Genomic DNA, 72,089 nt, shown 5'->3' on the forward strand with positions numbered 1-72,089 from the left:
AAATTCTAATGGTCTTAAATGTATACTAAAATCTTAATACTTAATACCATTTCAAAATCATTTGAATACTTTAATTACTACATGATCTATGATCCAAATAGAATGTGAAAGGAAGAAAAATACCTTTTTGAATAAAGTTGAAACTTTGTTGTATGTGTCACCCAAAATGAATTTTTTTTCTTATCCCTAAAAACAAACATTGGTTTAGAATATATTATTACATCGTATAAAATGAAAACAAGGAAAAGGGTTTGGTCACTTCATATTTCCAATTTTATCCTTCCCGACTACAGAGAAAAAAGAGGGAGTGTGTGCGCAAAGAGCAGGGAGAAAATTGAATCTCAATCTATGAATGAATCGATGCGGTATTCTTGACGACGACAAAGATGATGCTTGTTAATGGCTAATTCAACCTCAAATGCCACATTATTATTCATGGATTTGCCTGACGATCTGGAAACCGTGATTCAAGAAATGCTAATCGGAAAAAAAGCGATCCAGTGATGCGGTCGTGATTTGATTTGAGTTTGGAGAGTTTTCGTTGTTTTTTTGTCGTTTTGTTGATTAATTTATCAAGAAAAAGAAGAGGAGATGAACGGTGGTGATGGAGGAGATGTCGCGGCAGCTCCGGCGGGTCCACCACCGCCGCTTGACTGGAAATTCTCACAGGTGTTTGGTGAACGCACCGCCGGTGAAGAAGTTCAAGAAGGTAAGTAGCTTCAATTAAGGTTGTTATTAATTTTTCTTATTATTACGTGGATCCGCAGATTTATATTAGGGTTTGGATAAAGTATCTCTTTGATCCGCTTCATGGATCGACACATTAGTGATTGATCGCTGATTATGAAAACAACTAAACTAGGTTAAATACTGGTACTTGACCGAGTTATTGATCCGAACTCCGAAGGATTATAATAAAATAAACAGAAAAACTTGCCAATTTACTCTGATCAAGTTACCGTTAATCAAGCTTTCTTCTTTTTTCCTTCATCACATTTAAAAAAAATGCATGTTCAGGAGCTGTAAGCATCTGAAAGGATTCAACATCTTTCATTTATTTCAACATGCGTCCAGGAACTGTAGCTTGTTAAACTCATTGATATCAAGAAGCCACTTTTAGTTATTTCTGTTGTACATACATTAACACGGGTATCTAATTCATACAACACGCATACATCATACATAACCACCTGGCTTTAATCCATTATCACGAAAAGGTGAGTGAAATTACTCGAAGATATAGTGCAATTTAGGTAGATGGTGATAAATTATAATTATTATATCCAATATTAGAAGGTTATTGTCTAGCCTTCTATTCTCAGTTTACATATTTGGAGGAAGAACTCATGTGTTTGTGTTATATAGTTGCTACATTGTTGGCAATGACGTGTGGGGGGTTAACATAAATTTTTTATTTTATATTTTTGCTATTTATTAGATCCTAAAACTAGTAATTGGTGTTGAAATTGAACTGCACGTGCTTTGACACGCAAGATTGACCGAAAAAAAGTCATAGATTCACGAGAATCACCAGTTGATATTTCTTTCGATTTCTTTCACTCTATCACACTTTGGCTAGATATTTTCTTTTTATATACTTTCTTTTTAGAATGAAGACACAAGCTATGTGATTTATTTGCAAATTCTTTTGCAGTTGATATCATCTCAGCAATTGAGTTTGATAGAAGTGGTGATCACCTTGCGACTGGTGATCGTGGGGGAAGGGTGGTGTTATTTGAGAGAACAGATACAAAGGAGGTCAGTTATGCTGTATTAAATTTTGTTTTTGTTTTATATATTTGCATTTTGTACTTTTAGTTTATCTTTTTTTACTAATTTTGCTGCATTGTGTAGCATGTTGCAAGTAGAAAGGAATTAGAGAAGACTGATTACTCAATAAGTAAACACCCTGAGTTTCGCTACAAAACTGAGTTCCAGAGCCATGAACCTGAGGTTTCTTTTGTTTTTTTTTTGAACCCTTTTATTTATTTATATACCAGTTGATGGATGATGTTTTATTCAATTCATACAACATCTTGAATTTTTTCATTCAGTTTGATTATTTAAAGAGTTTGGAGATTGAAGAGAAAATCAACAAAATTAGATGGTGTCAAACTGCCAATGGTGCCCTCTTTCTTCTGTCTACTAATGATAAAACCATCAAATTCTGGAAGGTAATTACTAATTACTCTAATCTCCTTTCGTTTACTTTCATTTGTGGTAACAGCTTCATACGTGTTATACAGGTTCAAGAGAAGAAAGTCAAGAAAATTGCAAACATGAACATGAACATGAACATAGACCTTTCCAAAGCTGTTGGAAAGACCAATGCTGCTACTTCAAGTACATATATTGTAAACGGGGGATCCAAAGATAAATCTTCCATTGACTTCAAATTTCCTCCAGGTGGCATCCCATCACTGCGTCTACCTGTGGTACATTTTCTCTTTACCACCCTCCTATTTTCCACTTTTTTCATTTTATCACCCTTATCTTTCACTACTATGACATATTCCAACCTTATTTTGTAGGTAACTAGTAATGAAACCAGCCTTGCTGCAAGATGTAGAAGAGTGTATGCTCACGCCCATGACTACCATATCAACTCAATCTCAAATAACAGGTTTTGTGATTTGTTAAATTAAAGTTTCAACACCCAATTATTATTATAATATTAATTATAATATACTGATAATTAAAATTTAAAATCGTCATGTGTCATGTCTCATCAGTGATGGGGAAACATTCATCTCAGCTGATGATCTTCGAATTAACCTTTGGAATTTGGAAATTAGCAATCAAAGTTTTAACATAGTTGATGTCAAGCCTACAAACATGGAAGATCTTACTGGTATATAATTTTTTTTTAACATCTTTTCTTGCTTTAATTTTTTTTAAATACAATACTATACTAATTTTATTTTTTTTGTTATGGCAGAGGTGATTACATGTGCTGAATTTCATCCTACTCATTGTAGCACACTTGCATATAGTAGCTCAAAAGGATCCATTCGCCTTGTTGATTTGCGTCAGTCTGCATTATGTGATAAACATTCTAAACTGTAAGTGTTTTTTTTTTGTTGTTGAATTTTATATTTGAATTAAAATAAGCGCTTAAAAAATATTGTTTTTATAGATTCGAGGAACATGAAGCACCGGGTTCTAGATCATTCTTCACTGAAATAATAGCTTCTATTTCTGATATAAAGTTTGGAAGGGGTGGGAGATATATACTCAGTCGTGATTACATGACTCTTAAGGTTTGTAGTTTTTTTTATACAAGAGAAAATAGCAATATGCTTATATATTTTTTTTACCCGTAATAGCAATCTACTTATAAGTTTCATTTTGTATATTGCTATTATGGGTAAAAATGTAATTATGTTGGTGTTATGGGTAATTATATATAAAATAGGTTTATGATTTATGATACTTTTTACAGCTATGGGACATCAACATGGACTCTGGTCCAGTTTCAACTTTCCAAGTGCACGAACATTTAAGACCAAAGGTATCAACTTAACTTTGACCATTTTTATTACAAACTTTTTTTATTTTCTTTTTTTGATATTGATGTTTTTTAATTGTGTATGTTGGTTCAGCTTTGCGATTTATATGAAAACGATTCAATTTTCGATAAATTTGAGTGTTGTTTGAGTGGCGACAGCCAGCGAGTGGCAACTGGTTCTTACAGGTAATTAATTTTTTTTTTTTTTTTTTTTAAATTGTTATTTTTGTTTGTTTGGGTTTCTGGTGTTCCAATGAGTTTTTGATATGAATGAATGATTTCAGCAATTTATTCCGTGTGTTTGGGTGTGGGCCCGGAAGTACTGAAGCAACTACCCTCGAAGCCAGCAAAAACCCAATGAGGTAATAATCTAATTTCTAATTCTCCCCCAAATTGCACATTCAAGTAATTTCCAGTTTATGATTTGTGATTTGATGATGTGGCATAATTAGCAACTTGGTTCAAATAAAACAGAAAAGAAAACACCCAACTAGTATGACATTTTTCTTGTTGGTTAACTTTTTTTTCTAATTTTGACAAATATTTTTACTTTATTTTATAATGGGTTAATGTCATAAAAACCATCAAGTTTTTAGAATTTTGTCGGTTTTGCCCAAAGTTGAATTTTATGTCCGTTTTTACCCTAACATTTTCGAAAAAATGTTCGGTTTTACCCTTTTACTGGTAATAACAGGTTTTCCAGGTTACCATTATATTAAATTCGCAAAAAAACCCTTAAGTTTACCCTTTTTTGCGTTTTTACCCTTAAGTTTATAATTTTTTTACACTTTTACCCTAAGTATTTTTTTCATAATATACGTATTCATGTAGAAAAATCATATTTATATACGAAAAAATGTTTAATTAAATATTGTATTTATATATTTTTTTAATGTTATATATATATATATATATATATATATATATATGTGTGTGTGTGTGTGTGTGTGTGTGTTTGTTTGCGTGTGTGTGTTTGCAAGGTTATACCATTTAAAAATATAAATAATATTTTTAGAATTATGAATACGTGTTTTATAGATATAGTTTTTAGAAGTATAAATACATCTTTTTACATTATTATATATAAATATGTATCTATACTTCTAAAAATATATTTATACTTAAAAAAAAAAAACATATATCAAAATACATATTTATACTTCTAAGAATATATGTATATACTTATATAAACATGTTTATGATTTAACAAGTTTTTTTTATTGATATGTATATTTTTAAATGCATAAAAATATGTACTTGTAGTTTTAAAAACATATAATATGAAAAAAAAAAAAACGAAGGGTAAAAGTGTAAAAAAAATATAAACTTAAGGGTGAAAATGTAAAAAACTAGAAACTTCAGGGTTTTTTTGCGAAGCTAGTATAATGGTAACCTGTTATCACCGGTAAAAGGGTAAAACCGAACATTTTTTGGAAAAAATTAAGGTAAAAATGGACAAAAAATTCAACTTTGGGCAAAACCAACAAAACCCTACAAACTTAAGGGTTTTTATGACATTAGCCCTTTTATAATCTAATCCTACATGGAATAAAAACCGATTTTATAGATAATAAAACAGTAAGTAGACAATTAAGGGGAAATTGGTTGGTGCCATTATTAAAAATACGAAGCCAAAAATTTCCTTAAATCATATTTTCTCCAAGATTTATATATTTCTTCAAATTTGACGAATAACTACAAACACATGAAAACACAACACAACACGGATACCATTTGTAGGAGACAAGTACAGACGCCTTCAAGGCCTGCCAGATCTTCTCTAAGCAGCATAACACGTGCAGTGAGACGAGGTTAGATTTAATTTTATTATTATCACCAAGAACACATTCATCATTTAAATCTTATTTATAAAATAAAATAAAAATAAAACAGGAGCAGAGAATCCAGGGGTGGACGCAAATGGGAACTCATTGGACTTCACAACAAAGCTGCTCCACCTGGCATGGCACCCAACAGAAAACTCAATCGCGTGTGCTGCTGCAAACAGCTTGTACATGTACTACGCATGACCATGACCATCAAAATCATAAAACTACAACTTAACAAATATATCATCTCCACCTCCTTTTTTTTTTTTTTTCAGATCCCATGCTTCGTATTCAAATGTATTCCTTTTATTTATTTTCTTCCAAAATATATATATATATAAACTTCTCCTTTTTGTTTCTCTTTTTGATTTTCTGGTTGGTAATGGTGGGTTGAAGTGAGGAAGAAAGATTGAAAACTGTATGTAGCTCTCCTACAACCTTATTGCATTTTATTTTTACTTTTAGCCTCTAAAGTTCGTATCATATCATATCTGTCAATCTTCATGTTTATATTTATTAATTATTTCTCTATTTATTTATCGCTTTTTCCCTTCTTACTATATGAGTTGCGTTTCAAACCAATTTTTATTTTTTAGAATGTGATTTCAAAAATTGATATTTGAGGGTTGCTTTCTTCTTCAATCATTTTCTTCTTCGTATTGTTCATGGGTTGCTTTCTTCTTAAGAGAGTTCATCGATGGAAGAATTTTTTTGCTTTCTTCTTTTTAGGTGTTGATCTCATATATATATATATATATATATATATATATATATATATATATATATATATATATATATATATATATATATATATTCTTTTTTAACACTTGTACTAGCAATATTAATTGTCTTCTGTTGAACTTCATCTTGTAGCTTAGCCAAAATAACGTTTCGTGGTGCTTCTGCAACAACTCTTAAATCACATAAACAATTAGTAATACAGATTGATTGTTTTATAAAAATTAATTAATAAATTATAAAACAAATTCTCATACAATATTATGTTTATACAATCTAAAACTCATTCTTTCTAACAGAATATTTCAATTAACTCTAAAAAAAATTCAGTCTAACATAACTCATTCTTATATAATATACATTCTATAAGAATGATGGAATCTAACATAATCTGTTACACAAATTCGAAAAGAATTTCAATCTAACATAGCGACATACAATCCAAATAATACTTTATTACTGGAATGTTCTAACATAGTTACATTATACACAAACATTATATGTTATTTCGCACATAAATTTTCTACAAGTAACGAAACCCATAAAAATTCATAAAAAGAAAAAATAACACTAAAAGCATAAAAATCCCCGAAGCAATGAATTCATACCCGTGACATTCCTTTCATAATATTCGAACAGAATCAAACAAAAAACTAATAGTAAAACCCATTACAACTACATGCATTCTATTAGAATTAAGGGTTAGTTCAGTTTCAAAAAACTATAACAAAGACGTGAAATTGATCACCGATTCGAGTAGAATCGTTCACTTTCAACGATATCTAGCATACATCTGTTGGCAAAATCAATACATTTGTCCTTCACATTATACTATCGTAATTTTTGAAATAATCATACAAAACACACTTGCAAACCCACAATAGTGACATGCATTCTCATAGAATTGTTGGTTCCTTCGTTTTTAGAAACCCTAACAAAACCCTAAAATTGCTCACAAATTCAAGTAGATTAGTTTGATTTCATCTGTTTTTCAACAATACATTTCTTATAAAAAAATATAAAATTTGTACTCCCCAATATTCTATTGTAATTTTTCGACAAAATCGGAATGAAAAAAAACAAAACAAAACAACGGTACCAAAACTGTATGTAACGCCCGTAGATCCGGGCTAGTCAATTTAGAGATAATAGATGACGAAAACAACTTTTTTACAAAAGATTATTCAGAATAAATAATCTTAACCAAGTTGTAGAATATGTCTCAAGGGTTCCGTACATATAAAGAATGCCGAAATCCGAGTTGTAACGAAGAAGTTATGGCCCGTCGAAGTTTTGCAACGGAACCGACACGACACCGGGAAACGTAAATAGTGAATTTACGATATAATGATATCTAGCCTTAGAGATCTAAGAGAAAGTCGTAGAATACATAAACCAAGTGCGTTCATAAAAAGAACGCCCAAATCTGATTTCGTATGAGGAAGTTATAATTTTTCGAAGTTTCGGCTTAGCAGTGTACAACCCGGAGTTCGAATATTAGATCAAGCGGTATTTAGCCAACACAACCTAAACAAGAATTAAAGATCTCGTTAATAGTAGCGTAACGGTAAAAAGACAGATGTAAATGAACGTCGGATGAAGAAGTTATGGATTTTTAACGGACCAATCCTGTCATGGCCTGTTAAAAACATAAAATTTAAAATAAAGTAAAAATTAGCTAACAGAGTCTAAACAAAAGTTGTAGAGTACGTTCCCGCCTACGCGTGGATTTAAAGAACGTCAAAAACGGAGCTCGTATGTGAAAGTTACGATTTTTTAAAGTTGAGACTCGTATTTGCGAAGTTGCTGACGTGGCCGAATCTCAGCCATTCCTTGTTGCCCACGCCTCGCTTCGGATGAGTGACACGTCGCACCTCAGACGCCTAGTTTAGCCGAGGAACACCCAGCGTCCGAGTACGCCTCGCGTCCGAGCCCAGTACGCCCAACGTTCTGACCATTTGCGCAGTTCCGAGACAAGCCCCGCTCCACCACCGAAACCTCACCACGTGTTGTACGATGCGAACTATGCCCCGCGTTCGAGGACCTGTACGCCCAACATACATCCGAGTACCAGGCTATAAAATGAGGCCGAGGACTGCCTCTATTTTCACACCAAAATCACTTCTCTCTAGTTTCTTTCTCTCTCTAGCTTCCCTAACCCCTTCCTAAGCCTAGGTAAACCCCTTAGCATCCTAATGAAGCCCCGAGGCTCTCGGAGTCTTGAGAAAAATGGTTTTTCGGTTCGGAAACACTGCTGCAAGCGAAGTCTGGTTTTCTATAAAACCCGTTGTAAGTAAGCTACACATACACTATTTTTAATATAACTTTTATTTCATTATAGTAACGTTATTAGGAACTTATAATAAGTATTTGGGATATTATTATGGGTTATATAAGTATTGTTTAATGCTTATATAATAGTAATAATAGCTAGACTATTAAATTAGTCTCAATGAATATTAGACTAAACTCTAGTGGTAATGATACTAGGTTTTGTCAAAGGAAAATTATGTTATGAGTAATGAAGTGATGTCCGAATACCGAGTCACCACCTTCTTAGGTGAGTGCATGGCCCCTTTCATCTTACACACAGATATGAAGTATTTTATATAAATTACGTGTTATGTTTGCATATTATTTGAATACTTGTTGTCTATGTTGGATGGATGATTTTATACAAGTTTTGTATGATTTAAACCGTATATGTATTTATATCTATGTAATATGTTGGGTAAAACATGGGTAGATGAAATATGAGTTGGATGATGAGTTGAGAGGTGATATAGACCATGAGGTAAGGGTGAGAGGTGGATGATGTGAGAAGCCTTGTTCCCAAATGTTGGCCCCGTCATTTAGCAGAGTATGGATGACAACCACAGATTATTTTAGACAGTCTAGTGGAACACTAGCAAACTCGCAACATGTAGGTGTTGTGAACGATGTGTTCACCGGTGTACTCTAAAAACTCATTGACATATATGCGAGTGGACTCTCGAAAACGATACTGTCAATAAACGAGATAACCCTAGCAGTCGTGCTCGAAGGACAATACTGGCAGCTGCACCTCCTATAGAATGTCACAATTCTGGAAGTTGCGCCTAAGTGATAGACAACGATGGCCTTCGTACCTATTCCTTAGGATAATCCTTAGGAATGAATGAATGAGAAATAGCTCGAAGGACAATACCGGCAGCTATGTCATTGACAACGATGGCCTTCGTACCTATTCCTTAAGATAATCCTTAGGAATGAATGAATGAGAAATAGCTGATTCTTAGGGTAGATCCTTAAGAGTAAATAAGATAATGGGGACGGGTAATTTGGTTAACTGTTTGATGATTAAATATAATAATTATATTATTGTGGGTTAAAAATCATATGTACTCACCAGGTTTTGCCAACCTAACCCACTCAATTTATTTATATCACATGTGTTGATATGAAGTCATATTACACTGAGAGATTAATGAGATATAATCACTAGTGATAATGAATGTAAGTTGTGTTTATGTTTATGTCTCTGTATTGACGATGACATCTCAAATGTTTTAAAATGAATAAAAATACTTTTCTTCGGAAATGCCCTAATAACGTATTTATCATGTTTTACTGGGAACAAATCTCACACATTTTTATTAAAAGCGGTACTCTGATTTTTATAAAGCATAAACAAAATTGGTCTTTTCTAGCTGTGAAAATGGGGATGTCACACTGTACCTTGTGATGGAGAATCGAAATCATCATCGTCTTCATCAATATTCAACATTGTTGTGGCGGTGTTCTTGAATTTTGACTTGAAAGAACTTGCTCTTGTATTCCTCGTTATCCCACGGTCGATGTTCTCTAAAATCAACGAACAATACTTCTTCAACAATGATTTTAAAAATAAGTAGAACAACATACTCATCCGATTTTGAGGTTGACTCTACAAAATATCCGTTCTTTTCTCTTCCGATAGAAATGTTTAGTGATACGGTTTATGCGAGATTTTGGGGATGATCGAATCTGTTATGAACATATACCATTGTTTCCTAATTAAATGGGCATGCTAAATGTACACAAATGCCCTTATAGTACGGTTGACAAGCATTTTGTTGATATTAATATTTTCTTTTTTCGATTTTCTAGTATATTTATTCATTTAATGAATTATGAATGATTGGTCCACAATCAATCCTACATCCACATAATAATTAGTTAAAATACAATAACCTAAACACACACACACACACACACACACACACACACATATATATATATATATATATATATAGAGAGAGAGAGAGAGAGAGAGAGAGAAAGGAGTGGTGATAGTACCTTCGGAAGGATTAGATTGTCGAGTTTGAACATTGAATTTCTAGAACAAGTATCGAGAATTGGTGAAAGAGCGTAAGGTGGGGTTGCTGGTGGAGGAGCATAGCGGGAGGAGGCGGTGCTAGGCGAAGGGCATGATAAGAGTATGGGGTGTCAATGGTTATGTGTGTGAAGAAGTAAAGCACATGGAAACGTTAAATTACGCATAAGCCCTCTCTTCATTAAAACTTAAATGACGTGTTTTTTTATTTAAGAAATGTGTGATTCAAATTTGTTCTCAATTTAAAAAATGTCCTCATATATATATATATATATATATATATATATATATATATATATATATATATATATATATATTGTAACGACCCAATTTTACGTCCGAAATTTTCATTTTTAAAATATTACTTTAGAAAACATTAATAAATAAAAACATTGTTTGATCACACCATAACACATCGTAACCATGTTCTAAAAAGTCAAACTATACATCCCATCAAAATATCAGAGTACAATCCCAGTAAATCTCGTAAATGCGGAAACCGAAGAGTGTGTGTATGACGTGCCACTACCGCGCCGGCTCCTTCCCCTTCGATGCAGAGGTACCTGAAAACAAAACTGTAAACGTAAGCACAAAGCTTAGTGAGTTCCCCCAACGTACCACATACCACACAAACACATAACATACGTACTGCCAGGCTATTCTGGGGTGCCTGACTACCCGGTACGGCCATTCTGGGGTGCCGACCTACCCATACGGCCATTCTGGGGTGCCGTCTTACCCGTGTCAAGCCATTCTGGGGTGCTGACTACCCATGTCAAGCCATTCTGGGGTGCTGACTACCCATCGGTCCTAACAACCGATCCTCGGGGACTGGTCCCCTCCCGCTACCTCTATCGCATAACATACAGACCAACATACAAGCATACCATCACATACAGTCAGATAATTCTGGGGTGTCTGACTACCCAGCGGTCCTAACAACCGAACTCTACTACTATTGCATATAACGTATCATGATAGTATATAACATAACAGGTAAATAGCAAACCTAGATGATTTCACAAAGACAATCATCTATCATACGTCTCCTACTGGTGGGCCGGCGTTGTGGCCTTAGACCCACCGCTACTGGAAGGTAACTCACCTCAAAGTAGCTGCTGAACTGATCGGGAACTAACTGACTGCTGCTGCTCCGGGAGTCCTCCGGCTGCAATTCCCACAACATACTCAATCAAACACTGCTAACTGTCCTTTAGGTAAAATGACCATTTTACCCCCGGTCTAGCTCTAAGCCAATGCTAGAGTCAACTTTCAGTTGACCCGACTCGCCGAGTGGATCTCCACTCGCCGAGTCCCTAGCAACTATTGTCCTGGGTCCCTGGTTCTACTCGTCGAGTTGGGCTATGACTCGACGAGTTCATCTTCTAACAGTCATTCGACTCCTTCATCCTACTCGCCGAGTTGTATGAACAACTCGTCGAGTTCATCTTCATCCGACGAACACTTTATGCTAAGACTCGCTGAGTTGTATGAACAACTCGCCGAGTCTGTTCTTGATCTATGAAGATTGCCTTGGACTCGCCGAGTCAGGGCATTGACTCGCCGAGTCCTAACATGGGTGAGTTCAGCTCCCAACTCACCGAGTCATCCCCTGTGACTCACGGCTCAACTCGATACATCATGAAGGGACCAAATCGGTGACTCGCGACCAGACTCGCCGAGTCGCCAATACGACTCGCCGAGTCGCCAATACGACTCGCCGAGTCGCCGCCATGCATCCACCAAATACACCGATTTACTCGATTCCAGTCCATGCCATTCATAGATCTGGACTTCTAGGACACAAATCACACGTAAAGTTTCCAACTTTACGTGTGGATATTCACTAATGTGGATTTTAGGGTGCAAAATGCCTCAAAAGGGTAGATCTAGGATGAACAAGCCACATGGGGCCATAAAGCTAACAGATCTGAGCTCCTGGAGCTCAATCTTGCCTAGATCTAAAGGTTAATCCACTTATTACGAAACATTAAGCACAAACAAGCTTGAAGAATTGCTCAAGAGTGTCTCAAATGGAATCTTAAGCATAGAAACAGGGGGAAAACGAGATATACCTCAAGGGAAATGTTGAAATGACACAAAGATGGCTGATCTCCTTCTCCTCTTCTTGATCTACTCCTCTTTCTCCTCAAAACCTTCAAGAACACACCAAGAACACTTCAATCTCTCTAGGAAATAAGGGAAAACGATGTTAGGGGAGTTCTGGGGGTGAATGGGGACGAGTTGGGGCAGAATGAGGGTTTAAATAGGGTGCAAACCCTTGAAACTTAGGGTTTCATCCAGCAGCGGTGACTCGCCGAGTCGCCCACTTAAAACGTGTCCTGAGTCTCGTCCCTACTCGGCGAGTCGGACCTTATGACTCGCCAAGTCCAAGGCTAAAATAGGGCAATGCTCAAATAAAATTCACATACCGGAAACCAGGTGCTACATATATATATATATATATATATATATATATATATATATATATTTATATAGGGAGAATTTCATATATGCCCTTCTTAAACATCAAAATATCATATTTACCCAACTTAATTTCTAAAGATCATATTTACCCTTCATAAAATTTCTAAATATCATATTTACCATTCATAAAATTTTAAAATATCATATATGTCCTTTTTAAACATCATAATATCATATATGCCCTTCTTAAATATCAAAATATCGTATATGCACTTTTTAAACATCAAAATATCAATGATAATATCTAAAATATTCTTCATCTACAACATAATCAACAAAAAAAACTAAACAATCAAAATATACATTCTATAGAGAGTTGAAGATGAATATTTTTGTTTGTCAAGAGGACGACATTCCAACAATTTAGAAGTTCACATTCCATTATTATAGACATAAGGATAATATCGTTAAATTTTTTAATTATTATAGAATTTTAAGTTATAAAAATGATTATAAAATATTAAAAACATTATAAAAAAAGATTTGGGCAAATATGATATTGTAAAGGTTTAAGAAGGACAAATATGATATTAAGAAAATAAGCTGGGCAAATATAATATTTTGAGATTTAAGAAGGGCATATATGAAATTCTCCCATATATATATATATATATAAATATATATATATATATATATATATATATATATATATATATATATATATATATATATATATATATATATATGGAAAACGACTTACAAGTCCAACGAAATTTTCAAACCGTTCAAAAAACTCAATTATGTTTTGTCTGTTCAAGAAAATTCAACCAACTTAATCTTTTGTCTAAAAAAACTCAACTAACTTACACTTTCGTTCACTTCTCATTTTGGGTCAACCGGCTATTGAAAGTTAACTAATGACATGACTTATGACTTGTAATTAAATATCAGAAAATGACTTGTAAGACCAACGAAGTTTCAAAACCGTTAAAAAAAACCCCAATCATGTTTTGTTTGTTGAAAAAAACCCAACAAACTTATGCTTTTGTTCAATTCTCATTAGAGGCAACCAGATTCATTACATATACAACTAGTTGGCAAATGATATGATATTATATTTAATGACATGGAATTAACAAATTAGAATTTCCCTTTATATATTAATTAAGGGCTTGGAGAAGAGAAAACAAACGGCGTCTGTGTTCGATCTATTGTAATAGCTACTTTTTATTCTTCCTCTCAATCGTTGATGTCCAACTCAAGATCTACAAATAAGATATTTGATGATGAAAACCCTTGTGGATGTGGACGCCCTTCTTGGATTTGGACATCCAGAATGGAGGATCATCCATATAAAAAAGTTGAGGGCTTGTTCGAACAAATGGATAAGTGTATTTGAAAGCTTTATCATGTCCATATTCTGTCTATTTGTTTGGTTTCTTTCAAAAACAAAAACTTATTAAAATGGACGTAATAAAGCTTTTAATTACACTTACTCATCTGTTCGAACAAGCCCTAAACATTATCTATGGATGATCCTCCATTCTAGATGTCCAAATTCGAGAAGGGCGTCTACATCCACAAGAGTTTGCATCATCAAATATCTTCTTTATAGATCTTGAGTTGGACATCAACGATTGAGATGAAAAAGAAGAAGTAGCTATTACAAAAGATCGAACACAGATGTCGTTCGTTTTTCTCTTCTCCAAGCCCTAAATCGATATATAAAGGGCAACTTTAATCTATTTATTCCATGCCATTAAAGATAATGTCATGTCGTTTGCCAACTTGTTGTATACCTAATGAATTTGGCTGTCTCTAATGAGAATTGAACAAAAACGTACGTTCGTTGAGTTTTTTTTCAACAAACAAAACATGATTGGGGTTTTGTGAACGGTTTTGAAGATACGTTGGTCTTGCAGTCATTTTTCGATATTTACTTACACGTCATAAGCCATGTCATTCATTGATTATCATTAGTAGATTGACCCTAAATGAGAAGTGTAAGTTAGTTGGGTTATTTAGACAAAATGTTAAGTTCATTTGGTTTTTTGAACAGACAAAACATAATTGGAGTTTTTTTTGAACGGTTTGGAAACTTCGTTGGTCTAATAATTCATTTTCCTGCAAGTCATTTTTCGATATTTACTTACACGCCATAAGCCATGTGATTCGTTGATTTTCATTAGTCGATTGACCATAAATGAGAAGTGTAAGTTAGTTGGGTTATTTAGACAAAATGTTAAGTTCATTTGGTTTTTTAAACAGACAAAAACATAATTGGGGTTTTTTTGAACGGTTTGGAAACTTCGTTGGTTTAATAATCCATTTTCCTATATATATATATATATATATATATATATATATATATATATATATATATATATATATATATATATATATATATATATAAAGGGTTAGGTTCATGTGAGACGACCTAATTTTGTGAGACCGTGAGATGCAATCCTAGCCATTCATTTGGTAGATAAAACAAAAAACATTTTTAAAATGCAAAATAATTGAAATTTTTCGGAAAAAAAATTTTCAAATATTATTTTCGGAATTTATGTTTTCCAAAAAAATAAAAAATAAAATATATATATATATATATATATATATATATATATATATATTTTACATATTCTAATAGAATAAATATAAGATTCTACATATCTGAGAAATCTAGTATAATATTCTAACATTCTAAAAATCGTATTAAAATATTTACAGTCTAATATTTTATTAGAATATTTCACTTGTTTAAAAAAAATGATAAATTTTATTTATTTTTTTAAAATTTTTTTAGGTAATTAAAGTTCCGAAAATAATAATTAACTTTTATTCAGATTTTTACTTTTATTTTGCATTTTAAAATTATTTTTTGATTTGGTCTCACGGTTTCACAAAATTAGCATGGTCTCAAACGTGAGTTGTTATGTACCTAAGCTTATGTATAGAACCCTTTAAACGACATAATTTTAAACAAAACAAATCCAATTTTATTTTCTCTTTGTTTTCTTTTAATAGAATATCATTGAATTAAGTTCAATTATGGAATGAAAAATATAAATTATATATATTTTTTTTATTGCAAATAATTATTAAAGTTTATAAAGAATTTAAAAAACTAATATTTTTTTAACGCATATAACTTAAACGTTTTGTCTTTCAATTGAAAAACTATATCCAATAATTTTGAGAAAAGCTTAATTCAGTTATGACATATTCTTTTTTTATCTTTTATTATATTAGTTTCGTTTAGAATTTAGTAGGGTTGATTAAATGGTTACGACTTTTAATATTTTAAGTTTTTAGACACAATGAAGAAAAAAAAACATAAATTTGATCGATTTATTAAGTCAAATGATTAACGAAGAATAGTAAAAAAGTTATCGTGATTAGTTTGGATATAAATGGATCAAAATTATATTGTTTGGAGGGTTCTATATATAAGTTTAGGAACATGACAATCACATATTTCTTAAGCCCATATATATATATATATATATGAGGGCTCAATTGAGAAAAAAAAAATGTTAAGAATTGGGGAATCATTCTCAGTCACTCATTTATTTTTGCCGTAAAAGCCTCTGTCGTACCAGCAGAAATGGGAAAGGAATAGAAATGTGTTTTCCAACAAAACATGTTTTCTTAAACTATGCTAATCATTACCTTAATATATACAAAAAAAAAACATAGTTTTTTCGTTTTTTTTTTTTTTTTTTAATTTTTAAGAAGTTATTTTTATCGAAAAAAGATTTTAAATATACCAAAATTCATGATTTTTTATTCTTTACAAATAGACATCCATATTGATATAGTTTTTAGATAAATTTTTTTTTTTTTTTTTTTTATATTTTCAGCAATTGTTATTCATAAGTGAATAAAAATGAATCAGGTTTTTACTACAGTACATTCGTTATTCAGTTATGAATAAAAACTATGATTATTATTATTATTATTATTATTATTATTATTATTATTATTATTTTTACAATTTAAATATCATTCATATATGAATATAGCATATAATAAACATAGTGTATTCATATTTAAATATTAGATGATGGATTCACTTCTGAATATTACATAGTAATTCACTTGTGAATACTAGATGGTATATTCACTTATGAATATTAGATACTATTTCCATATCTGAATATTACATAGTATTACATGGTATATCATATGTGAATATTACATATTATATTCATTTCTGAATATTAGATGATATATTCACTTATGAATATTACACAGTATATTCACATATAAATATTACACAATATATTTTACATATGAATATTACAAGATATTTTCAAAAATATATATAATTTTTATATGTTATTCACATATGAATAACATACAGACTTGCATATATATATATATATATTTTTTGTTTTAATAATCATATACTGAGAAAACATATTCATATATGAATATAACGTGGTAATTTAGTTTATGCATTTCATCAAACAGTTGGAGTGCATACAGTTTAACTTTTTTTTTAAATGTTAAAAACATGATATTTTGACTATTTAAATCTTACAAAAAGAGTAGATTGATAGAAAATTGTATGAAATTTTTCAAAACAAAAAAAAAAAAAAGATTTGATCTTTTTCTAACCTCAATTTTGAAGTTTTATTTGATAATCGATGTTGAATGAATGATATGAAGTGGATTTTGTTGATTATCGATGATGTTGATCTAATAACGCTGTGAGTATAATTAATCATAGATGTTGAAGATCTGATCGTATTCAAACACAATTGAAGGTTGAATTAAAAGAACCAAAAACGAATTTTTATTGTTAACTGTTGAATCGTGTTGATTATTAACGAAGATCGATAATTGATTAGCACTGGATGATGTTGATGATGGTTTAATTGAAGAAATCTGAATGATTGTTGAAAGTTGGAGAAAAAATTTGGATGATGAACTATGAATGAGTTTGAATTGTAATCTAATTCTCTACATATACGTATTTGAGATTGAAGGTTGTTATCATATTTATAAGTTTGTCACTGTATCTTTTTATGCTTAGATAAAATGAGTGGCTGAGAATGATTAACCTTTTTTTATTTTCTCAATTGAATCCACCTATATATATATATATATATATATATATATATATATATATATATATATATATTGAAGAGAAGTGAGTGGTGTCGTGTGGTAGTCGTCGTTTTCACGCGGACTCCGCTCCTTCTTCCATTGATACTTGTCCAGTTTTTGTTTCAGTTCTGTTTTCTTCTTCTGAACTTCAACTACACGCCGCTTCCTATCTTGAAACTACACGCCGCTTCCTATCTTGAAACTCCATCGGATACGATTTAGGAAGCAAAAATCAATGCATCAAGGCTCTTCAACGTTTTCATCGCAGAGGGATATGAATCCTCCATTTCCAGAGAACGAGCATCTCAATTGCCCTCGATGCAATTCCAGCAACACCAAATTCTGTTATTACAACAACTACAATCTCTCACAGCCTCGACACTTCTGTAAAAACTGCCGGCGGTACTGGACCAAAGGCGGCACTCTCCGTAACATCCCGATCGGTGGCGGCACTCGCAAAGTCACCAAACGCTCTTCAAATCCAAACAAACGCACATCGCCGACGACGCAACAATCACTGCCTCCACCACCTGCAGCACCTCCACTTCCGCAGAAACAGCAACCGTGTGTTGTTTATGGATATGGTGGTAATCAGCATATTGAATCCAATGGTGGAAATTTGAGCTCGGTGATGGGATCAAATCGTATGGGACCTTTTGGGAATTTGTTAATGGATGGTTTGAGTTCCAATCTGACGAGTAAATCCGATGATGATGTTTTGATCCGAAACCCAATTGCAGATGATTTTGGAAGCAGCTTTTTGGTCAGATTGAATGGTAGCAATAATCCGACCTCAGTGAGAGAAGAATCGAGCTGTTGGAGTCGGGGAGAGAATGGTTGGCCTGATCTTTCCATTTTCACACCAGGTTCAAGCTTCCATTAAATTAAGTTTTAATAGTATTAATTTACTCTTTTCAGTTTTCAGTTAAATGACATTATTTCATATGGATAAAAAAAACCCGGTTCACAACAGACAAAGAATCGGCTTTTTCCTATTATATCGATTGCTATAGCGGTTTCTTTTGGTTTGGTATAATGTATAATTGTATATTGATCGGTTCTATGATTTCGTAACACGTTTTTTAGGCTCCTAATTTACACAAAAATAATGATAAAAACTTGGCGAACTGAAAAAATATAAATAGCACGTACCAAATCGATAGAAAAAAATAGCACCTTCGAAACTTGGACCCACGTTGTCAAGTTATATCCGGAAAATTGTTCTCTAATTTTCTGTGTAATAATATTTTCGATGTATTTTTATGAAAAATCGAACTAAGGTTTCAAAATGTACATTATTATAAATTTAAGGTTTCAAAATGTACATTATTATAAATTTAAGGCTTCAAAATGTACATTATTATAAATTTATAATTTTATACATTAAAAAAATCGACAATAAAAGATACTTTTTGTTTTAAATACTTATATTTTTATTTGGACAATTGTAAATTTATGATACTGATTTTAGAATTTTATCTTTATTAGTTATAATTTTTTTTTTTTTTTTGACAACAGCAAATAAATATATATATATATATATATATATATATATATATATATATATATATATATATATATATATATATATATATATATATATATATATATATATATATAACCATATCAACATGATGCCGCAGAAGAATACAAAAGACATCTGAAAAACATAAGAGTTGCAAACAATAAAATATTTACATTCTCCAATCTATCTTTTTAAATGAAGTAGTATGGTTGCAATAAAACCTTTATCCTTTCCACAATCATTGTTGATTTCATGTAAACGTTCTCAAATATCCGTTTATTTCGGCAAATATATAAAATATATTTGCCGATCCATTTATATATTTTGTTTCGATAACGTTTTAATGTCATTTTCTATCCATAATTATTATTTTATTTTTGTTAAAGTTTCAATGTATCGTAATTGATAGTTTTTTATTCACCATTGAATTTATTTTATTCTTATCAATGAATCTATTTTTTGTGGTTTCTTATTAAAGAACTAGTTGTGAAACCTATATATTATAGGTGTTATTTAAAAAAAAAGTTAGATATAAAACTTTAAATATTTAAGAGCTTTAAATTTATAAGAAAATAAGAAAAATAATGATTTATTAAAATTGAAATGTTTTTTTATATTTTAAATTTAAATAAATAAACAAAAGAAATTAATAAATTTTAATTTGAGAATTTTGAAATTAAAAGGTACATCTATTAATGAAAATGATATCTATTTATTACTATATTTATTGTAATTATAAATTAAATTATTATATAAAATTTAATAAAATAAAAAACTCATAAAATGACAAGTGAAAAAAGATTAATTCAAAATAACCAAAAAATAACATTTAACAAATTGAATGAGAATGTGACATGTGACCAAAAAAAAAAAAAAAAAAGAACATTCATTTATTAGAGTAAATTAAAAAATATATTTTCAACTTTCATAATTATAGCATAATAATTTGTTGTTGCGTTTGTTTGATTATGTTTGAAGAGTTATTACTGAAAGGGATAATGACTTAACAAGGAAACGAAGTTTCAAAAGTGTACAAAAAAGATCATTGTTGTTTTTTTTTGTACACAAAATACCATTTTACCGGCTATTATAAGTTATCTGGTTTCCAAATGTTCAAAAAATACCATTGTTGTTTTTTTAGTACAAAAAATACCATTAATGTTACTATTTGTACACAGAATATCAACAAAATACACATGTGTTCAACTAAAACATTGTGGTAACCAGGTACTTCAGATAAATGGGATGAGATGAGCGTAATCAGCAAGTGCTTGTTTAATTTTTGTTGAAATTGTTGGAAAAGATCTTACTTCCACCGTATGATCAGTCGAACAAGATTACAGGTGATGCTTCGGCTGATAAAATTTTCTTCAAATCGGTGATGAGAAGAGCGTAATCAGCAAGTGCTTGTTCGGCTGTTAGATAGGCTAAAGTAGAAGCATTCTTGTATGACTCTTTCTGGCTTCCATATGGCATCGATTCACCATAATATCGATGCTAGATCAAATCACGCAACTTTTGATAAAATTGTATTATTAAAGGTCTGCAAGTGAACAAATTAATGTAGAGTAGAGTGATTAGGGCTTTTACTTCGGGGAAGATGACCATGGCACCAAAACGAGGGGCGAGTTCCCAAACGAAGTCGATCTTGGCAACGAACCATACGATGTCGCCTTCGTTGCCGCAATAAAGGAAGATTAGGCCCAAACGACTAGGGCATGGGCCCACCCACTGATCGGAGTTGATGAGATAATGTTGTTGGAACTTGGGAAGATCAATGAAACTGAAATGATCAAGAGTCTGATCAAAGTATCGTGTCTCGTAAGTGTACTTCGGCTGAACAAGAATTTTTGGGTTTTAAGAAGCCGTGGGGATTTGCCTAAAAACGGAGGTGGCCGGTGAGATTCCGGCGTTGATGAAAGTAGGCAGATGATTAGGAGAAAGAATAAGAAAAAGGGTTTTACCATGGTGGTGGAGGGTGGTGATGAACAACAGTAGTGGCCGAAGTGAAGTGGAGGGTTCTTTATAAAAAATAGCTAAATTTCCATTACATTCAAAGAAGGAAAAATGACTTAAAAAGGTAACGAATTTTTAAAAATGTACAAAAAAGACTATTGTTTTTTTTTTTTTTTTTGTACACAAAATATCATTTTACCGGTTATTGTAGGTTACCCACAAGGTATTATTTGAACACATGTGTACTTCATTGGTATTTTGTGTATAAAAAATATACTTTAATGGTATTTTGAATACTAAAAATAAAATAATGATATTTTTTGTATATTTTTGAAACTTCATTACCTTTTTAATTATTATCCCTTACTGAAAATCACGAGTTTATTACATGGAATGATGGAATCCGACCTTTTTAGGAGTTTAGATGGAAACAAAAAAAATAGTATTTTGGGAAGATGTAAAAAAAAAAAAAATTAAAAAGCAGTAAAGTTGCTTTTGTCGTCAACCGACGTTTTACTTCCAAGGATCACTCATTTGATTTAAATTACAAAGACATAAATAAACTTCAACTAATAAAGAAGCGTATTGAAGTCGTTGAAAATCATCTATATTAAAGTAATTATTGTTTCGATATCATTTTCTTGCTATAAAAAAAATGATTCTTGAATTATTCTATTTTAAAGTTGTGATCTCATTTTCTTACTATACTTATTATTGTATTGATCATCCACGAATTGAAAGAGACAGACTCGCCACGTTGCCAGTTCAACGCCCTATTTCTCAAACTTCGAAGAAAAAAAAAACACTCGGCTCTTATTTTTAACCTAAGAAATGTTGAACTCAACTGAATTTGAAAAACTACACAAGTACAGAAGCACATACGGTATATCCAACTTTCATTATTAGAGGTTGTTTCTTGCTCACTTAATGGACTTAACAAGTTATGTACTTAAGCTGGAAAACTATATATGGTAGTTTTTTATTTATATCTCAGAAAAACGAATTAATAGGTTAAGCCAAAAAAATTGCTTAATGTATTAGAGGATATTTTAAGCTGTCGATTTAGTCGGATATTATTGATTTAAAGCCTCTAAGAGGGCATATCACAGAACAGGTCCACAGCCCATGCATGATATGAGGGGGAGTGAGTTGATGGACCACAGTCGACACTAACTACAGTAAGGCATGTAGGCCTCTCAACTCACATGCGTTAGGGCCCAACATATTTGAGTTGGAATATAAATATAAATAAAATAATAATAGTTATTACTTGCGCCCAAATCCACTTCTCAAGTCAATTTTCAAACTTATTATTATGTCAACTCAACTCAACTCAACTCTCACATAGACATACCATTAAAACCAAAAGCTATATTTTAACCTATTCACCTAAAAACAAAACGACGAGATTTGTTTTTTAATTGGGAATTAGGCAACCATTCTGTATGTGACATAACAGATCTCCTGTTTAGGGTCTTTTTTGTTAGAATCAAAATCATCCTTGTCTTTCTCACTTGTTCCTGTCTCAATTGGTCTCAGAATTTTAACAACCTGCCCTCTCCTTAACCCGTAATATTTTGCAATTGGATCTGTATGCAAAATCCGAGGTAGCTGCAATAACCAATTCCATAATATGAAATGGAATCACAAATCACTCAAATCAAATATTCATATTGATTTGTGGACAAGAATAATGAATAACTGACCTGTGCTTCTTTGACAGTGTATCTATCCAGCAATTCTTTCTTTTCTTCTTTGGTAAGTGGGATATGTTCAGGAACAAGGTAATGATATCTAATGTTCACCAACAACTCACCTTCCTGTATCAAAAAACACACTCCATTAAAATAAATATCATCTATCCAATTGAATCCAATATGGAAATATGAATATAAATCACCTGAAAAACATCCATCTGGTACATTCCTGCAATCTCCGCCTGAGATGCCTTGGCTGAGGGAGTCATACCATGTCGAACCACTATGATTGCTCTATGAATGTTCTCATCTCTCATAAGAAACATATACGCCTTGATTACCTTCACACCAATCTTCAGCTCGTTTGGAAAGAAAACATAGATCTGAAAATCATCATCATATACCAAAAACATTCATCATCTCCATCTTTGAAAATTGAAATATACAACGCAATCAGAAGGCTCACTGGTTCGGTGTTGTTTGGTTTGGACTTGGTGAAAGCAAGCTCTTCTCTTCTAATGGTGCCGTTGTGTTTCTCAACGAATTCCTTTCTCGTCATGTTTATCTCTGAATCTTCAACTTCGTAGCCACGGTCTTTCAGCATCTCGTAACATGTTTTCATTACTCTGAAAACTGTTGTGATCTCTTCTCCTTCCGGTGTAGACATTGATTGCTTCAACTTTTCAATTCACCGAGATATATGATTTTCTGGAAATCACACCATTCTTCAACGTGTTATTTTACTATTATAAAACGATTCGCGACTATGAATGGATTAGCGAAATTACCAGAAACTAGCCCTAAGTCATGAACGTGATTGATATCGGAAGATTAATGAAAATCAATTTACAAGTCGCCATGAATCATACAAAGAGGCATAAAGCATAACAAAGTTAAAGCGATTGGTGACCAATCTATTAGATTACGCTTATCGAATCGATCAACTAAAGTTGCAAACGCAGAGGTGAGCATCGCCAACAACAACGATAAACGCCTGTCATCTTCTTATCGATTGATATGATATTCACAATTGAATGATTAAAAAACGTAATGAAGATTTCTTACGTTAAACAGAGAAATAATGAAAAAATGAGAAACGTTCTTCAGTCACTACGACCAAAGAAAGTTATCAAGAGGGTCAAACAGAGAAACAGAGGGAGAAAGAAAAATGTTATTCCGTCATACCTGTACAGGTAGGAAAATGGCGGAAGACGGAGGACTGAGAATTGACGAAGCGTTGAAAGCACGCAAGACCGCCGGAGCCGGAGGCACTGATTTTTACGGCGAGGATGGAAGCGGAACCCTCGCTTTTCTGGGCCTTTATGGTTTATACTAAGAATAACGAATTTTCCATTTAAACGTCATATTGTCTCAACCCATTTAAATGTATTTTAGTGTGGCCAAATCTAATAAGGCCCAATTTAACTATATCCTTACAAAATTTAAATATATCTTTATAAATTTTAAAATTATATTTATATCATTTCAAACTTAAAAAAATCACATTTATATAATTTAATTTTAAATATATCAATTCAATATTGAAAAACTTATTTAAATTTCAACATTCCATATAAATTTACTAAAATACTATTTCCATATTAAATCATAAATTAAATATTAGGCATGCTTATTGTATCTGTTTTGATTGATTCATTATCACTTTGATTAATTAATATGCCCTACAATATCAAAGAACGAACATGCGACCGTTGTTTAATTTTTTTGTGTTCTATAACTTTCCATGGGCAAATAGATCTTGGATGTTTCATGGTGCACAAATAAAATTTTATATTATCGGCGCACAAGTTTATTTAATTTAGGTTTGTACGTTGAAATATACCTGATTCAATTTTTGGTTGCTCATGGAATCATATGTCAACGACTATGTGTATTATTTATTTTAATAAGAAATTGAGGCCATATAATATCACCAAACCTATGCTTGTTGGTTTGTGAGTTTGATATGACTTTGTATTATTAAGAATAATCAATTTATTTTGTCAATGTTTCAGTCGCAAGTTTGATAACTTTCTGCAACAGTTTGGGTGTAAGGCGAATGGAGAAGAAGAATGTGTTGGTTAATATTTAATTTGGAAAGGGTATTTTAGTAAATTCATATGAAATTTTAATTTTAGATAAGCTTTTGAATATTAAATTCATATAAATCAAATTAAATTATGAATTTGGATATAAATGTAAATTTTATAGTTTGAGAAAGATATATAAGTAAATTTAAAATTTATAAGGATATAAAAGTAATATTTAAAGTTTGTAAGAATATAAATGAAATTATCCCATTTAACTATGTGTTTTTTTTTAAGTTTTTTTTTTTAATCATTATAATATGTTGCTTTTGATTTGTTATTCAAATCGTGTATAAATCTCTAGTCACTTGTTTTCTTTTATTTCTTTTACATATTTAACCGTATATTTTATATTATTATAATTTTTGACTAGTTAACTTATTTTGTTATATACTAGGTGTGAGATCCATGTATTACATGGGTTTATTTAAAAAAAATTAAATATGAAATTTAACAATTTGAAAAGTTTGAATTTATAAGAAAAATAAAAAAAATTTTGAATTATTAAAATTAATGAGACTTTAATGTATTGAATACATTATATATATATATATATATATATATATATATATATATATATATATATATATATATATATATATATAAACTATTTCTAATAAATATCTTACATATATATCACCTTACATATTAAATGTGGAATTTTAATTTAATGAAATGAAAAATAAATAAAATGACAAGTGGAAAATAAAAAAATTTAAAAATTTTAGAAAATGTCATGTGTCCAAATAAAAAGAAGAGGATATGTGGTAAAAAAAACTTTCATTTATTACAATAGATATAAAAAACAAATGCATTGAAGTAGTTTTGTAATAATAGATAAGGTCGGTTGTGAATATTTTGGAACGAAAAATTAGAAGAGATGAGGATAAAGTAGGGTTATTTGTTGACATGTTTTTGAAAATGTTAATCAATGAAAGAATGTTTATGATAATATGTTTCTGTTAAATAAATACTAATGGAAAATAATATGATAAAAATACTAAGTCTTTTAAAGGTCATGCTTTAAACATGCCAAAATGGTTAGATCGAACAATTGAGCAACACGTTAAAATGGATTCAAATCAATGAATATTAATTCCAATATTATAATATTGGTATGTGTTCTGGTTCATAAAATGTTTTTAAATCGATCAACTTATTCTAGTATCATCATACAACAAAATAGAAATCTTTTTAAACTTTTCACAAACCACTTATTGGGTAATAATTAGAATTATTGTAGTCGATAGAAAGTAACAATTTTATCTAAATGACTATTTCTGAAGAATTAATTATTAGATGAATCGAATTTCTCACCTAGATAATGATCCAGCATGTCCTCATCATCTACAACCAAACAGACGTTATAATCAAAACAAATTGCATATATTTCCAAGTATTAAAATAGAAAAAAAGAGAAAATAACCTTCAGAATCATCATCAAAATCATCATCATCGTCTTCATCATTAGATCCTTCCATGATTGGTATTGCATGATGTCTCTGCCAAAAGTTACAATATAAAACCTATGTCATCGTCACATCATTGTCATATAAGTCATCAGTGCCACGTCAGCGTAAAGTTATAAACATAATAACTTACTGAAGAAGCTCTTCCACTTTGGAACCACTGTCTTCCAGTAAGTTTCTTTTCTTTGGTTGTTGCAAGGGTTGATTCTGTCAACACTCTGAAAGTCGGAGGGTAATAAGTAATACTTATATAAATTGTGGAAAATAAACAAAATATGTTACTTACTTGGCTCTCTCAAGGGCTACCTCTGCTTCAAATTTTTCTCTCCATGCCAAAAATGTTTCAACAGTAACAGGTTCTCCACGTGGCACAATTATCTAACACCAGGTTCACCCATCAAACTTAACAATTGTATATAAAAACCCAAATTGCAAATGAAATTTTATTATAGAGTAAATTACAAATTTGGCCTTATGCTTTACTCAAAACCGCAAGTTTGGTCCGATTTTTAAAATCATCCTTAAGTTTGCATTTTGTTGCAGATATAGTCTCGCTAATAGTGAACTACAAATCTTAAATTGGATCAAACTAGAGATTTGGGTAAAGCACATGGACCAAATTTGTAACTTAGTTTGTTGTAATATATTCAAAATCATACTTCATCCTTATTTGTTGTTTCCTCTTCGATGTTGTCATTATCAGTGTCTTTATCAAATCTTTCAGTAAACCACTCTTTAGCAGATGTAACTAGAGTGTAAATCATAGCCATTCCAAGATTATCTAATGCCTAAAAAAATCAATTTTAAATGAGTAGTAGTTGCATGAGGTGAATAATAATAACATTGTTATGGAATAAGTGAATACTAAATGAATATCATTGATTAATGGAAAAAATAAAGTTTCATGTGATTTTTATATGTGTGCATGTATACTAGATTTTTGTATATAGTGTTACTTAACTCATCTTGAAGCTTGTTTATTGGATCATGAAGTTATGAACTAATTAGTTTACTCTTACTCAATTCAATGAAGCTAAAAACATACTCACAAGAAATAATATCAGAGCTATATTGGGATTTGCAAAAGAAAAGTGGCAATTAAATAATGTTGTTGAGCAATTATATTTACCTCCTGTTCAAGCTTTTCTTTTAAAAATTTGAGATCTGATGAGGGGATTCCTTTAATACTGAAATAGGTTAACTCTTTAGGTTAATAAAACATTTATCTATAATAATGTGTCAAAGTGTAAGATCGAGAAAGATGTAGCGAGACACCTTTTCAAATTCAAAAGTGGAATTTCATCTGGATATTTCTCAGTGTGTGAAAAAATTAACCCCAATTGAACTGCAAAAAAATAAATAAATAAATAAATAGCAAATTGGGTTTTAATAATGTAAGCATCTTTGAATAGTAAACCTGGAAAAAAAATGATGTCTAGTGTAAGACCTGGACTTGTTGAAGATTCATCTGTCTCGTCATCCTGTTACATAGAGAATAATAACATATTTAGTTATATATAATATATTTCAAAGAAGAAATAAAAGGAATTTCTGGTATGTAATTATTACCTGAAGAGATAACTTAATTAGAAAACATCGATTTGAAGTGTTTAATCTACTTTCACTAGGGTGAATTTCTGGAGTACACAAACATGTTTGATTTTTAAAATTAAAGATGATTGATTATTTATAAAACGAAGAGAGTTATTGCACAAACCTTCAAACTCATCCATTAGGATGGCCTTTAGGGCTTCAATTTCCATCTCTTGCTCTTGCACATGATCTGTCATAAGCATTTCAATAAAGAGCTCATGGGCCTTAATGATGTTCATGATGACCTAAAGCTAGTTAATGATGAGTGTCTTCCGTATCCAAAATCAATAGTTTTTATCAAATTTGAACTCCTTTTTCAACCAATAGAAATCATTCATGTAGTTCGTTTAGTTCGCTTATGCAAGATCAGGTTTAATATGCTCAAACTTCAAAGCAGCCATTGTTCCAAATGATGTATAATAGCACGTTTTAGTGTGTTAGTGTGCATACATCCATGACTATATCTTATTTCCTGCTCTTTTTCTCTGTTTTTTGTTGGCAATCAAGTTCGAGATAAACCCAAAATATCTCTAGTTGGATCAACAAAACATATGCATATGATTATGGTAAAATGACGCCTACACTCATTGCTAACGGTAATCTTAACAATTCATATAAACTAATCGAATAGAGATGCCGATGAAGTGATGATAGTCTTAATTTCCCCAAAATCATCTCAACTTTACTTTAATCGTTGTCATGTGATCGAAAAATAAAGATACAAACATACCACGCCATTGAGAACGGTAAAGTTACAGATCAGACTTATATCAATTAAAGTTTAGCGAAACTATTTTAGGCCAATCGATCTCCCAATAACACAAACCAAATGTTATAGAATTTACAACTTCTTTCAAAAGAGGAAACCTAGATCATCTTAATATTTAATTTTTTTATCTCAAATGGAATTCTAAGGAATTACCTGTCATCTCTACGTAATAGTTGTTCTTTCTCTTTCTTTACGTAATAGTTGTTCTTTCTCTTTCAAATCTCGTATTGTCTAGAGTTTTCTTACGTCGGGGTCGAGAGATTAGAGACGCACAACAACTGATCAAACTGATTCGTTCCAAACGTGTACATTCGCTTCATATGCATGTACGGTACTAAACTTAAAAAAAGAGTACATAACACACCCTTCTATATTCCTTTAGACGCAGAAAATTGTTTTTGTTTGGGTAAATGTCGCTGAAACCCAACGAACTTTTGCCTTTTGGTTTAAAAGGTCCCTTATCTATTTTTTTTGTTTTGTAGTGTAGGTTAATAAACTATGAAAATTGGTATAAAAAACGTCATTATTTCAAATGTGAAGGGGTAAACCGGTTGTTCTTCTTAGTTGGCATCTTGATCATCATATATGGTCCATGTGGCATGCTGAGAACGTCCACATGGATTTTCTATAATAAATATAGTTTTATTAAATTAAAATAAAATAAAAACAACCCATATCTTGAACATCTCCTAAACATCTATAGTTTGCCCCATCTTCAACCTTGACCGCGGTGGATGCAAGGTATGAAATCCTTCTCTTTCACACCTCCAAATCCAACCTTCTACGCCACTTCAACAATGTCGAAGTAGCTCCTCGACCATATAGTATTTTGCTCAGATGAGAAGCGGGTAATATATCCATAAATCGAGCATAAAAACATCAAGGTACAGCTCTTGCAAGTGTTTGGAATCTCACTCAGCTTAAACATTTGGAGCTCCAATGCAAGAACATATGGGATCATGCCTAGCTGTATTTGCCAACATAATAGGAAAAATAACCCGATTTTTTGGGTCTGATGAATTTTTAGGTCTTGATACTTGCATTTGGCGTTGAATCATCTCGAAGGTGAGGTAATATGTTTATCAGGCTTGTGACTTTAATCGTTATGAGTTAAAAGTCTGAAACTCAACTGAAATATTGAAATTTTACTCAACATGGATCATTAGATTTGTAGGGATAGACCTAATAGAAATTAAAATAAATTAGGAACCTGGCACCTAATCATCGCCGAAGGATTTGTTCGTTGACAGTCTAAGTTCTTTAGTTCGAAGAAGATCATAGTCGAAGAATTTGTTCGCCGACACTCTAAGTTCTTTAGTTCGAAGAAGATTGATAATAAACATAGATGATTTAAAAAGTTGTGTGGTGTGATATTAGTGGATTCAATATTGGATGAGAACAATTTGTTGTGGTATTTGAGGTGGATGGATGGAGGGGTAAATCGGTAAGAGTTCTAAAACAGAGAGAATGAATATGTTTTTTTTTCTTCGTTTTTTAGAGATGGAACCATCATTACACATTGGGAAAGAAATACGAAGAGGGGAGAAAGAAGAAGCATTGCAGTAGACTTCGCATAGAGAGAGAGAAAGAGAAAGAGAGAGAGAGAGAGAGAGAGAGAGAGAGAGAGAGAAAGAGAGATTTGTTACACAAAAAGTGAAAAAAAAAAGTCATGTAATATTTAATCTGTGAAACTGAGAAAATGCATTCATTACCCCTATTTAACAAGTAAATTCTAAGTTTAGTTGTTTATATATATATATATATATATATATATATATATATATATATATATATATATTATAAAACTAGCATTTTCCTTTGAACGACATGCATTTGAAACTCTCAAGACTATTCAACTTACACAAATTAATTCATGATTAATTGAAATATTATAATTTGTAACTCTTAAAACTCTTCAAATCATGCTATTTGATTGATGAGTTAAATGAAATGTTTACTGTATATAAGAAATTTGTAGATTACATATTGCATGTATGTCAACACAAAATGATATATTATATTTATAGGGTTTGAAGAATTATATGAGTGGTTCCATGGATGTAAGAAAGCAATTGCAACTTTTGCAAGTGTAAATTCATGTAAACTCAAATTGGGCGCATGTAAAGTTTTAGATATTAACAAATGTTCAAATTTAGGTATGTTTGTAAAGGTATACTTGAGATCATTTTTTATGTTTATGTGTTATGCATCTTTCTATACTCATAGGATGATGAATGTGATTAATAATTACTTCTCATGAGCTTTTGGTAAATCCATCATCAAGCTATTTATAAGTTAGAGCAATTAACTTTGTTAACATGTATGTATCTTTATGTTGTCTCTCTCTTTTTTATGTTAAGAAAATATATTTCATGTACAAGAGAACATTATTCAACACGTGTTTTATAAATTAAAGCAATTAACTTTGTTAACATGTATGTATCTTTATGTTGTCTCTATCGTTTATTTTTTAAATAACATTGATGAAGTTTTTTATAATTGATTTTGATGAAAAGAGTTTACAATTATTATTCCAAATTGTTGGTGATAATGATGAATTAAAAGAAATGTTTGTTAATATGACATGATTTTATTGTTGAAAACCAATAATTATGTTTGTTATAAAAATGAATTATTTATGTTCTACCAAAAGTTATATGGATGTACCTAATTTTAAATCTTTTTATAGTAATGAAAAATAAATTATCTTATTACATTTGTCAAATTTTTTTTTCTATTCATTCTTTATCGTAAATGAAATATAAAATAAATAAAATATTTATATTTTCATAAAAAATTATAAGTGATCAAAATATACCTCAAGTATAACACTCCTCCTCCCCTAATCCACTCTTAACATATTGTTTTTAAGATTATTCGCAGTACATAACAATTTCTATAGTTTTAAAATTCAAATTACCATTTTATTTGGATCGTTCATTCTCTCACAATATTTTATAACTTTAAATAAAAAAATTGAAGTACAATAAAAAAGTATGATAGTTTTTTTTAATAAAATAACGAAATTTTTTCAAATAAGTAGTTTTTAATTAATAAAAATCATGGTTGCAGAAATCGCTAATCGATGGACTAGCGATTAGGGATTAATCGGCTAGGCGGGGATTAATCGGAAGATTAATCAGGGATCATTAATTATTAAGAAAATTATTCAAAAATTTATAAATCTAAATTTAATCCTACAAAAAAAAGTGATTAATCGGCGATTAGGGTCGATTAGGTCCGACTTTGACTTGCATTGACCAAACCCGATTAGGTCCGATTAAGTCTGATTAGGCCCGATTAGGTCCGACTTTGACCTGTATTGACCAAACCCGAATATAGTGACCGATTAGCAATAAATCTCATCGGTGGAGGTCCGATTAGCGATTAATCCGCCGATTATGCCGATTTCTGCAACACTGGTAAAAATTAATAATTGTTTAAAACAACGTAAAACTAAATAATAGACTATATTATATGAATAAATATTTATTATTTGAAATAATAATAATAATAATAATAATAATAATAATAATAATAATAATATAGGAAATAAAAGATATTCAAATAAATTATTTATAAATTAGTGAAAAATAAGTATACGTTAAAATAGTTTTAAATCAAAAGCACAATTCAATCTGATTCAAACACAATTTTTTTATATATATTTCTTACGGTATACTTAAAATTATTATAATATTAGTTACAACTTAGTATAAAATTTATTATTTCAATGATAAATACTTATAATATTATTTTTTATAACATATAATTGTTAATATTTATATTAAATTATTGGTCACAAATCAAGAGTTTAAAACTTTCACTACAACTCAAAAGTTTTTATTTTTATTTTTATTTTTTATTTTTTTTTAAATGTAATTATGATTTCAAATTTAATGTAATTTTCCTTTATATTTTCCACTATATTTAAAAGCTTTTTAAACTTATGGTTATTAATGTGCAATGTTTTTTTTTTCCGTTTATTTATTATTCACATTGTAGCTATATTAGTAGTATATAAGTAAGCTTGATTAAAAAATCATTTGTTTGAAAAGATTTGTGATTCAAAATGAAAGAGTGGGAAAAAATAAGTTTTATGGTATCAATGGTTATTTCAATACAAATTTTTTATAAAAATGTTTCTATATATCAAATGTATTTTGATTTTTAAATATTCATTTTGAATGATTTATAAGTGTTTAATAAGTTTGGTTTGATATAAATGTCATAATGTTTTAGTGTTTTTATTTTATTAAAACCTATAGTGTTTTTCATACTATTTGTTATTTTTTTTATATGCATATCGACATACATTTTATATATATTTTCTACAACTTAAAGTGTTCAATAAAATCATCAAAAGTTGTAGTATTTATTTTTTCACACTATCTGTTTTTTTATACATAGGATTCAATATATGTTTGATATATAATTTAGACAACATAAAACGGTCTATCAAATCATGAATTAATAGGAGAAATAACTAATGATATAAATTTATTAAAATTAATAAAACTAATATGTAAAATTGGAAACTGGACCTGAACACTTTCTTGTTGAATAAAGAAGTTAAAGTTTTATTTAAAAATATTCCCTCATTGAAAAAGGGGATTCTGAATTTTACCTTTGAGTCTTAAATTTCTTTAGCTCAACATCAATGTAAAATTATCGATATATAAAATCCATCGTCTTATGTGCATTCATTCTTTATTATTATGACAGAATGGAATCTTAATTTCACGTCATGAAATCTCAAATTACTTGTTAAGATTTAATGGTATAATTTATGTATTTATTTATTTATTTTTTGTAAATTTAGTCACATTCATATATTTATTAATTACATATGATGTATGTTTCATCAAATGGAGTATAAAGATATGAGCATCTGATTTTGCCAGCCAAATGTTTGAATAATATATTTCAGCCAATTTTTTTTTGTAATCTCTGAACTATCATACCTCTCTCATATTAGCTTGGAATGATCTGAATTTTTTTTTCTGCATATTCTCCTTTGTGTTAACTACAAGTTAGGTTCCAAAATCATTTTAATTGGATTAATATTGGCTGAGTTGTAGTCCTTCGAACATGGGATGTTACAACTGTATTCTATGTATTATATCAGAATGTATTCTACCAGAATAAAATCGATGTATTTTATCAGAATGTATTATATGTATTCTTTTATATTCTACCGGAATATATTAATTGATAGTTAATTGCAAGTAACATTTTTTTTTATCAATTATTAGTTTTTGTTGTATTTGTGATACGAATGGCTGGAAGAAGGCGTTGAAGACCTAATAGGAATAACTTGAAGAATGAATAACGTTTGATCATACTCACAATTTAAGAATTTTAATCATTTTTGTTGATATTCTTTTAGAATATGTATAATTATATTAAAATGTATAAGGATTTTAGTCTATAAGAATATGTATTTATTTGTATTTAAGTTCGGATGCATAAGAATATATTATAATGTTTGTTACTTTTTCAATATCTGATTCAACAATTTTGTTTTTCTTCAATAATATTCTATTAGAATAAAATTTTGAAAGAGCATCGTTGTAACAAAAAATATTCTGACAGAATAAAATCGGTTATGTTTACAAAATTAAAATTGAATTAATTAAAAAATTAATATATATTTTTTTTAAATTAGGAGAATTAATTATCACTAAAAATCCAAAAATTTCCTTTTATAAATGTAGTCAATTGTCCAAAATACCTTTTTGCTAAAATTTATGTGATTATATGGTACATTTACCTCACTGTAATATCATACACTCTCAAATCATGTCCATTGATTAAATTAATCCGTTGGTCCAGATATGTGCATTATGACACACAATACTTAGTAAAAACAAAATAACCTAAGCCTATATATATATATATATATATATATATATATATATATATATATATATATATATATACTAGGTAAGTTTTGAGGCCCGTGCTAAGCACGACCCATAGAGGGTAATTTGGGTACTTTCTTGGATTGTCAAATGTAATCACTATTATAGGTAAGGAATTCCATGAGTGTGGCTTTTATCAGTAAGGAGATGGAAGTACATTGATATTGTGGGAAAGAAAAGTAAATTACATTGATATTAGGGATAAGGAAATGAAATTACAATGGTATTACAAATAAATTATTTGTTATCAACCAACGAAGAACAAAGAGTGAAAGTCATGATATCGACCTCTAGCAACAATGAGTATATTGTTTTATTGAACTCCACCGTCGATTTCATATAATTCATAACATAACAAGTTATCGGGTGAATATCACTGCCATGTATAAATCTGGAAGTTTCTCCCACTACAACATTCTCAAACTTTACAAATGTCTCGATGACTACCATGTATAGTCCAGTTATAATTCCCATTGTCACCCCCTGTTATAGTTAAGATATGCACCCATGATGCATACTGTAAGTGAAATATCTACTCAGATATGCTACTCTTTTTCCTATTTCATTATACATTCAGCTGAAATGATATATATATATATATATATATATATATATATATATATATATATATATATATATATATATATTGAAAAAAAATCAAAACAAATAAAACATTTGGAGATGCAAATGTAGAGTACATGAAAAATAACTTGGAAATGAAGAACCAAAATGAAATATACAAATAAGAAAGACATCACCACAATAAGCAAATAAATGGCTAGCTTCGCTCCTTTATTGGTGAAATTTTAAAGAAGGGATTTTTTTGTGGCTAGAAGCATTGCTATTTTGCAAGGATTGAACTTCATTAACTCATATTTTAGTAACTTTTTAATCCATCCAGTTATGAGCATTGTACTTTGGTTCCTTTTGCATCAGGGTATTATACTTTTGAAAATATACTGCATATCACGATATATAAGTATATCAACAGATAGCATTAGGTCTAATTGGAGTAAAAAATTATAGTTACTAAAAGAAGCTTGAGACCAATAACACAAGTTATTTACATGTTTTTATCATTGCAATTTTCATACTTGTCAAAAACAATACTAAATCTATATTCTTCATGAACAAAATATAAGAAAAATAATAAATTTAAGAGAAGATTAAAGAAAATTGTAGTTATCTATGTTAAGAGAGAAACCTAAATTTAGAATTGACGTGGATATTAAGGTGTATTGAAATGTAATCTCTCATATATTTTTTGAAGTAATTTCAATTCCCCTTTTTTACATGATATTGAAAACAAAAAGGAAAAATAGATTGCAACATGATATGTAATTCTGGAAAAAAAATTTTACACTTTTATATACTTGAATCTCAAGAGTGTATACAATGTAAAAGCATCCAATGGATAAAAAAAAATCTTAGCAATATTTCCCCTGTTGCAATCATCCATGATAATTACAATTGGAAAACATTGAAACTCTCTAGAATCTCCTTTCCCATGTGCAATCGTTGATCATAACTATAATTGGACAACATTATACTTGAATGGATATTTCAGGCGTATGGAGTTTGCAGATTGGAGCAAACACACCACTCAAATAGATTTTGATGGGACAAAAAAATACATTGACAAATTGATGGTAAAAAGTAGGAAAGAATTGAAATCAAATTAGGGTTCGTGTAGATTACAAACCAGTGGGAAGATGACGATGAGACAAGGATCAATGATGGCGTTCTTATTTGATTCAATATTCCTAATATTTGCGATGAAGAATTGGGGCAATTGCATGTTCCTTGTGTAATAATTACCATCCGTTTTGTGGAAAATATGCTAGGGTTTTTTATGATGATGAACTGTTACGTGTGTTTGGAGAGGTGTAGAATCGAGGTGTAATCGGAACCGGAAAAGGTGTATTATCCGATGATCAGGAAGATTTATTTGACATTTCCGTATGTTATGTCATTTTGGGAGTGGGGTACGCAGAGGAAATTGAACGCTATGAATTTCATACAGAAGACACCATAATAAAAGGTCTTATGTTTTTTTTGAATAATTGAAACAGTGAAGAAGAAGAAAAAAAGTGTAAGCGATAACTCTTTAAAGGATGGAGAATGGAGGAGACGAGGCTAACATGCGGATTTGGTTTCGTTTTCTTGAAAGACAAAGAAGAAGGGAATGAGGGGAAAAAGGGAAACGGTACTTATGAAATGAATTGGTGTTGATAGTGTAGACCGGTGACAGTGGAATTGAGAAGCGGTGGATGTAGTGGTGTATCGATGGCTCCTTGTGAAGATGCGACGTTCTGGATCGATATTGATGTATATTGCGTCGGTCGGAAGATAGGGCACGTGCCATTTTGGAAACCGGTGAAATTGGTGTAGGCGGCATGAGAAAAACAAGGTTTATATATATATATATATATATATATATATATATATATATATATATATATATATATATATATATATATATAGTTGTTATGTTTTGTGGCCCGTGCTAAGCACGATCCATGTAACGTAATTTAAGCATTTTGAAAAATTAAAGTACAATGTTATAAGTGGGTGGATTTTCCAAAATATGTCTTGATAAGAAAAAATGAAAGTGGAATTTTGTAATAAGGAAAGAAAATGAAAATGCAATGTTGGAAATGCATTGTATTTGTCAAAATACTTAACGAAAAAATAAAAATAAAGGGCTAATTTGATTTGTAGACATAGCAAAACACAAACCAAAATCATGTTCACTGGCTGTCAATACGAAATTATGTTGTTATTTTAAAGATATAAGCTTGAAAGATCAATTTGCAATAGATAATGAAGGTAAAGTTGAAGTAATTGTTTTCCTACTTCCTACGTGACCAAACAGCCACACCCAATCCATCAAGCATTGTAGTGTAGGAGTTAGTTCTCATATCATATCATGATAGAGCATTGTTGACAATAACTCGTCTGAGATATTCGATGTCAATATGAAAGTGTAACATGTAAAAATTATGAAGGATGAAAAGCCAGGATTTTCCATAAAATCATGCATTTGACTTAGTTCTTGTATAATGAATAGAAATGCTAAAAAATCTTACCATTTAGACTTCACTTATGCATTAAAACTTCTGCCTCCATGTGTCTCATAGTTGACACTTTTTTGTTTTATTATGCAGGTTTGTGGCCATACATTGAGGTAGATGAAGAGTCAGACCCCGTTCATCATCATCAATATAGAAATACATTGCAGAATTTTGGGATTGGGGACAATGGGTTTGGAACTGGACAAGAATGAAGCAAAACATGTAACTTTAATCGCAATATATTTTTTGAAACATGTTTGCGGTGAAGATTCATCAGAAAATTTTCAGGTTGCTATGTCTTTGCTTTTCCATGCTTGACCCTGTTTTCTTCTTGTTACTACTAATTGTTGTCCAATAAATGATATTCAAAAATTATTTTCATAAATGACCAGGAGTTTTGAGTAACTGCAATGAAATTGAGGAGCTCAAAATTTTTAACGAGGGTACATTTGAAAGACTTCTAGGTTATTGTAGTATTTATCTTTAAACAATTGATATCAATCGTATATGCCAATAAAAGAATCTAGTACGTGAACAAGATACTTAAAAACCTTTCCAAGAGAGCATGCCACTGATGATCAATAATAAGACTTCAAATATTGAAATCTAAGATCAGACTTTTAATCTTGAAATCAATAATAAGACTTACAATCTCCAAATCAAGTGCAACATATGATAAGAAAAATCATATTGTTTATAAATAAATAAATAAGTGATAATGTCAATAATTATGATAGCTCGTTATGCCTCTTTCCAATTGATTCCCTAGATCGCTTGATGAGGAATGAGCACCAATGATTTGAAAAAAAAAACAAAAAAAAATGTAGTAATAAGTAGTAACTGATGTAAAATTTGGTTGATCCAAAGTAAAATTTCACTTGTAGTAACCTAACATTAGATCAAAATATTGTATCTTGTATTAAGTAATAAGCATCTACATGTTTTCATAAGACCCATTAATATGTTTTTATGTTACTTGCACATTAATTCATTCACTCGTTTAATTTTGAGCCATAAATTTATCATATGATATTTAATAAATGATTAAACCTAAAGAATGTAGAATACTAAACCATATAGTTTTGGAAGATGCTTACAAATAAAATAATCACACCGTTGGATGATGGTTTTAAGTACTTTTTTTATCCAATAAAACATTTGAAAGAATATATGCTCCATCAAATAAATAGAAATTCAAATCTTGAAGAGAATAGTTAAGGAAAAAAAGGAAGACAAACCTCCTGTCCACGACTACATGTGATATTTTCCCTATTTAAGTTCCTGCAATTAAAAGAATACAAATAATAACTTTAGTGAATTTAAACATGAAAAATGAAGTGAAAAAATCTTATGACAGAGAACACAAATCTTGATTTTACCCTTGAAATTTCATCAAACGGTTGGTATGCAACATGAATTTGAAGAATGTGAGTGAAGTTTCGACTTTGGTTTTTAAACCCACTTGCAAAAATTCTACAAATGGTGCAATAAACAATGCAAACATACCAAAAAGAGAAAGTAACCCACTTCAACACATGCTTTTGGCACTTGGTAGGATCAAGGGATCACTTCGACTTCTATCACAACATTGTATTTCCAGAGCAATTAGAATCCATCTTTGAGAGATTTAGTGATACAAAATACATACATGTAAGAAGAACTTCAGTAATACTCTAAAACCTAAACACATATATTCCGGCCCCCATTGAAGATCAGAGGAAAAACCTGAATTACAAAGAACATAGTTTTTTGATGATGAGTCAACATTCGTTAAGCCACACGAATTCATCGAATCTTGAAATAAATCTAACCCCCATTAAAGAGTGGGATAAAAATCAATCACACCAAAGAATTAAAAAAAAAAAAAACTAAATTACGAAGAACTTTATGGAGACAAAACATGCAAATATAATTAGTAATTCTTGGCAATAAATAAATACACCCAGATAAGACCTTCATTTGATTATGTGTTTTGAATTGATAATTTTTTTTGAAAAAAAATTCAACTTTGGAGATGTGGAAAACAAAAACATAGTGGGATTGGGAAGCAGTGGAAGAAACCTGGCATGGCGAGGAGAACTGGTAGAGCCAAACGAGGCATGAATTTGATTCTTCATGAATATCAACAGGGCCAGTTTTGCTAATCTCTACCTTCGGGAATTATAATAGACATTCCATGTTGGGGCGGTGCCTAGAAGACCGATTGTGAGAAACCTAAATCGCTTCTAAAAGGTAAACCCGACCTTAAAAAAGCAAACCTTTCCAGTGAGTGTACCCTATAAATACCTTCCAACCAAGAAAAAAAATCCTTTACACAAATGGAATACGATGAAAATGAAGAACATATGAGTGTGGTTTTAATAACCAAAGGCCCTAATTTCATAAACTAATAAAAAAACTCGGTCGGGATCGGTACTTGTCGATGAGTGAAGACATCCATAAGAACAAGATGAAGATGTCTGGTGAGGATTGATATTTATAGATGGGAGGAAAACTGACCGACACTTGCCGATTGAGAAGCGGCGGTGGATGACGATTCAATTATCTGGTCTTCAACTTGACGCCATATGGTCTTCTCCAAACCCATCTCACGTGCTAAAGTGGATATGAGAAGAACTGAGTCGACGTAATGTTAAACGCGTCGGTAAATTGCGTCGATTAGGGGATGGGTTACATGGCACTGTTGGAAGGGTGTGAATTTGATTTTGGCGACACCTAATAAAAAGGGTCTTTATATATAGTGTATATATATATATATATATATATATATATATATATATATATATATATATATATATATATATATATATATATATATATATATATAGAGAGAGAGAGAGAGAGAGAGAGAGAGAGATATGAGAGTTCAATTGAGAAAAAAAATGTTGAGAATGAGGGAATCATTTCCAGCTACTCATTTATTTTTGCCGTAAAAGCCACCGTTGTACCAGTGAAAATAAGAAAGGAATAGACATGTGTTTCCCAATAAAACATGTTTCATTAAACTATGCTAATCATTACCTTAATATATACAAAAACATAGTTTTTCGTTTTTTTTCTTTCGATTTTTTAGGAAGCTATTTTTATCAAAAAATGATTTAAATATACTAAAATTCATGATTTTTATTCTCTACAAATAGATATCCATATTGATATATATATATATATATATATATATATATATATATATATATATATAAAATATTTTCAGCTATCGTTGTTCATAAGTGAATAAAAACGCATCGGGTTTTTATTGCAGTACATTCGTTATTCACTTATGAATAAAAAGTATTATTATATATATATATATATATATATATATATATATATATATATTACAATTTAAGTATCATTCATATATGAATATAGCATATAATAAACATAGTATATTCATATTTAAATATTAGACGATGCATTCACTTTTGAATATTAACATATTATATTCACTTGTGAATATTAGATGATATATTCATTTATGAATATTAAATTATATTTTCATATGTGAATATTACATAGTATATTCACTTGTAAATATTATATGATATATTCACTTATGAATATTAGACAATATATTTACATATGAATATTACAAGGTAATTCCATAAATATATATAATTTTTATATGTTATTCACATATGAATGACATACAAACTTGCATATTTGTTTTGTGTTTTCAATAATCATTTACTGATTTAGGTGGGAAACCATATTTATATATGAGTATAACGTGGTAATTTAGTTTATGCATTTCATCAAACAGTTGGAGTGCATACAAGTTAACTATTTTAAAAATGTTAAAAACATGATACTTCCGATTCAAGTTATCAATTCCAAATCATCATATATTTCCGATTTCGACTTCAGATGCGATATCCTATGTCTGATCGATTTCTCATTTTGATTTTGATTTCCGAAAATCCGATTGGGAACCTGTGAGTACCGATTCCGAATCCTTTAATGTCGATTGTGACTGCGAGTCCATAACTTCGATTCCAATTTCATGAACAACGAAGAAATTCCGCTTCCAACTGAGTTCGTTTGCGAATCTAGGAAATTCCAATTCCAAATCCGTTATGAACTTTAACAAATGCTTGCAAGCTACGAACATTTGGAGTATTCAACAAAGAAATCGATGAAATTGATGAATTTAGGTTATGAATCTGTCTTAAACAGCGAACCTCCCTGCCACAAAGATCGATGATTGATTAGCACTAGATGACATTGATGATGGTTTAATTGAAGAAATTTAGATGATTGTTGAAGGTTGGATGAGAAATTTTGATGATGAACGAACTGTTATCTAATTCTCTACAATTACGTATTTGCATTGAAGGTTATTATCATATTTACAAATTTATCACCATGTCTTTTTATGTTTAGATTAAATGAGTGTCTTTTTATTTTTTATTATATATATATATATATATATATATATATATATATATATATATATATATATATATGGTAAAGTGAATATATACCAACAACCTTATATAAACTTAGGTACCTAACCTCATCAAACTACGTCATTTTGCATTAAATTTTCATTGCAATCATTCAAGGTTCTTAAACTTCATCTCTAAACTTGATTTACTTCAAAAAAATTTGGAAATTCATCATTATATTTCTTCTACATCTTTTCATTTGTAGTGGTAGAATATGAAGCTCATCAGGTGGTATTCGATAGAAAGACGTGACGTAAAAGAAAGATATTGGTGAAAGTCCAAAGATTTTGGAAGTAATCAAGTTATGAGGTTGAAGTTTAAGAACCTTAGGCAACTACAATATAAATATGATACAAACCGATGTACTATTATGGAGTTAGGTACCTAAGCTTATATAAGGTTGTTAGGTATATTCACTTTACCCATATATATATATATATATATATATATATATATATATATATATATATATATATATATATATATATTATAAGTAAGAAAAAAGTTCATAAATGGTTCAACAGAAGTGTCATTTAGTTAACGGACAAAAACTTAATAGAACGAACAATAAAAACATTTTGTTAAAAGTTTTGAAATCTTAAGAATCATCTAAGAGGGTTTTTTTTTTTTTTTTTTTTTTTTTTAAACTATATCTCATATTTTTGTAAAACTATTTATGTTTTTTTCTTTACTATTGATTGAAGGGTTATACACTTATACTCCAATGTTCTAACACACGCTAACCCAAAGAGAACCAGTGAAAAGGAGTCTAATCCAAACCCAAACAACCACCTAGCCCAACCTGTACCGTAACGAATGTTCAAATTTAGATTAAGGGCTACACGTGTCAATAAATGAAAATCATAAGGGGTGCAAGTGAAAATTTTACTTTCCCATCATCGATCTAGGGTTTCAACAGCAGGTTTGCATATAAAAGCGAACTTGGTCCATTTTGCGCGTTGAAGAACTCTCCCAGTGACAAAAAGCCGCCGTAGCAAAACCCTAGACGGTGAGCTAACTTAATTTTCTTATCAATGGAGTTTATTTTGATTCGTGACTTCATTCTCAACTTTATCATTATTTAACACAGGATTAAGCAGGAGATATGACCACCGTACCAGGGCAGCTGATATGGGAGATCGTGAAGAAGAACAACTCCTTCCTCGTCAAGGAGTTCGGTAACGGATCACAGAGCGTTCAATTCAGCAAAGAGCCTAACAACCTCTACAACCTTAACTCCTACAAGCACTCTGGTAATACTCAATCGCAGTTTCTTACAATATTGATTACTTAATTGATGATTATCGTTCATCACTTTTGTATTTGGATCCGGTTTATGGTTTTCATTGAGAATATATGATGAAAAGCTTTGCGCATTTAGGATTTTCTTTTAAAAATACCTATTCTTAACGTGGTTTTAAGAAGACAGTGGTATTGTTCTTTTGTCTTAATCAACCATCAATGTCCAATGGTTATACTCTTATTGACATCGATGGAAGTGACATCAAGTGTTTGAACTATTTTGATACCTAGTTATTGGTTAATACATCTTTGGTTACAAGAAGCTTGATTTATATTTATGCCGATTAACATGATTAAGGCTGTATACAATCAAATATCAAATTACTTTGTTGATAATTTGCAGGACTAGCCAACAAGAAGACAGTTACCATTCAGCCAGCTGGAAAGGATCAGTCTGTTCTTCTAGCAACTAGCAAAACCAAGAAACAAGCCAAGCCTGCAGCTCTACTTCACAAATCCATCATGAAGAAAGAGTTCAATCGCATGGCTAAGTCAGTTGTAAACCAGGTATCATTTTAGAATTTTAAAGTTTATTAATTCTAGTTCAGAGTCCAATATGATTATGTGATTAATGAAATTGTGTTTTGGATCAATTGCAGGTTGCTTCTAACTACTACAGGCCAGATTTGAAGAAGGCTGCTCTTGCTAGACTGAGTGCTGTGAGCAGGAGCCTTAAGGTTTCAAAGTCTGGTGTCAAGAAGAAGAACAGACAGGCATCAAGGATTTATGGTAGGAAATGAAGCAATGTATTAGCACTTTTGTGAGCTGAGTTATTTTTCATAAAATTTTCTGTTTAGACACTCCTAAATTTATCTTCATTGCCTTTCAATGTTGGTTGTTTTTATTTTATTTTATTTTGAGAGTACTAGATTTTGGTTGGTGTCTTATTTTTGACATTTATCTTTATTTACTCTTGTGCTTACTATAGGTTATGGTTTGTTCAATATTTTGGTATTTTCTGATACGTATGCTTTTTCTTTGTCAAAATGTGTGATTAAAAGACGAAAAGTTCTGTTTTTTTTGGTAGTTATGTAGTTTTGGATTTGGGCAAATTATAGGAAATGGTGGTTACTTTACTCTTTTGCTATAATAGCATTGAAATTGAAAAAAATGAAATTAGGAATGTGCAACAAATGATGTACATTGTTGAAAGTGGTAGTGAAATTTTAGTTGTTAATATAGGTAAAAAATTTCAGATAAAATAATATAAAAGTCATTAAGTTTATATTAAAATTATAATATGATTTTTTTATTTGATATTGTTTTCTAATTTGTTGCAAATATGATCATATAAATGGTTGTTTGTTGATGTGATATAATGACATTGGATGTTGATTTTTCAAAATTGATGAGATAGTATGGCTTGAATGTGAAAAAACTTGTATTTATATAAAAATATGGTTTTTAAATGAAAAAATGGTTTGAATGTAAAAAAATCTTATATTTATATGAAAATATGGTTGTTAAATAAAAAAAATGTATTTATATGTTTTCAAATGTAAAAAATGATGTTTGATTTTGAAGAAAAAATAAAAAATAAAGTATCAAAATTGAAAAAAAACTTGGTGTTTAAATTAAATTAAATGAAAGCTTAGTATTTTTTATAAAAAAGAAAAAAATTTAGTTTTGATTTGTTACATATCATGTCATCAAATATTTTGTAATGCAACCTTAGTAGATATTTAGTTTGATTGGTCAAATGGTCAAAATGGAAAACATATTATTAAATTTGAGATATAAAAAAATATATTGTTAAATTAGAATTTTGTTGTAAACTTAATGATTTTTATGCTATTTTTTTTTTTAAATTTTATGCAAGTAAGTTGTTACTTATAATTTTTTTTTTGAAGTATATTAATATTATTGGTAATTGTTTGTTGATGTGATACGATGCTATGTTTAATTTTCAAAATTGATGACATGTCAGTTTATACTTTATACATACCGTTATGGTTTGAATTTGGTCTGAATGTAAAAAACTCTGTAGTTATATAAATAAAAACATGGTTTTAAATTAAAAAATGGTTTGAATGTAAAAAAACCTTATAAAAATATGGTTTTTAAATGAAAAAGTGTATTTATACTGTTTCAAATGTAATTTTTTATACATTTTTAAATAAAAATGGTCAACATTGAACAATATTGGAAAAAAATGATGTTCGATTTTGAAGGAAAAAAAATGGAGTGTCAAAATTGAATAATATCGATCGACTAAGAGGTTGTTCATCTTCAACATCCACCGACTCATCATTGATGTCAATGTGTGTTTGGCTGTCCGATTGTTGTGAACTTCCACATGAATTTCTCAAATGCTTCAAATCGGAAGAAGTCACTTTTCCATACGTTTCCATTTTGGAGCATCCTTTAATCGTAGCCAAGGTTTGAGATAGGGAAAAGGTTTGTGAGTTGCTATTGTTTTCTTATATTGTTCCATGTCCACACTAAACACATCAAAATCATTTAACCCTGTAACACCCTGTTTCAAGTCGTTTCATTATTTGGAGTCGTGACTCGAAGATCAAGTATCATAAGGCTTTGGCCTTTGGGAAATAGAGGTTTAGACCATTTTGGACGTGGGTAATGTAGATTATGGGATCTAAGAGTTTGGTTTGTGTTGGAGTCAAAGGGTAAAACGGGAAAAATGATGTTTCAGACTTCTTGCATGAAATATGGTTGTTCGGGAAGTTTTTAGTCCAAGATATTTAGATAATATTGTAGGGCTCTTCAATACTTTTCTGTGGATATAAAGATTGTCGAAAATGGAGTTGGAACGAAGAACTTATGACTGGTTGAAGTTAGAATGTTTTGGTCTTCGTCTAGTACGCTGGGCGTACATGATGTACGTTGGGTGTACTAGACATACCTGGAGTACACTGGGCGTACGCAATCAATGCCCAAACCCTATTTTCGTGGCTTGAGCCTTATTTAAGCTCCTTAACTTCACAAAACACATTTCATTCTCAACTTCCACCTTTCCAACACCCTCCCTTGAAAGCCTAACCCTAGTTTGAGCCTTGTGAGCAAAAGAAGGTGTTCTTGAGTGCTTTAGAGTGTTCTTGATGCATCTTGGAGAAGATGGAGCTCAATGGAGAAGTGTTGGTTGCATTGGAGCTTGTAGATCCAAAAACTTTGTTCACCTTGATCTTTCTTCTAGAGGTATAAAGTTAAATTTTGATGATGCATTTGTTAGATCTAGCTAGTTTTGGGTGTTATGAGCTTTTGGTCACCTTAGTGCATAAAGTTTAGATCTTGAAAGTTTGTGACCTTGTTTTAGATCTTGAAAGTTTAGTTGGAAATTTTATCCATCTAAACATCATATTGATTTAGATCTAAAGGTTGGAGACTTTGACTTAATGGATTAAGTTGAAAAAGATGCACTTTTGGCCCTTTTAAACTTAAAGACTAGATATTGGTTGTTTGGACCATTCTAATGAATAAAGTTGGAAACTTTATCCGTTATGGAGATATTAGGAACCATAAAAATGTAATCTTGGACCTTAGTTTCCTTCCATGCATGAGTTAGGCTGTCTTAAAGAGTTAAGAAGTTAGGATTTTTGTAATGTGCACTTAATAGCCATGCAAGATCATAAAGTTGGAAACTTTATGATTAAGAACATCATTTGAGGGCCATATCTGGATTTTGGACGAAAGAGCTTAAGGATTAAGCTCTTAATGGGAAGAAAGGGTGGCGGTTGTGTACGCTGGGCGTACCAAAGGGTACACTGCACGTATGTGGTCAGCCCCTCGACTTTGGTCAAACGTGTAGTACGCCCCCGTACCTGTTGAGTATGCCTAATGTACTCACCGAGTTGACCAGGTTGACTTTGACCAGGAGTTTGACCTAGGAGTATTTTTGGTATTTTGATTATAAGTTAAGTTTGGCCATGTTCCAAAGAATAAGTGACATGTAGAGCTGATATTCAGAGTAGTGTCTTGTTCAACGATCTTTCATATTGAGAGGTGAGTTTCCTTCACTATACTCGTGGATCGAAGGCACTAATACCAAACTACTAGATTATGTTGGTAGGATAATAATTGTCTTCGTGACAATTTCATGTATTGCCTGTATTTGTTTGTTGTCTCTATGACTCTTACTGTTATGATTATATACTAGCTGTAGGGGTGAAATAGATCTGATACCAGTTGAAAGAGATCGAAGGGGTTGAAATATACCCAGTATCGGTCGAAAGAGACTGGAGGAGGTGAAATAGATCCAATACCGGTTGAAAGAGACCGAAGGGGTTGAAATATACGAAGTACCGGTAAAAGGGACCAGAGGGGGGGTGAAGTAAACCAAGTTATGTTTTGTCTGTATGTATGTATGGTATGAAGTATTTTAGGGGAGATCACTAAGCTTTGTGCTTACAGTTTTTAGTGTATGTTTCAGGTACTTCCAGCTCGAAAGGGAAGGGCCCGACTTGATCGCATTGCATCCGCCCATGTTTTTTGCATTATTTGATTTTGGGATTTTGTACTATGATGTTATTTCACTATGATATACTTTGGGTGGTTTGATATGAATACTTAATGGCTTTTGGTTGACCTAAAATTGAAATTTCTACTTATAATTTTTGGGATGTTACAAGTTGGTATCAGAGCCTTGGTTTGAGGGATTCAGGCACACTCTAGGGTGTGTCTGAACTCAAACTGAGGAATTGGTAAAATTTTGAAATAATTTTTTTTCTAAAAATATTTTTAAGGAATAAAAGGGTGTGATGCATGCAATTAACCGAGCTCAATTAAGTGATTCCCAGAATACCCATACATGTTGATATGTTATATGTTATGAAAATTGCATGCTAGATTAGGGCTAAGGATCTGCTCGATAGTGTATGATAAAGTGCTAGGAGAGATGCCTTATATGCCTGATTTTTGAGCTTTTAGAATTTGCATGCTAGTATGGATTTTGATGTTTGGATAGAATGACCTGATTAGGTGATGCACTAGTTAGATTTTCCCGATGCCCAAATGCTGCTTGCTTTGTGATTTGTGGGACTCGTACTGGTGGGAGTTAACTATTTCATGAATATCTTAAGTTTCATGTTGTAGAGGTTAAATAATATTAGAGTGATTGATTTGACCCTATTGTGTAGCTCTTGTATGAGTCCAACCGTTGTAGGGTTGAGTCTTTTAGTCGAAGGATTATCTAAGCTTTTTTTTTGTATGCAATTGTATTCATGATGTAGTTAATTGACATTAGTACGGGATCTTCAGCAGCTGATGGCAGGGTAGGGAGAGGAATCTAGGATAACCTAGGAAGTATGTTAGTACAACGAAGACATTTATAGCTAGTAAGCTGAGAAGTCATTTGATTGGTCTATGGATTGGAGTGTTCCTGCACGAATGCGAATTGCTTTGTGACTTGTGGGAATCTTGATGGTGTGAGCTAACTATTGGGTGAATATGCTAAGTCACATGCTGCATGTGTTAAATAATCTCATAGTGATTGAATTGTCCCTATTGTGTGAAACATCCCAAAAATACGATTCAAAAATTTCGTTTTAAATCATAATTAAAAATCATAAGTATCATTCATAATTTAAAAATCATAAATCATGTATCTCATAAATGTCATAAACAACTGTCAATATATCAAAATCATAAGTCAAAACATCAGAGTAAATCATCCAAGGCTAAAAGTTGTGGTGTGTGCCATGCAGTCATCTTGAGCTCTTCCCCTTGCTAGCGGAAGTACCTGAAACCAAAACTGAAAACTATAAGCACAAAGCTTAGTGAGTCTCCCCAAACTATCACATACCATACACATAAATCACATAATAGTATACATTAGGTCTTTCCCATTACATCAGTCCCCGCCCGGATTCATCATCGGTCCACGCCCGACATCGGACCGAAGTCCGGTATACATATAACATATCAACAAGCATATAACATAAACATATAAACATTCCTCGGGCTTGCCCCGACATCGGACCGAAGCTCGGAACACATAACACATAACATATAAGCTAAACATTCCTCGGGCTTTCCTGGACATCGGACCAAATCTTGGAACACATAAACATACACATACAAGAATCACGAAGACATCAAACATACAAACATTCCTCAGGCTTTTCCCGGCATTGGACCAAAGCCCAGAAACATATCATTTACTTTGGGATAACCCCGACATCGGACCTAAGTCCGCCATACACTAACATACATAAACATGCCGACATTAGTGCCTTCGACCCATTCCTACTGGAGGAAAACTCACCCCACAAAGCTGGCTGCTGAATCTCTTGGTAAGGAATCTCTATCGGCTGCTTCCGCGACTCCCAAACTAACATCATCATTATAACACGTAATCAATATCCAAATCTTTCTTAGGGTAAAATGACTACTTTATCCCTGGTCAAAGTCAACATTCTGGTTAAAGTGAACATTCTGGGTTGACTCAACTTGCCGAGTTGACCCATCAACTCGCCGAGTTCTATAAATCATAAATCCCGAAATCGCGATCCAACTTGCCGAGTAACCCTCCCCTGACTCACCGAGTTTCCTTGATACTTGTAGTTGTAGTAAAACGAGTCAACTCGTCGAGTCCCTCCTTGGACTCGTCGACTTCCAACTGATACAGAATCGGGACAAATTGACTCAACTCGTCGAGTTCCTCTATGGAATCAACGAGTTCCTCAATCTGTTTGGGTCTTCTTAATGGATTAAGCCCCTCCTCTTCAGATCTAAGCTTCTTATCTCTCATGCACACTAAAAACGTCCTTTTAAGGTTAAAGTTTCCAACTTTACCCATTAATACCTCTATTTCATGGGTTTAACTCAAACCCTAACCCTTTAGGACCTAGATCTTGGTCCACAAGCCATCCATAAACCAAACTAACACATACAAATAGAGATCTAGACTCTAAATACCACATGAACACGTAAAGCTTCCACCTTTTACTCCATGCATGACCTTTTGGAGCTTAAAAGGCTAAAATGACACCCTATGGCTTGCATGGGCTTCAATGGTAATAAAGTTTTCACCTTTATGCCATGAAAACCCTCCATGATTTCAGATCTGAAAGTATACTTGCTTGTAATGTCCATGTCCCAAAGATAAAGATTCTTGGACCAAAACCCCATAAAACGATGATAAGGAGATCTAATATGCTACTTAGCAAGGTTGAGACTTGCTAACAGAAAATGATGAGGAAGAAACGAAGTATCTGGATCTACTATATTCTTATTGAATCTCCAAGCTCCTCCTTCCTTCATAAATAGAAACAAGGCATTACATTGTGTAACTCTCGTCTGAGTATAACCCTTGTAGGGTTGAGTCTTTTACTCGAAATATTATCTAAGCTGTGTTGCATGTGACTGTATTCATGAAGTTGTTAGTTGACATTGATGGGAGTTCTTCAGCAGCTGATGACAGGGTGAGGTCAGGAACCTAGGAGAGCCTAGGATGTGCTTTAGTGGGTTAATTGCATTGTTTAGAGAATATTTGGAGTATTAGTTAGAGAAGGTGACTTGGAGGATTCATGATGATTCTAGAGTAGAGTATTGATAGGTGTGGAAGGTAGTATTGGACCCGTACTACTAAAAACACAGGATCCATACTTGAATAGAGGGTAATCACGAAGAATCTAGGAAGCCTGTGGGATGAGGATTCTTTGAGTATGTTCTGATTATTGTATGATTTCTTTTTAGTATAGTGATGAGCACTCGTGGATGAGGTTCAGACTTAGGTGCTGACATTGAACTGACAGATAAGTAGATGCAGGATTTCATCTCGTTGGAGATCACCCGCAACATTTTAGAGAACACTCTTGTGATCTTTATTTCGGTCAAGGAGGGGATTATGGAGATTTTGGATGAGCATTTGGGCACGTTCTGCACATAGATTTTGGCTATTGTGGGGCTTTCATTGTTTCCTTCTTCGAAGTTTGTGCTTGTGGAGCTCCCGAGTTCTTTGGGGAGAAGGAACACACTGCTAATAGGAGATGGTTAGCAGAAAAGGTGAATGCTTTCTGGACGAGCTTCTGCCCCGAGGGGTCGAAGGTTAGATTTGGTTCCTGTATTTCGAAAGATAGAGCCTGAGATTGGTGGGAGGAGGTGGAATTCGCTTTGGGTTGCGAGGCCATTAAGACGATGACTTGGTTTGAGTTTGTGACCCGGATTAGGACAGAGTTTTCACCAGCTATAGAGGTGCAACAGTTGGCGAGGGAGTTTCAGGACCTTCGCTAGATGAATGAGACTGTGAATGAGATCACCACTAAATTTAGGGAGAGGGATCTTTTGGTTCCACAATATGCCACAGGCGAAGAGACGAAGAAGATTCGTTACCATGATATATTACAAGATGATATCGGGAAGTTTGTTAGCTTTTCAGCTTGTCGGAATTTGGAGGGCATGACAGCTAGAGCCCGAGAGCGAGAGATTGATTTGGATCACCTCTGGGAAGAGGAATCCATATCAGTTGCAGACAGTTAGGGGTCCTATATAGAGACCCAAGACTTCAGATCGAAAAGTGAGAGGCCAGCAGGGCTGAGGTCAGAGCAACACATGCAGGAAGCAGCACGATGGAGTTTGTTGATCTAGGGGTTCTGGTTACTATAAGTGTAACAGACTTGGTCATGTCAGTAGAGATTGTATCCAAGGACGAGTCCGTTATGTTTCCACTGCAACCAAGTGGGCCACAAGAAGGCCAATTGTTCGGAGCTGATGAGGGGAGTAGTGAGGGCACCTGCTCCAGCCACTCTGAGGGTTACTGATGGTCATGAGGGCAAAGTGGATGCTCATATGGTAAGGAGCCAAGCATTGTAGTCATAGGCTGAGGATATCTGAGTTCCACCAGTTGATGTCGCATGTATGTGCTGTTTTCTTTCCTTCAAGCTCTTATTGCTTGTGTTTGTGATGGTATTTTGTGTGTGAGATGCGATGTGTGGTTTATCTAAGTCTCCACCTAGAAATTAAAATGTTCCTCATGATGGTCTAGACCTTTTATTTTGAGAATATTCATATGCCATTTTGCATACCAAGAGCCGTGCTTAGAGGATATTCGAGCGATATGTTTTTGGATTTCAATGTGGGAGGCATTGACCACTGTCAGAGTAAGCTTTAAGTAAGGGAAGACCAACATCCAGTTCGATCTTTGATGGTATCAGAAAAGAACTCAAGGAATCTACAAGGTGGGCATGTTAGGTTTGAATGTAGGATTTGTAGGGGTCTTTCAGGGATACGAGGCAATGAGGATGTGGTTTGATCGTGGGTGTAAGATCGGTAATTGTCAAGTTCATACACTCGAAGTGTGATCAGTTGCAGGTTCTCATGGGAAGTACTCTAGTGCGAGTAGGTCATTGAATTGGTTGGGTACCCATTTCGATAATTGAGATTTTTTTCTTCGTCATTCGATAAAGTCGCCGAGGACTTATAGTGGATTCAGTGGAAAGTGCTCGGGAATATTGAGCTCGTTGAGATTTCGGGGAGTATTCATTCAATTTTAGCGGGTGTGTGTTTGCTAGGATTGGCTAGTAATGGAATGTTAGTACTTGTGGGATCAGGTTGTTGACAACTTCGAGTAGTCAAGTTGCGGGATAGATTGGAAATCTATCAAATTGCTAGTTGGAAGAGCGTAATTGAATCCAAATAGGGAAGTACCGCTTGGACTAAGGGATTTCATAAGGAATAAGATTCCAGGTTATGTTGCGCATCGGTGGTGATGCATGGAGGGTATGTGAATAGGTTCAGGTTGAGGGTTATGATATAATCCCTTCTGCCTATTCTTGTCTGATTAAGGCTTTAGGACTCGAAGCATGACCCAAATACCTGATTGGGGCATAGTCGAATGAGGCTTTGACCCATGATTTATTTGGTTGGCAGGTAGTGATATAAATGTTGTAAGACTGCGGGGTGGCCGTAGCACTAGGTTAGCAAATAGTGATAGAGGTGTTGTAAGACTGTGGGGGTGACCCGTTCACCTGGTCCATGAGCAACTACGAGAGTGTGGTGAATCTACGATTTGGCTTGTAGTTTCCTCTAGGTAGGATTAAACCATAGAAGGATGGGTAGTGAGACTGTAGGAAAGTCACATCATTCGTGGAATCAAGGAAGGTTGTGGGACGTATGGGGTCGGTCGTGATGTAAGACTACAACTAGGCGTGTAGCATTTGTTTAGAGAAAAGTAAGTTACACTGCATTTGTGTGATGGTTGGTTGTAATATCCATAGTTTGAATAAGAGGGCTGTTGAAGCCTTATATACAAGTAGGTTAGAGTAGCTTTTCCAGACAGACTCTTGGATAGAGGCTCGTGGTACAGTCGTTTGAGAGGATGTCAGTTTCAGTGACTGGTCGGGAATCTGGAACTTCAAATAATTGGTAGATCAGCTCGAAGCTAAAAAGATCTTGGATAGATCGAAAATGCGAATGTTTGGTCAACATGATAATTTAGGGTGGCAAGGATTTTGTTTGGATTAGATTGCGAAGGGGAGCCATATTGGTTGTGATTCAGAATGGTTTTGTATGTTGGGAATTCAGATAAGGTATTGAATTCCGGGTATTAAGCTGAGTAGTGATGGTTGTCCTTTATTGGTTAAGTTCATCGGGAGCAAGGATTCATTCATTGTTAGTATGTGAGTTTTGCTAAAGATGGGTTCGATTATTGGAAGGCCATCATGTCACACCTCGAAACCAGCGGCGGAAACGTTCCGGGAAGGAGGATGTCATGCGTAGTATTACAACCATTGTACATAGTAAGCATAGTAAACACAACCATTACATTACATAAGAATATTTGCATTTTTTTTGAAAGCTGAGAAATACATAGTTTATATACATCAGTATAACAAAAGTATAGACGAGACTTCTATATGCACCGTCTTCTCCAAAAGTAAGCGAGATACATATCTAACGTGAACCTAAGAATACAAGCAGTTTTAGAAATATCAGCATAAAGCTGGTGAGTTCATAAGTGGTTGAGTTCTAGTAAAAGAAAATTTTCCTTTGATTTCATGAAAAGTTGTTATCCAAGAAAATCCCATATTTTCTTATAAAAGAAGTTTGGTTATCCATTTGTTAAACAACCTGTTTATGAAAAGTTAAGTTATCCCAAGAAAACCCCATATTTTCCTTAAAGGTCAATGGTTGGTTATCGATCCAGAAATGAAGTGTACAAGTATCTACCATACTTGTATCGTTAGGTGCAGTTTCTTTGAAAGCTCGATTACCCTCGATGAATACATTAGTTTTAATACACACATAAAACTAATAAGTAGGTAGTTTACTAATTCCTAAGGTTATTGCTGATACCCTCTAGTAATCAAAACAATTATTACTTTGAGGTTAGTTCACTAGGTTTATTATTACCAAAGTAAATCTCCATTATCCAAGTTGCGAGTTCTATAACCATACAATAAACTAGATATGGCTCGTAACGGGGGCCAATATCATTTTATGACTTTGTCACCCGTAGACCTGCCGGTCCCACTGTAGCTAGCAGCAAGGTGCGGGGTAGTCAGTCCCGTATAGATCTATACACACAAGTCATGTTCTCCCTCCAGAAGATTATGGTTACAAGGTTAGTCCTACACTCTTGTATCTCTAGGGAGTGTTACCAAGGACATGTCTCCAATCTTAAGAATAACGAATTTACAAGTAATAATATGGAAAATCCTGTTTTGTGATTGACATGAATCCTTTGTAAATTATAAAATATAACATAAAATATAACCTTTTATTATGAGATTCACAAGTTCCTTTTTTTGGTTTTGAAAACTAACTCTACAAGTTAATTTTTTAATCGGTTGGTAAAACGGTTTTCAGTATTAAAAGCATGCTGAACATGTAAGTATTTCATACGAAATAATAAGTTTTGAGTACAAGCTACCTTGTACTTTTTCTTGTATTCCCCCCTGAAAACATAAAAAACTCGGAAAAAGGTGTAGGGGTATGAACTCACCTGACGTGGGTGTGCCGGGTAGGACGCTAGGTGTCAATTTAGGACTTGAACACACGCGAGGATCCTATGTAACATAAGGTGATACATAATTGTATCTACTTAGTCATTAAACCATTAATTAAGCAAGTAAATACACTCTAATGAATGGAAAAACTTTATTTCAAGTGTTAGAAATGATACGGGTTGCATCTACGGAGTGTATGGCCTCGTTAAGGAGTTTACTCTTCGAGTGTACTCCCTTAGGGGTGTTTACGGTTTCAAGACCATATCCCCATGATTTTACAGCCGTAAACTCATGGGACTGGTGTTATTGGGTGCTCAAAGGTCTTATGCTTCACAAAGAAAGGTCCTAGGGTTGAATCAAAGGCTATGGAAGTGATTGGGGCTTGGAATGGACCTTAATAGGAGTTTACGGTTTTTGAAGGCTCCATTGGTGAGTTTAAGGTCGTAAACACATGAGTTTACGCCCATAAGCTCATGTTTGGCACATTCTTGCATGATTTGGTGCTTCTAGGGTAAGCATACAAGGTTCTAGTCACTTATTCAAGCTATAGAAGGTGTTTAAGGGCACTTTAACACCCTAAAAAGGTATTTATGGTTTTGAGACATTCCTAAATCGTAAAATCATGTTTAACACTATTATTTCATGTTTTGGGGTTCTTAGATCATTCATGCAACTTTCTAGGTCATAAGCCAAGCATTGGAAGGGTTTTGGGCATCAAAAAACCCCTTTTATGGTGTTTACGGTTTTGGGATGTTCCCAAACCGTAAACACATATTCTTGGGGTTTTTGGATGATTAAATCACGAATTTGCAAGTATGTTAGGCTAAACAACAAGTTAGGAAGGTTAACTTACAGTTGTGAAGCTTGAAGGGGCGTTTCTAGATCGAATCCCGAGTTGTAGAGAGAGAGTAGAGAGAGAAAGCTCTAAGGGTGTGAAAAGGTTCAAATGGAGATCACTCAACCCTTATATAGGTTGAGTTCACGGACAGGTGGGGATCCACCCAATCCCGACATCAAACGGAGTTTACGATTGTACTCGATTAAATGGCCATAACCCGACTTAGTCATGAGGTAGAAATTTTTTCGAAAGAAATCGAGGGTATTTCACGTGATTTTATTGTTTTAGACGCATATGAAAAATATAACAATAAACCAAATGGATTTACTTAACTCAAAAGTTAACGAAAAACTTTAATAAAAATAACTTTTTATTAACGGAAGTGGGTTACATTGACGAAATAAATTTCGGGTTGTCACACATCATATGTTAGGGTCAACTTTTATCAAGGATCTGGAAGATATGGTCGGATCGTATGATTGCTTGGAAAGTAGAAAGGAGTGATTTCTAGGATGAAATCTAATTGAAGCGCGCGCCGCGCGAGGTGGGGGTTGTAACGCCCTGTTTCGAGTCTTTTCATAATTTGGGACTGTGACTCAAAGATCAAGTATCATAAGGCTTCAGGATTTGGGAAAGAGAGGTTTAGACCCTTTTAGACGTGGGTAATATAGAATTTGGGATCTAAGAGTTTGGTTTGTGTTGGAGTCAAAGGGTAAAACGAGAAAAGTGATGTTTCAGACTTCTTGCATGAAATATGGATTTTGTTTGGGAAGTTTTTAGTCTACGATATCTAGATAATATTGTGGGTCTCTTCAATACCTTTCAGTGGATATAAATCTCGTCAAAACAGAGTTGAAGTTAGGAAGGTTTTGGGCTTAGTCTAGTACGTTGGGTGTACGCGATCAATGCCCAAACTCTATTTTCATGGTTTAAGCCCTATTTAATCTCCTTAACTTCCCTAAACCCATTTCATTCTCAGCCTCCACCTGTAACGACCCAATTTTCATGCCGAAAAATTTCATTTAAAATAAGTGGTTTGTAAAATATTTATAGTAAAACATCATCTGATCATATCATTTCATAAAACATATTACGTGTCTGAAAACCCAAAATGTGAAAATAATAATAATGTCAGAGTACAATCCCAGAACATCTCATAATGCGGAAATCCAATGTGTGTGTGTATGATGTGCCGCTACCGCGCCAGCTCCGTCCCCTTCGCTGAAGAGGTACCTGAAACCAAAACTGAAAATTGTAAGCACGAAGCTTAGTGAGTCCCTCCATCATACCACATACTGTACAATCATATCACATACATACTGCCAAGCATTTCTGGGGTGCCTGACCCACCCGGTACGACCATTCTGGGGTGCCGACCTACCCATGTTAAGCCATTCTGGGGTGCTGACTACCCTTCGGTCCTAACAACCGAACCTCGGGGACTATTTCACCCCTACTACTACTATCACATATAACATAACATAAGCATATTATCAGACATATCTGGGGTGCCTGAACTACCTTTCGGTCCTAACAACCGAACTCGGGGACTAGTCCCCTCCTACTACCTCTATCACATTTAACATATCAAGCCAGCATACAAACATATCATCACATACTGTCAGATGTACCTGGGGTGTTTGACTACCCTTCGGTCCTAACAACCGAACTCTACTACTATCACATACAACATAGCATGCTTGTATATAACATATCAGCTAGTAACAACCTAGATGATATTACAAAGACAATCATCTATTATACATCTCCTACTGGTGGGCCGGCATTGTGGCCTTAGACCCAACGCTATTGGAAGGTAACTCACCTCGAAAAGTAGCTACTAAAAGTCTGCTTGCTAAGTACCTGACTGCTGAATCGGTAATCCTCCGGCTATAAATCATAAACATAGATTAGCCACTCATAGATACCCTTAAGTCAGATGACTGACCCACCCTGGTCTAAGGTCAACTCCTTGGTCAAAGTCAACTTCCATTTGATTGGACTCGCCGAGTCATGGCACCGAATCGCCGAGTCCTTCTCCCACTAACCCGGTCCTACTCCACAAGTCCCCCCTCCCACTTACTGAGTCATCCTTAACTCACTACTTGGGACGACAGAACCGAATCGCGATCCGAATCGCTGAGTCCAAGAACAACTCGCCGAGTCCATACGAGCAGATCTCCCATTCGCTTCCAAATCCTCACCAGAGCATACTTTATGAGGATTTGGGTTTCTGGGACTATTGCTACACATAGATTGCTAATTCCGCGTGCAGATACGAAGGGTTTGACCTTCAACACCTAAACCCCTCTTACTCAGTAACTGTTCATCTGGCTCGTCGAGTTTGAAGAACAACTCGTCGAGTACCAGGCAATCTTCATAGGACTCGCCAAGTTGTTCATCCAACTCGCTGAGTCTAAGGCCATCTTCAAAGAACTCGTCGAGTTCCACTTTGAGAGTTGCCGAGTCCCTTGATCCATTTCCCATATAGACCAAATCTGAGACATGCAACACTTCAAGACCATAGATCCATTTTCCTAGGGCATGCTTATCACGTAAAGTTGCAAACTTTACGTGCATGCATGGCCCTACAAGCTCCAAAAGGAAAATCCAAGCTCTTTATGAGGTCATGCACTCAATAGGGACCTCAATCACTTCAACCGCAAAAACTTTATGCTTCTAATACGTCCACAAGGTCTAGATATGAAGTCTTTTCGGATCATTAAGCACAAACACATGGAGTTTGGTGTTTTAGGGCTTGAAAACCACCAATTAGGTACAAAAATGGTATCTAATGAACTAGTGATCAAGGTAGGAACTTTTCTACCTGAATGGAAGCTTCTCACAGTGTAGATTTCAGATCTACTCCCTTCCTTGCACTCCTCAACCTCCTCCTTCTTCTTCTAAGCTCCAAACTTCCTTCATCAAGCAAAATCAATCACAAGAACAATATGGGGGCTAGGGTCTCTCACTACATCTCTCTTGTAGTGTTAGTGATAAGGGAGGCCGAGTTAGTGTGCTTAAATAGGGTGCAAACACTCGGGTTAGGGTTTTTGCCCAAATAGGGCCTACTCGCCGAGTCGGGCCCGTGTCTCATCCCGCTCCTACTCAGCAAGTTGGTCCTTCAACTCGCCAAGTCCAAGGCAAAATGCATGAATTAAGGATTATTAATTACAAGAAATACGTACCGGGAACCAGGTGCTACACCACCTCTCCAACACCCTCCCTTGAAACCTTAACCCTAGTTTGAGCCTTTTGAGCAAAAGAAAATGTTCTTGAATGCTTTAGAGTGTTATTGGTGCATCTTGGAGAAGAATAAGCTCATTGGAGAAGTGTTGGTTGCATTGGAGCTTGTACATCCAAAAACTTTGTTCACCTTGATCTTTCTTCTAGAGGTATAAAGCTTAAATTTTGATGATTCATTTGTTAGATCTAGCTAGTTATGGGTGTTACGAGTTTTTGGTCACCTTAGTGCATAAAGTTTAGATCTTGAAAGTTTTTGACCTTGGTATGGATAAATTTGGAAACTTTATCGATCTAAACATCGTATTGATTTAGATCTAAAGGTTGGAGGCTTATACTTAATGGATTAAGTTGAAAAAGATGCACTTTTGGTACCTTTGAGAGTTAAAGACTACATATTGGTTGTTTGGAACGTTCTAATGGATAAAGTTCGAAACTTAATCCATTATAGAGTTATTAGGAACCATAAAAATGTAATCTTGGACTTTAGTTTCCTTCCATGCACGAGCTAGGATGTCTTAAAGAGTTAAGAAGTTAGGATTTTTGTATTGTGCACTTAATAGCCATGCAAGATCATAAAGTTGGAAACTATATGATTAAGAACATCATTTGAGGGATAAATATAGATTTTGGATGAAAGAGCTTAAGGATTAAGCTCTTAATGGGAAGAAAGGGTGGCAGCCGCATATGCTGGGCGTACCAAAGGGTACTGCGCGTATGTGGCCAGCCCCTTGATTCTGGTCAAACGTGTAGTACGTCTCGCGTACCTGTTGAATACGCCTAATGTACTCAACGAGTTGATCCGGTTGACTTTGACTTTGAATTTGACCAAGAGTTTGACCTAGGGGTATTTTGATTATAAGTTAAGTTTGGTCATGTTCCAATGAATAGGTGATCGGTAGAGCTGATATTCAGAGTAGTGTCCTGTTCAACGATCTTTTAGACTGAGAGGTGAGTTTACTTCACTATACTCATGGGTCGAAGGTACCAATGCCGGTCGGCTAAATTATGTTGGTAGGATAATAATTGTTTTCATGACAATTTCCTGTATTGCCTGCATATGTTTGTTGTCTTTGTGACTCTTATTGTTTTGATTATATATGCTAGCTGTAGGGGTGAAATTGACCCGATACTGATTAAAAGAGACCGAAGGGTTGAAATATACCCAGTACCGATTGAAAGAGACCGAAAGTGGTGAAATAGACCCAATATCGGTTGAAAGAGACCGGAAGGGTTGAAATATACCAAGTACCGGTTAAAACATACTGAATGGGGGGGGGGGGGTGAAATAGACCCATTTATGTTTTGACTGTTATGTTGTATGGTACAAAATATTTCGGGGGAGCTCACTAAGTTTTGTCCTTATAGTTTTCAATTTATGTTTCAGTTACTTCCAACTCGAAAAGGAAGGGCCTGGCTTGATCGCATCACATCCATCCATGTTTTCCGCATTATGTGATTTTAGGATTTTGTACTATGATGTTATTTCACTATGATATACTTTGGATGGTTTGATATGAATACTTAATGGCTTTTGGTTGAACTAAAATTGAAATTTCTACTTATAATTTTTGGGATGTTACAAACTCACTTTTGTGTAGGTTGGTAAGATTTTTGAAAATTTCGTTTAATACGGTACAATTCTGATGGGTTTTGGTCATAAGAACATCCTATGTGCTCATACAAACCCTAATGCTAGGATCTAGGTTTCTCTATTATACATGTAAGTTAACCAAGACTATAAACCCTAATTCTAACATTCAAGTAATCATATTAACATGAGAATAGGTTTAAGATCATACCTTGATTGTTATGTAGCAATAACAATCCTAAATCTCCTTGTATTGACTTTAGAAAGCTTAGAGTCACAAATGTCACTCCTCTAATGGTTCACAAACACCATAAGCAAGAGGATGAAGAGGAGAGAGGATGAAGGCTACCCAAAATGTGTTCTAACCCTAGAAGAAGTCTTAGCCACGTTTTTGGGTCATAAGGGTTCTATATATAGTGAGGCTATTAGGGTTATCTAACAAGGAAACCCTAATTTGGATGCTTAAGCCCTAAGCAACCCATGAACTCCTTTCCTTAAAGCCTTGTACGATTTCCTCATGGGTTTCCCCATAGAATTCGTCCACTCCTTAATATAAGACAATCCATGGCCCAAATTGCAGTTATCTTATAATTACAATTCCAGTCCCTTAAGTTTAATTAATCTCTTTTAGTCACAAAACTAATTACCAATTAATTCTTGACTAATATTAATTAAACAATATGATTTCTCATTTAATATATTATTCTTATAATATATTAATAAATCATATTTAATCATTTCTCTCCATAATTCATCCTATCAAGTTGCTTTGGTGAAGGCAACCCAAAAGGACCATGCACCATCGGGTCAAGTACATACCAAAATAGTTATGCACTTAGACACTAATCCAACAGTCTCCCACTTGGATAAGTCTAATAACTATTATACGTATGACTTCAGATCCTGATATGCAATTGTAGCTTTCCAAAGCCGCTGTCAACTCTGATCCTATCAGATACGCGTGTCCTTTAGATAAGGGATCATATATTCCTCCATTCTAGATATTGTATGAGACATGATTTCAAATCATTCTCTTTGTTCTATTTCTCAATTCCCGATTTATGACGACTGACTAATTGAACAAATCAAATTAGCCCCAGCCCGACCGATCATTTACGTTTGTCATCACTAAATCATCGAGGGGCCCAAAGATATCGCTTTTATCCTACTTTGGATAAAAGGAACGGATAAACTTTGATACAATTCTCGCTTGCACTCACTCACCGAATCACACACAACAATATGTTTTATAACACCAAGTTACTGGTGCGTTTCCATATTATCAATGTGCAACCGATTTGTAAGATACAACTCACACATCTTGGTTTCAAGAATATAAGATGTTATCGTCTCACCAATCACTCGTGATACAATTCATGGAGTGATCCAAGTGAGCGTGGGTTTAATCCAATGCTCAAATCATAGTCATAAGCACTCACGAACGTTGCAGCAAACATTTGCTTATGTCTAATGCTCTTTAGACAATCCACACACCAATTCACGACAGTCTTCATTCATATCTACTTCCAACATATGAACTACTGTGGCCCATTCGAATAATTTGACTGTTCTAAACCAATTAAATTATTCAGGAAGTCAAAACATGCAAAGTGAAACACAAGAATAATACTAATCCCATATGGCCTTAAACCTTTGAGTATAAATAAAACACCTTTTATTTATCACCATATCGATTTCTCATTATTTGTCGTTTCGGGTAATCAACTTCTTACTTGAATTATTACTACACTTGTCCCATGCTCTTAGCATGCACACAATGTTTACATATGGTTCTTACTTTGTGAAATAGATCAAATTGAACACATTTCCAATCACTCTCATTTCACAACTCCAAATCCTTTTTCATAAGTGTAAGAATATCAAATTCTTGCTACTTATAGAATATGCTAGATTCTAACATTTTATGCAATGATCCTTTCGTAATATCACTACACCAAAGTCACAAAGACTATTGCCAATGAAATTACAAAGTCTTTTATCGGAGATTGTTATAAGCCAACTCCTTAGATATGATGTATCTCATTCAAAGTACATTCCTCTGAACATCCTTTTGCATAAAAGTTTCTAATCTAGACATATATTTTCAATATTCAATTCCCAATATGGACACGCTTCCATATTTTCCATATGACAACTCATTCTTAATAGAATCTTATCTATTCGTAATAATGTCGATATGGTCCATCCAATATGGAAACATTTCCATATTTTCCATATGACAACTCATTTTTAATAGAATCTTTTCTATTCATAATAATGTCGATATGGTCCATCCAATACCATGCTTCCAACTACTCAAAAGCAACTAATCCTCGTCGAACTTTGGATTGTCCTTTGATAGTTGTTTAATTATTTTAGTCAAAACCGATTCTAGTCCCTTTTCCCTCTAAATGCGCTAGACATTTGGAAAATTTTAGAATGGTCAAATATTAAAGCATTTGCAATCGATCCTATACTCGAAGCGTATCGGACACGATGTATAATGTTTCATTTGCTATGTTCTCAAAATTCGAATTGTGAAGAGGAATGCCGTAATCTTAATCCAAATTTTAAGAACACACTATGTACCTTTTACTAAATTTATTAACAATTCTCAACCTAAGCCTTTAGATTTGAAATGAAGCATAATATTCTCTCCCTTAATTATAGCAAAACAACTTTACAACCCTTACGACTTTGCAAGGTATAACTCTTGTTTTCTATAATTAATACTGCCAACTTTCAATACGTGCCTTAATAATCATGCAATCATAACATTTATGCTCCCACTATCATGATGATTATGATAAAACATAACACTTATGCTCCCACTAGCTTTGACATGTATTCACAAACAGCTTAACTTTTAGAAAAATAATACCTATTGAATTTCTTAAGTCCATGTTTCTAATACTTAATGCTTTGATAATCTTTTATCAAGGCCTCTTAAACTTATACACCTTTGCCTTAGATAGCTTATATGTGTGTCTAAACAATTAAGACTAATTGCCAAACCTCACAATTCAAATTATGGAAAGGGATACCGTAACCATAATCGAATTTGAGAATGCAATTTTACAATCACTATCTTCTTAAAATCTTTCTTAGTGAAAACATTTCCTCACAATCATTTTCATGAAGGAGGAAATCTTATGACACTTAGATTTAAACAGTGTATGTGTTCCTATCCATGTGAATTTGTTAAAACCAAGGTTTACGATAAATTCAAACTCATATGGACCGAACTTTATTAATCTTGATTTCTTGCGTTATGGTAGCACAACTGCCCATCATGTCTTCCAAGTAGTTAAGCAACTCACCTTTTCCTATCAATGTACTTTCCATTGATCAAGGTCCTTGCCTTTTATGCATTCAAATGAGAACTCATAGGACTCACATGCATAATTAACTTAATTGGAACAACACAGAAACAAAATAATGTCAACACGATAGGTTGTTAACCTCAACTCGTGTGCTAGTGATGATCGATAAGGTTTATTTGATTTGTTCTTGAAACCTTTCAAGACTATTAAGACTCCCACTGACTCCTTGACATATAAGATTCTCTTGTCAATAAACATTTCTTGACAAACAAATATTCAAGAGTTAGTGTAGTTTTTGTCAAAACACTTCATAAATTGGTCCTAGTTGGTCTTTGTCTTATCCAAGACATCACAACTTTCCATATTTGATGAACGTTATAAACCTTTTAATACTTGTCACTCATTGTCACAATCTTAACTCTAAGACTTGTTTTGGAACGAAATATGATTGACTTCTTGATTTAACCATTTCTTCAATTCTTGATTCCTCTTCTTAAACATACAATTGTACTAAGAATCACTTAGAGGATCATTTGAGATATGATTCTTAATCATTAAGTGTAACAACCCGTTATTTCATGTCAGTAAAGATCGAGTCATGTAACCTCCTTGAGAAAGGAAATAGAATATGAAGTATTCAAAAACTCTATTTGGAGTACACTATGTGGTAGTTATCATCTTAAAGTTTCCAAACATATAAATAACACAAAAATCCGAGTTATAACGAAGAAGTTATGCTCATTATAAGTTTTTCCGACAAAAAACCAGCAATACAAAGTTACGTAAAAACGCAAAGTTTCAATAAAATATTTTCTGACCTTAGGTGTCTAAATGAAAGTTGTAGATCGTAGTCTCACCTTCGCGGGGATATAAAGAACGCCAAAAACGGAGTTCGTATGAGGGAGATATGAATTTTTGAAGTTTGATAATTAATTTATATATAATTTTTATTCAAAATTCGGTATTATCCGAAGAGGAGTCAGCCTAAGGCTATAGTACGCGCTGCGTACCCTGGTACGCCCCGCGTACTGAGAGGCCACGGCCTCGGATCGTCCACGTCGCACGATCCGGAGAACCCGACCCGCTGTCCCATCCGACCCGCGAACCCAGGGATCCGTCCCATCCGAAGCCGAGGCAGTCGAGGCCTCGGTCATGCGTGACGTACGCGTACGCGCTGCGTACTAGCGTACGCCCCGCGTACTGAGGCAGACTAGCCTCTCTATAAATAGCATACGAAGGTTTCCAAAGAAAGGGCTCATTCTCTCTCATTTCTCTTGCGTTTTTCCTCGTTTTCCGTGCTCGTACTACCCCGAAGCCCTGGTCGCTTCGTACAAGATCCGAAGGTCGATTTTCTCCCGAGGAATCTCGAGATTTCCGAGAAAAATCCATTTCCCGAGACGAAACTCTACCGTTTTTCCATCTCGCTATCTTCAAGTTGTCAAGTGAGTTCATACCCCTTTCTAACACACTTTAAATACATTTTTAAATACTTTTACACTCTTTTAGGGGGGGAATACAAGTAAACATACGGTTATTATCGTGTATGTTATAAAGTTTCACTTCACTTATATTATCAAATAAACCACTTGGAACTCATTACTATTATGGAAAACTCTTGTCATACTTTGTGTGCATTAGACTTATACGAAACATATAATGATCTTTCATTGTTAAATCGTTTTATACATTATAAAAACTTATGATTTTGCTTTATCAAACATTTTGAAAAAGGATAAACTTTGCATACAAAACTATCACTTTAATATAGACTTAATTGAGAATCCATGAGATGCATACATCTTCAAACGTTAATTTTCTTTATTAGAAAGTACTGCAGTAAGTCCTGTCTATAACCAGAATCTCCCGCGACGAGAACGTGTCAAATGTGTATAGATCTATACGGGAAGTCATGATCCCGCACCCTGACTGTTAGTTACAGTCCGTCTTTTGGGGTGACAGTTGTCATAGCACTGCGACACCTGAAGAACGTCGTTACAGGGATATTATGTTTAGTATGGTTATAGAAACTCATCGGATATACAATTATTATGATATTCAGTTTTGATGAGCGAGTAGTTATTTAAACTATTCTTCATCCAACCGGTTCGATCTTCGCGTAGTTTTATTATATATAAAACTATGACACACTTACGAGAAACGTCGGTTTCTTGCAAATTTTCGGTCTTAGAGACTGGCATTATGTGTGAGGAAAATAAGGGTTTTTCCTGCATACAAACCAAATAACTAATAGGAAAATAAGGGATTTTCCCGGTGCAATCATTTACAACTTATAACATGAACAACTATATACATCTCATACTTTTATAAGAAAATACGGGTTTTTCTTGGAAAACACAACAAATCATATTTCAACTATTAAGAAAAATATGGGATTTTCTGGAGCTAATGCTTTCATTTCCAACACCACAAATCACAACTCTTTGCATTTTGAAACGCTACGTTTACTGGAAAACATACACCCATTTTGGAATGGCATCCAATTTTTCTAAACTACTTATGGACTCACCAACTTAATTGTTGACACTTTTTCTTTGAAATAACTTGTATTCTCAGGAAATCGCTAAGCAGGTTGGGAATCAACTTTTGGGATTAACGCGCTGGCGTTAATTACTTCATTTTGAATGATGTTTATGTACCTTTATTTTGAACATGTAATGAATACAACTATGTAAACATCTTGCAAACTTATTATATATGGTGGTGTGTACTTTCCTTTCTATGAACTGTTATGATATTGAACATGATGTCCTCCGCCCCCGAACGTTTCCGCCGTTCTGGTTTGGGGGTGTGACAGATTGGTATCAGAGCATTGTTTATAGGGAATTAAGTATATCAAAACCATTTCTTTTTGGTATACAACTATAAACTCAACTGGGTAAAAACACTCTGAGTAAGAGTCATACTTTTAAAAATTTTAATTTTTATTTAGTTTTTGTAAAGTAGGCATGCATTCATTTCATATCAACAACATGGTCATTACCATAGTTAAAACAACATCGAAGTATTATATATCGGTTGTGCAGTGCAGGTATGCCTTGGGACATGTAATCGGAACTGGGAAGGATATAGCCTGATCAACTATATTTGTCCAAGAACCGACTAAACATATGCCAAGGAGTGTCTGTAATGGACAACAAATTTTAAAATTTCCAAAAGCATAAAGAATATTGAGGGTGTATTCGAGTGCCGTCAACCATTAAACTCGAAAGTAAGTTTCATGTGCTCTAACTTATAGTAAACTTTTAACCCTATTCTCGTACAGTCTAAATGGCGGGATTCCATCACCCCAATGACCCCTACTACCCCAACCAAGGTAATGGTGGGTGGATCGAAGCAGATTCTGAAGAAGACGAAGAGCCTATAGATTTGGAGGCAGGGGATGACTCTGGCACGGATTCGGAGCCAGAAATTATAAATCCACCAGTCCTACAACCTCCCGTCCACGTGAGGAATTTCCAAGGACCCACTCCAGTGTGGGGAAGTCACCTCCATCATTGGAGCCAACAACAAAGCTTACGCCCTCCTTACGGCATGTGCCGAGACTTCTATGATGTGAGAGGCGGGGGATCAGCCGATCGCGCACTTCCGGTCATGGTTGGCAAACTCGCCAACCAGTGCTATCAATCTGGAGTGCAAGCCAACCGAATCCGAGAGATCAATGTGGATGTGCAAATTCACACGGCCGATATCAACCGCCTAGAGTTGATGCAGAACGACATCCACATTCGCGCCGAAGCGTTTCAAGCACAAGCAAACGCGGCCTTCGCAGAATTAAGAGAACAACAAGCTGCGTTTGATAGACGCCTCATGGGGTCGAAGCAGTCCGACACAGAGTCGAGCTCTAAACTCAAGGCGCACCGCAAGTAGTACTTGCCCAACTCTCAAATTTTGTTATAAACTAGGACTTCGGATAAAAGTATTACTTTCTTTAAAATTTTCCGTAACCGGAGGCCTTTAGAGAGGCCAAGAAATTTTGTCTAGACCCCGCTGTAACACAACTATATGTTTAATATATATAAGGGTATACCGCTTTTCTTACCGTTGTTAATCATGCGCAAATAGTTCGATTCATTGGTACATCTATTCAAACTTTACTTTCAAGCTTAAAACATTGTGTCAATTAAACTCAACTTCCTAGAACTATTAGAAGTTCATTCAATATCATTCAACTTTGAACTGCCAAAACTTATAATTTTCTTCCATATTTTTCTTTTGGCAGCAAGATGCCTCCTCGTCCAAACCTAAGGCCCAGGCCGGGGACGGCACCACCACCACCTCCACCACCAGCTTATGATCCGGCCATGGTTCAGGCTGCTATCACAGCAGCAGTAACTGCAGCCCTCTCGCAAATAAACTCCCAAGGGAATGGAGGGGCGGGAAGCAGCACGAATCATCCAAATCATGGCACTGGTCATGGCCAAGGAAGAGAATGTACCTACAAGGAGTTCTCTAACGCTAAGCCAAAAACTTTTAATGGAACCGGAGGAGTCATTGCACTAATGCAATGGTTCGAAAAGACCGAAACGGTCTTCGAGATCTGCTCATGCCTAGAAGCAAGCAAAGTCAAGTTCGCTGCCTGCACTTTTGTAGATCGAGCCCTCACTTGGTGGAAAAGCCATGTGAATTCAGTGACGCTCACTGTCGCCAACGCCATGAGTTGGGACGACCTAAAGGTTCTACTACTGGAAGAATACTGCCCAAGGGGCGAAGTACAAAAGCTTGAGCAGGAGCTTTGGAATCTGAAAATGACTGGGTCTGACCTAATCACCTACACCACTAGGTTCAACGACCTCGCTGCACTGTGCCCTACCATGGTCAACCCAGGATCAAAGAAGGTTGAAAGGTACATTTGGGGGTTGTCACCCCAGATTCAAGGGCATGTCCTAGCTTCCGGCCCTGCTACCTACAACAGTGCTAAGCGCCTGGCCCAGCGACTCATCGACCATGGAGTAAAACCCGGTATCATTTCGACAACTGCAAATCCACCTAGGGAAACTCAGGGCCAGAGTAAGACTTGGAACAAAAGGAGGGGACAAACTCTCCAGGAAAACCCCAGGAAACAACAAGTGATAGCGACACACGCTATTACTGTACCTACGAACCCTTCCCCCACAAGCTCATACATTGGGAAACTTCCTAAATGCAACCGATGCAGTTTCCACCACCACGGTCCTTGCCCCAATCTTCAATGCACCAACTGTAATAAAAAGGGACATACAGCCCGCTATTGTAAAGGGCCGATCCAACTATCCGTTCCCACCACTAATACCGGGGTAAACCGCGCCTGCTTCGAGTGCGGAGACACAGGGCACTACCGCAAGTACTGCCCAAGGGTAAACAACCGGAATACCGGTGGAAGGGGCCGAGTTTTCGCAATGGGACAGGATGAAGCCATTGCGGACCCTACAGTTGTTACGGGTACGTTCCTTCTCGATAACTCGTATGCATGCATTTTGTTTGATAGTGGCGCGGAAGGGAGTTTTGTGAGTCACGGCTTTAAAGGCCTGCTGAAATCAATACCACAGTCATTGAGTGAACCATTCATAGTAGAAATGGCCAACGGGAAAACCGAAGGCACTAAGGAGATATACTTAAATTGCACCCTAACTTTAAATGATCATCCATTCTCAATCAACCTCATGCCAGTCTCGATTAAGAGTTTTGATGTCATCATTGGCATGGATTGGCTGAGTTCTCATCATGCGGACATTCTATGTTACGATAAGGCCGTTCGCCTTAATCTGCCAACCGGCGAAACTTTCGTTATCTTGGGCGACAAACCAAGTACCGCTCTTCGTATCATCTCAAGTATCCAAGCTCAGAAATGCCTATGCAAGGAGTGTCACGCGTTCTTGGCACATGTTGTGGATGTGAAACGCAAAGTCCAAGATATCAAGAGTGTGCCCGACGTACGCGATTTTACTGATGTTTTTCCCGAGGACCTTCCAGGAATACCACCTGCGAGGCAAGTGGAGTTCCGAATCGATCTGGTTCCCGGAGCTACCCCAGTAGCCAAAGCACCCTATCGATTAGCCCCGGCAGAAATGCAAGAGCTATCCAGCCAACTGAATGAACTACTGGGAAAAGGATTCATCAGACCGAGCTTCTCACCATGGGGAGCACCTGTACTGTTCGTGAAAAAGAAGGATGGATCATTCAGAATGTGCATCGACTACCGAGAACTCAACAAACTTACCATCAAGAACCGATGCCCCTACCCCGAATCGATGACTTGTTCGACCAACTTCAAGGAGCCAACTACTTCTCCAAGATCGATCTGAGGTCGGGATATCACCAGCTGCGAGTCCTGGAGAGTGATATCTCCAAGATGGCTTTCCGAACACGATACGGACATTACGAATTCGTAGTGATGCCGTTCGGGCTAACCAATGCCCCGGCCGTATTCATGGATCTAATGAATCGGGTATGTCGTCCATTCTTGGATAAATTCGTGATAGTATTCATAGACGACATACTCATTTATTCAAAGAATAAAGAAGAGCATGGTCAACATCTGAGGCAAGTGCTAGAGACATTACGGACTGAGAGACTGTATGCAAAATTCTCAAAATGTGAATTTTGGATTAGAAAGGTGGACTTTCTCGGTCACGTGGTCAGCAAGGAAGGGATCCACGTGGATCCATCAAAAATTAAGGCTATCAAAAACTGGTCGGCGCCAACTACACCAACAGAAATTCGCCAATTCCTAGGCCTGGCTGGTTATTATCGACGGTTCATCCAGAATTTCTCCAGCATCGCAAAGCCTCTTACCGCCTTAACCCAGAAAGGGGTGACCTACAATTGGGGAGAAAAGCAAGATTCTGCATTTCAGACTTTGAAACAGGCCCTTTGCAGTGCGCCCATCCTTTCTCTCCCATAAGGGACCGAAGATTTTGTAGTATATTGCGACGCTTCGAAGCAAGGGCTAGGCTGTGTACTAATGCAGAGGGGAAAGGTTATTGCATATGCCTCACGACAACTAAAAGCGCATGAGGTCAATTACACCACTCATGATTTAGAGCTTGGGGCGGTGGTCTTCGCTCTTAAAATCTGGAGACACTACCTATATGGTACCAAATGCACTATCTTTACAGACCACAAGAGCCTACAACACATCTTCAACCAGAAGGAGTTGAACATGAGGCAGCGACGTTGGGTCGAATTACTCAACGACTACGAATGTGAGATTCGCTATCACCCAGGAAAGGCTAATGTCGTGGCAGATGCCCTTAGCCGTAAGGAGTACTCTGGCCGAAGAGTAAAGTCATTAGCCATGTCAATCCATTCGCACCTGTCGACACAGGTCAAGGAAGCTCAGATAGAGGCCCTAAAACCCAAAAACATGACAAGTGAAACCC

The 72,089-nt window shown here is 33.8% G+C and overlaps 5 protein-coding genes across 7 annotated transcripts; 3 read left to right on the forward strand and 2 right to left on the reverse strand.

Moving 5' to 3' along the window:
- The first annotated feature begins 242 nt into the window (after positions 1 to 242).
- On the forward strand, positions 243 to 5,820 carry LOC145045601 (serine/threonine protein phosphatase 2A 55 kDa regulatory subunit B beta isoform-like). The gene is made up of 14 exons (XM_078993923.1): positions 243 to 709; positions 1,655 to 1,758; positions 1,855 to 1,953; positions 2,055 to 2,174; positions 2,247 to 2,435; positions 2,532 to 2,623; positions 2,733 to 2,851; positions 2,939 to 3,062; positions 3,137 to 3,260; positions 3,443 to 3,511; positions 3,603 to 3,694; positions 3,793 to 3,870; positions 5,249 to 5,319; positions 5,402 to 5,820. Exons 1-14 carry the CDS (start codon positions 592 to 594, stop codon positions 5,536 to 5,538), a joined length of 1,536 nt encoding a protein of 511 aa, XP_078850049.1. The 5' UTR covers positions 243 to 591; the 3' UTR covers positions 5,539 to 5,820.
- A 12,204-nt stretch (positions 5,821 to 18,024) lies between these two features.
- LOC145045602 (uncharacterized) lies at positions 18,025 to 21,701 on the forward strand. Of its 2 annotated transcripts, XM_078993924.1 has the most exons (2): positions 18,025 to 18,837; positions 20,724 to 21,701. In XM_078993924.1, the coding sequence occupies exons 1-2, from the start codon at positions 18,207 to 18,209 to the stop codon at positions 20,783 to 20,785; spliced, it is 693 nt and encodes a 230-aa protein (XP_078850050.1). In that variant the 5' UTR covers positions 18,025 to 18,206; the 3' UTR covers positions 20,786 to 21,701. The 2 variants fall into 2 exon arrangements, with proteins under 2 accessions (XP_078850050.1, XP_078850052.1); XM_078993926.1 differs by lacking the exon at positions 20,724 to 21,701 and having other exon boundaries at positions 18,025 to 18,995.
- A 996-nt stretch (positions 21,702 to 22,697) lies between these two features.
- LOC145045603 (DNA-directed RNA polymerases II and IV subunit 5A-like) lies at positions 22,698 to 24,500 on the reverse strand. 2 transcript variants are annotated; one of them, XM_078993927.1, is made up of 5 exons: positions 24,335 to 24,500; positions 23,616 to 23,857; positions 23,353 to 23,532; positions 23,159 to 23,272; positions 22,698 to 23,063 (listed from the first exon to the last, which is right to left on the reverse strand). In XM_078993927.1, the coding sequence occupies exons 2-5, from the start codon at positions 23,814 to 23,816 to the stop codon at positions 22,881 to 22,883; spliced, it is 678 nt and encodes a 225-aa protein (XP_078850053.1). In that variant the 5' UTR covers positions 23,817 to 23,857; positions 24,335 to 24,500; the 3' UTR covers positions 22,698 to 22,880. The 2 variants fall into 2 exon arrangements, with proteins under 2 accessions (XP_078850053.1, XP_078850054.1); XM_078993928.1 differs by lacking the exon at positions 24,335 to 24,500 and adding an exon at positions 23,938 to 24,220.
- Positions 24,501 to 26,524: 2,024 nt separating this feature from the next.
- LOC144998167 (uncharacterized) lies at positions 26,525 to 28,495 on the reverse strand. The gene is made up of 9 exons (XM_078957988.1): positions 28,423 to 28,495; positions 28,274 to 28,342; positions 27,981 to 28,092; positions 27,835 to 27,892; positions 27,365 to 27,493; positions 26,992 to 27,083; positions 26,839 to 26,923; positions 26,663 to 26,738; positions 26,525 to 26,583 (listed from the first exon to the last, which is right to left on the reverse strand). The coding sequence occupies exons 1-9, from the start codon at positions 28,493 to 28,495 to the stop codon at positions 26,525 to 26,527; spliced, it is 753 nt and encodes a 250-aa protein (XP_078814114.1).
- Positions 28,496 to 43,394: 14,899 nt separating this feature from the next.
- LOC145045606 (large ribosomal subunit protein eL28y-like) lies at positions 43,395 to 44,641 on the forward strand. The gene is made up of 4 exons (XM_078993932.1): positions 43,395 to 43,519; positions 43,601 to 43,763; positions 44,156 to 44,319; positions 44,412 to 44,641. Exons 2-4 carry the CDS (start codon positions 43,616 to 43,618, stop codon positions 44,550 to 44,552), a joined length of 453 nt encoding a protein of 150 aa, XP_078850058.1. The 5' UTR covers positions 43,395 to 43,519; positions 43,601 to 43,615; the 3' UTR covers positions 44,553 to 44,641.
- The last annotated feature ends 27,448 nt before the right edge of the window (positions 44,642 to 72,089 follow it).

This window comes from Lactuca saligna, chromosome 5 (genome assembly GCF_052625555.1).
Source record: "Lactuca saligna cultivar CGN05327 chromosome 5, ASM5262555v1, whole genome shotgun sequence".
NCBI lineage: Eukaryota > Viridiplantae > Streptophyta > Magnoliopsida > Asterales > Asteraceae > Lactuca > Lactuca saligna.

Coding starts and splice junctions, on each gene's coding strand:
- LOC144998167 (XM_078957988.1), bottom strand. CDS start 28,495: ATGACAGATCATGTGCAAGAGCAAGAGATGGAAATTGAAGCCCTAAAG. Junction 28,343..28,422: donor CCTAATGGATGAGTTTGAAG/GTTTGTGCAATA, acceptor TGTGTACTCCAG/AAATTCACCCTAGTGAAAGT. Junction 28,093..28,273: donor AATTAAGTTATCTCTTCAGG/TAATAATTACAT, acceptor CTTACATTATTA/AAACCCAATTTGCTATTTAT.
- LOC145045602 (XM_078993924.1), top strand. CDS start 18,207: ATGCATCAAGGCTCTTCAACGTTTTCATCGCAGAGGGATATGAATCCT. Junction 18,838..20,723: donor TCTTTCCATTTTCACACCAG/GTTCAAGCTTCC, acceptor TGTGGTAACCAG/GTACTTCAGATAAATGGGAT.
- LOC145045603 (XM_078993927.1), bottom strand. CDS start 23,816: ATGTCTACACCGGAAGGAGAAGAGATCACAACAGTTTTCAGAGTAATG. Junction 23,273..23,352: donor ACCAGATGGATGTTTTTCAG/GTGATTTATATT, acceptor TTTTTGATACAG/GAAGGTGAGTTGTTGGTGAA. Junction 23,064..23,158: donor ACACTGTCAAAGAAGCACAG/GTCAGTTATTCA, acceptor TGGTTATTGCAG/CTACCTCGGATTTTGCATAC.
- LOC145045601 (XM_078993923.1), top strand. CDS start 592: ATGAACGGTGGTGATGGAGGAGATGTCGCGGCAGCTCCGGCGGGTCCA. Junction 710..1,654: donor CGGTGAAGAAGTTCAAGAAG/GTAAGTAGCTTC, acceptor ATTCTTTTGCAG/TTGATATCATCTCAGCAATT. Junction 3,063..3,136: donor TGTGATAAACATTCTAAACT/GTAAGTGTTTTT, acceptor TTGTTTTTATAG/ATTCGAGGAACATGAAGCAC.
- LOC145045606 (XM_078993932.1), top strand. CDS start 43,616: ATGACCACCGTACCAGGGCAGCTGATATGGGAGATCGTGAAGAAGAAC. Junction 43,764..44,155: donor TAACTCCTACAAGCACTCTG/GTAATACTCAAT, acceptor GATAATTTGCAG/GACTAGCCAACAAGAAGACA. Junction 44,320..44,411: donor CTAAGTCAGTTGTAAACCAG/GTATCATTTTAG, acceptor GATCAATTGCAG/GTTGCTTCTAACTACTACAG.